At 41.5% G+C, this 72,089-nt stretch overlaps 4 protein-coding genes, 1 non-coding gene and 3 pseudogenes across 5 annotated transcripts in view; 3 read left to right on the top strand and 5 right to left on the bottom strand.

Moving 5' to 3' along the window:
- LOC136175704 (olfactory receptor 4C12-like) overlaps positions 1–503 on the bottom strand; it is a 930-nt gene extending 427 nt beyond the window's left edge. The window contains exon 1 of the mRNA XM_065945946.1: positions 1–503. This exon is cut by the window's left edge and continues 427 nt beyond it. Coding sequence (XP_065802018.1) covers positions 1–503 — 503 coding nt within the window.
- A 9,146-nt stretch (positions 504–9,649) lies between these two features.
- On the top strand, positions 9,650–10,631 carry LOC136175703 (olfactory receptor 4C5-like; annotated as a pseudogene).
- Positions 10,632–19,381: 8,750 nt separating this feature from the next.
- Positions 19,382–20,301, top strand: LOC136173972 (olfactory receptor 4C45-like; annotated as a pseudogene).
- Positions 20,302–26,570: 6,269 nt separating this feature from the next.
- On the top strand, positions 26,571–27,458 carry LOC136176041 (olfactory receptor 4C3-like; annotated as a pseudogene).
- A 6,358-nt stretch (positions 27,459–33,816) lies between these two features.
- LOC136175988 (olfactory receptor 4C45-like) lies at positions 33,817–34,746 on the bottom strand. Its single transcript, XM_065946159.1, has one exon. It carries the CDS (start codon positions 34,744–34,746, stop codon positions 33,817–33,819), a length of 930 nt encoding a protein of 309 aa, XP_065802231.1.
- Positions 34,747–38,194: 3,448 nt separating this feature from the next.
- Positions 38,195–38,266, bottom strand: TRNAR-GCG (transfer RNA arginine (anticodon GCG)). The gene has a single exon. It is a non-coding gene; the product is annotated as a tRNA-Arg (tRNA).
- Positions 38,267–41,400: 3,134 nt separating this feature from the next.
- LOC136175175 (olfactory receptor 4C3D) lies at positions 41,401–42,309 on the bottom strand. Its single transcript, XM_065945500.1, has one exon. It carries the CDS (start codon positions 42,307–42,309, stop codon positions 41,401–41,403), a length of 909 nt encoding a protein of 302 aa, XP_065801572.1.
- A 20,311-nt stretch (positions 42,310–62,620) lies between these two features.
- On the bottom strand, positions 62,621–63,625 carry LOC136175702 (olfactory receptor 4X2-like). Its single transcript, XM_065945945.1, has one exon. The coding sequence runs from the start codon at positions 63,623–63,625 to the stop codon at positions 62,621–62,623; it is 1,005 nt and encodes a 334-aa protein (XP_065802017.1).
- Between the last annotated feature and the right edge of the window lie 8,464 nt (positions 63,626–72,089).

Genomic DNA, 72,089 nt, shown 5'->3' with positions numbered 1-72,089 from the left:
CCACAGAAGGGCAGCCGGGCTGTAAAGAGGATCTGAACGCTTGCGTGGAGAAACCCTCCGGTCCAGGCCACCCCCAGCAGGAGGAGGCAGAGCCTGCGGCTCACGATGGCCGTGTAGCGCAGAGGCCTGCAGATGGCCACGTGGCGCTCATAGGCCATCTCCGTCAGCAGGATGATCTCAGCAGCACCAAAAACGTGTTCTGCATAGACCTGAGCCATACACCCATGAGAGGAGAGTGTCTTGAGCTCATGAAGGGAGTCCACAATCAACTTAGGAGCCGAAGAAGAAGAGTAAATTGTGTCTATCAAGGAAAGGTGGGTCAGGAAGAAGTACATGGGGGAGTTCAGAGCCTGGCTGGTGGTGATGGTGACCACAACGAGCAGGTTGCCTGAGAGGGTTACCATGTACAAGACCAAAAACACCACAAACACTACCTTTTGCATTTGGGGGTCCTGTGTAAGACCTACTAGAATGAACACAGTCACATTCCTTTCATGCTCCATCTATGTGGTGCGGGTAATAAAAATTTTGGGAAAGAATGCTTTGCCTTAAAAAGAAAAGAAAAAAGAACCATGAAAAAAGTGAAATACACCGAAATTCTGCCTTTTAACAGTACTCTGATGATGTCACAGATGAGTCTTGCTTTTCCCAAAATGCTATAGGAATAGTATCTTAAAAGTTATTTTAGTTGACCTAGCCTTTTTTTATTCTAATCTCAAATTATTTCTATAAGACATAGAGTAACCAAAAGAAAGAAATTCAATTTCCTTGGCCATAGTGTCTGAAATACTTTAATGGAACATCAATTTATTGGAATAATTTGGACATTAGTAGTAACAATTTTGGAGGATAATCTAAAAGTTTATGCACAAAATAACATGAATTGAAAAATCACAAAATAGTCTATTTTTACAAATTATGTAAAAATAGGGGGAAATTTGGTGAATATATTTATTGAAATAGCATTTAAAGATTACAGATTTTATATGCACCTTTTAAAAATAAAGTTCAAATTCAACAATTTCACTTAGAAAATGTTATAAACTTTTCTAATCTATGTTAAAACATATGCATAGAAGATTGGTAAGAAAAATAATTTAATACATTGAGGACATCTGCTCCTGAATGTGAGATTATGGTTTATATTTTATTTCCCATGTTTTTCAATATTTTCCAAATTTCTACAGCTTACATAACTAATTCTATGATTAGAAATTAAATATAACCTTCATGTTTTGTCTTGGAGTTCTAAAGCTGAAACTATGTGGTTTTAAATTGACTGGAATATGCATGAGAAAACAGACATAGGGAATTGTATTTTGACACATCATGGGACCCCAAGAAATATCTGAATATAATTAAAGTAACTGCTCTAATATACTCAAAATTGTTATCAATTCACCAGCTAGACATAGAGTAGGGGCAGGATTGGGTGCTCACTGCCTTGAGAAAATTACTGTGAGGCGTGAGGCTGCCCTGACTGCCCCATGGGTCTCATAACTACCCTAAATCCCATCTTTACTCTACCATGCAAAGATTATTGTCCTCTGCATTTAACTTATACCATTTATACTTGTAGCCAATAAGTCCTCTGAATAACCAAACTGATCAGTTTACTACAAAGTCTATTTCAACTTACTTGATGAGGAATACACATATTATTCAATTAAACTTTAAGGTAGTATATAAAACTAAGTTTTATAGGACATCAATAATGACATTATTAATGTTCACTTTTTCCTGTATCTCAGACTCCATTATTCTCTTTATATATTCTTAAAGCAAAAAAAGCAGTGAAGAGTAAAATGAGTTCTCCCAGTTACACATGGTCAAGTTGAATATTGAGGTATGTGGAAAGGAAACCTCTTACAAATGATCCCATCAACTCTTCATTGAGAAGCTAGCTTTAGAGTTCCAAGCCCCAGGATAGTGGTCTCCCTTCTGGATAGGTCAGGGCATCAGAGAATCCTTCCATGAAAAAGAACACCTGAGGAACAAGTTGCTTCTAATTGCCATTTCTTCCCTGGAGAAGACGGCCCTTGGGAGAACCAAGAACCTAATAATACATTTTTATAATTTCCTGAAGGCCTGTAGCAAAGATTGGATTTCATGATCAAAATCACATAGAAAATCTCAAATGTGATTCATTCATTTTTATTATTTCACTTATTGTTTCAGCTTCTTGCAAACCTTCAAGTAATCAGGACATAAGTTAAAAATAGTTCTATGTTATCAATGTCTTCAATATCCTCTGTTAACAGACAGACTCAAACACATGATCATTTTCTTCCTTCGTACCTTTGCTGTGTACTTGTAGCTCTGTACCTTAGCTATGCCTATTAACATTCAAATCCTCTATAATACATATTTTTGGAGAAATGAGAAATAAAGTGTTCATCTCACAGAATAATTCTTTTCTCTCATAAAGGCATTCATACTGCAGTTGATAGGCAAGAACTTAGACAAACTTCCTTCCAAAAGGAGAAACCTTTATTACTTGTTTAAATTCCATATATTCACACATTATGAAATACAAACTTTTACTATAAATCTGCTGTTTTCTCATTCTTAATAGAATGTAGAAATTAATTTTCACCGTATGATTCTTATAATAATCATTAAATGTTGTTGGGTTTTTGCTGTGTTCACACTATACTAAGTTTTACATTCACTATTCCATTTACAACACCTTCACAACAATCCTATGAGGTTGGTAAACTATTATCTACTTTAAAGATAAGGAAATGTGGTTAGAAGGTAAACAACTTGCCCGAGTCATGATAGAAAAATAAAATAGAGCAGTCTGTATTAAAAAATCAGGATGTCTGCCTCTAGCTCTTTGGAATTTAGGTCTCCAGTATAGGTCTAGTTTACTTCTTAGAATCAGCAATGTCAGAGTTCAGACAAAGCCACCACCTATGACCATGTGTAATCTATGGCAGTTATTTTGGCAAGCTGTGTGATGTATAGTCAGATGTAAATGAGTTCAGGATCTATTTAACAAGTTCAGAAATTTTGTGCCCTAGAATTCTTCCGGTACCAAAGGATAGTTAGAGCGTTTGGGGTGGACGTGTACACACTGCTGGATTTAAAATGGATCAATACATGGGAGTGTATAGCACCTGGAACTCTGCTCAATGTTACGTGGCACCCAGCAGGGGAGGGGAGTTGGGGGAGAATGGACACGTGTATATGTACGGCTGAGTCACCTGAAGCTACCACAGCATTGTTAATTGGCTATACCCCAATACAAATAAAAAGTTTAAAAGAAAATTCTTCCAGGTCCTTGCATTTTATCAACTCGTATGCTCTTTTCTAATAAGGAAGCTGAGGCCCAGAGAGGAAACACGGCTGATTAGTGGTCAATAAGAATCCAAGTCTTTTAATGCCCAACACAGTGATTTTATTACCCCGCCACACCTTACCTCCCATAAGATGACTTAAGTCTAGTGTATACAAAGGGGAAAGAAAAATCACCTTAAGCTGACCAAGAAAATTAACTTTCATCTCTTATCTTCAGCAATATGTGCCTTGACTTTCTAAGAGAAAGGTCTAAGTCTTAGGTCAGGGATGCAAAATCTCAGTTATATTGCAGGGACCACATCCACTTCAGCAGAAATAAGATCTTGCCTAGTTAGAAGATCCAAGAAAGTTTGAAAATAATCAGAATAAAAAGTGCCTCAGAACTTGGGATTTAATGTGTATTCCCAACCACAGCAAAGGGTACTTTTTCCCTTGTAAATGCTATAAATTTATACATTCTCAATTTGGAATTCAATATGAGCTGACAAATTCCTTCAAAAAACATGATGTAAACGCTGACCTTCCCCTCAGTCCCATGCAGACTTAAAAACTGTCTTCAGAATCCACAGATTGTAACCCTATTCTGGATAAATCATAGATAAATCCATATACAGGAAGAACAAATATTTCTGCTAAAGATCCCAGGGTATCTAAAAGTAACCCCCCATAAAATATCAGAGAATAAATCTTTAATGATTTTCACTGTAAAAATCCCTTGGAAAAAAAACAGAAGTATTAAAAACTCTATAAAAAAAAACAGCAATTCTAGTTCACTTACTGTGGCTTCCCTGTGGTTAAGAAGAATGCCCAAGGTATTTAGAAATACGAAATAACCATTACTTGTAATATCAAATCATGTGTGTTTCTCAAGTCCCCACTGCCTGGACAATTCTACAGGAAGCATTTCTGTCAAGATGACACAAATTTATTTAAATGGATTCAGCATGCTCCAATGCCTTGGAAAATCAAGTCAAAAGAAAAGAAAACGCTATGTTGAATTTGAAACCCAAAGTCTTAGGTGCTAAGAGGAACCTTCTGACCTTCAGAACCTAGTCTATGGACATAGAAGAAGAGATGCAAATACTTCTGTTACCAATGCGCCCTTCTTAGTCTTCTCTTAAGATGAGGAAACATCTTCTCCATGAATCTCAGTGTTTAGAGAGGACACTGAGAACATCAAAGAACCAACCTTTCTATCTAAGGCCTTATCCTCCCAGGAATTAATTATCTCTGTTTTTTTTTTTTTTTTAAGGTTTTGCCCAGAAGCAGGTATCTGGGGGAATTCATCCATGAACAACACATTTTCCCCTGATTGGTTCTTCCCCTGAACTTTGACAGCCTGTATTCTTGGTCTGGAAAACTATGTGATAAAGTACTCTTCATGCAAGCCCTTGGGTATCAAGAGCTGAGGCACGAAGGACTCTAAATGATGGAACCATGGGGTTTCATCCAGGTGGAATATCCCTAAGAAAATCTACTCACTGACTGAGGTCACCAGAGGAGGTTGAGATACATATAGGTTCATGATTATTATATCTTGAGTAACTGACTATTTAACTGTTATAAAATGTCTTTCTTGGTCTATAGCAACAATTTATGGCCTAAAGTTTATTTTGTCCTATATTTGCATTGTCTGTTCTTTCACCTCTCTTTTTGCTACTATTTCCATAATATATATTTCTTGCCATTTTCACTTTCTACTTATTTGTGTCTTGGAATTATGAACCTTGTAGATAGAATATATATGAGTCATGATTTTGTCCATTCTGCCAATCTCTGCCTATTAACTGGAGTGCTAAACCATTTCTATTTTATAAAATTACTGGTAATTCAGGACTCCCTCAACAATGAGATGACTCCCATATCTGTGCTAGTCCACCTAACTCTTGACTACTGAGACGGTAACAGGCAGGAAGGCCAGGGGTCTCCAAACGGAGGAAAGAGGCTGCAAGTGTCAGACATTTTTATCTCTCTTAAGCGGCAGGAGGAAACAAACTACCGATATTTTTTTCCTTCTCTATACAAATTTAGAAGGAGGTTTCTCTTAAAATGCTGTGTTGCCATGACACCTGGTTTCACCTGAAGCTAACTATTCTCAAACCTTGAGTTAACCAATACATTTTTTCTTATGGAAATGTTTGTCTTAAGCTCTGCTAATGTATCCCAGACTGTCTTCATGTTGGTTCCGCCAAATGACTCAACCCACTTGACAAAGCGATATGTTATACTCAGATATTGTTCCCCTAACCTATGTAAGCAAAACTATTTGTGTGGTAATCTGCCCTTCTACAAGATTCAAGTCAATCGTTTTATGGCCTGGGATGAATTACCTGGTGCCATTCTGAGTTTTAAGACATCCTTTCTTTTCATTAACAGACTGCTAGTGACCAAGTAACATCCAGCCGAAGACTAGCAGGGGGGTACTCTTTCTGCCCCCTTCTGATGCCTGTATCAGAAGCTTCCTCTATCTCCTTTATACTTTAATAAAACTTTATTACACAAAAGCTCTGAGCGATCCAGCCTCGTCTCTGGCCCCGGATTGAATTCATCTCCTCCGGAGACCAAGAATCCCGGAGTCTTATCATTCAGCAGCAACCATGCACTGCACAGTGTTTCTTGAGGGATAAAGGAACAGGGGGAAGTTGATACTAACTAACTTAAGTTTCAACCTGTCACTTATACTATGTCAGCAAATGATAAGGCTGCTGCTTCATTTGTGGATTATTAATTTATTCACTCCTCTATCATCTGACAACTCAATTCTCTCTTCTGCTCAGCTGAGCCCTTGAGTCTATATGTAAAATTATGATATCTGTGAATAATGATGGTCTTATATTTTATTTTCCCATCTTTATGCCTTTCATTTTATTTTCCTGTTGTATTATATTGGATGGGCTTCCCAGATGGTGCTAGTGGTAAAGAACCCATCTTCCAATGCAGGAGATCTATCTAAGAGACGCAGGTTTGATCCCTGGGTCAAGAAGATCTCCTGGAGGAGGGCATGGCAAGTCACTCCAGTATTCCTGCCTGGAGAATCCCATGGAAAGAGGAGCCTGGTGACCTACAGTCCATAGGGTTGCAAGGAGTAGGACATGACTGAAGCAACTTAGCACATTATATTGGATAAGACCTCCAATACTATATTAAATATAGTATTTAATATATCCAATGCTATATTAAATTTCTGAGACTTTTCAAAAAACCATGCCCCAGAAATCCACAGATTCTATCCTCTGACTCCTGGTCAAGCCATTAAATTAAAATCACTCATAATTATTCATCTCCTGCATATATCATTTATAGAACAGAAAAAAACAGATGGATACCTGCCAAACTGCTAATACATGGTATCATCAAATGAGGTGCAGGTATTTTTAAAAGAAGCATTTCAGTTAACCAAATATTTCACCACACCCTTGTTCATAAGGATGCACGAGTTTCATAACTGTTTTATATCCTGCCACCACTATAATTTAAACTTTATTAAAGGTATCAATATATTGATTATATAACAATTCATTGATTGTTAACTAACTCTAGTTCCTCCTCTAACAAATGAGTTTTCATTGGATGAATCTCATGGGGAGATTTTAAATTCAATTTCCTAACATGTTTGACCATCAATATCAGTATTGTCACAGATTTCATTGAAATCAAATTAATCCTACCAGTTATACCTGTATTAACCTAAAAAACAGGTACATTATGATTTATTTATTGGCTCCCTTTTTAGCAACAATTATCTTTCTATTATTTGAATTAATTTTCACTCAGATCCCCCCATTTGATATAATGCAGGGTTCCCCCTATCTTCCAGTTACCTAAGGCCCATTTTGCAGACTCTATTACGAATCCACTGGATGCTTAGTAAGAATCAGTACAGTCCATCTTATGTCACTACCATTAATCCACTTCTCATTCCACAAGTGTTAGGGGAAGCTCACTGACTGAAACCACCCACCCTGGCCAGGCACCGTAGTGACCATCTGCATGAGTTGTTTTATGACAGGAGATCCTGACAAGGGATACAGAACAAATAAGCCACCACCAACCGGAAGAGTTCGGGAAAGCTCGAAAGGAGACACCACGTGTCGGTCCACTTCCCAGAATCCCTCTCGCTAGCATCCATCTTGGCTGAGTGATGCCTGCACCACCAGGAAAGACTCTGAGTTAGAATGATTGGCCAAAGACCGCCCGGAAACTAATCCCATCACCATAAAACCCAAGACTGCGAGCCACACAGCAGAGCAGTTCTCCTGGGTTCCCTCACCCTCCTGCTGTCCACCCGAGTGCCCTTTCCCAATAAAATCTCTTGCTTTATCAGCACATGTGTCTCCTTGGACAATTCATTTCCGAGTGTTAGACAAGAGTCCAATTTCGGGCCCTGGAAGGGGTCCCCCTTCCTGCAACACAAGGAGCACCACTCTTAATTTTATTCATTGAGTAGATTTACATTTTCCTCTTCAGTGAATTGGTTTCTATGCTGCTGCTTTCCAGATTGAGAGATGGCTTTTCACTCTTGAGCCACCATTTGTAAATAATACTGATTTTAGGCATCCTCCAATAACTGATCATAGCGAGGGACCCCTTCAGCCATGAGGTTTACATATTCTTCAGGAGGATCTAATATAGGGCTTGAAGGCAAAGCAGCCATTGTTCATACATGCAATGATTGCCTCATTCACACATTCTTAAATTTGATTTCCTACTTGATAAAATAACTCTTCTGTTCATTTCCCGACATACTAGAATGATCATCTGACATAATTCAGGGTATTTTAGATTTCAATAATGTACGTCCTTCAGTAATAAAAAGCAGTTTCAGGTAAAGTTCAATTCAGTTCAGTTCAGTTCAGTCGCTCAGTCGTGTCCGACTCTTTGCGACCCCATGAATCGCACCATGCCAGGCCTCCCTGTCCATCACCAATTCCCGGAGTTTACCCAAACCCATGCCGATCGAGTCGGTGATGCCATCCAGCCATCTCATCCTCTGTCATCCCCTTCTCCTCCTGCTCCCAATCCCTTCCAGCATCAGGGTCTTTTCAAATGAATCAACTCTTCGCATCAGGTGGCCAAAGTACTGGAGTTTCAGCTTCAGCATCAGTCCTTCCAATGAACACCCAGGACTGATCTCCTTTAGGATGGACTGGTTGGACCTCCTTGCAGTCCAAGGGACTCTCAAAAGTCTTCTCCAACACCAGAGTTCAAAAGCATCAATTCTTTGGCACTCAGTTTTCTTCACAGTCCAACTCTCACATCCACACATGACCACTGGAAATACCATAGCCTTAACTAAATGGATCTTTGTTGGAAAAGTAATGTCTCTGCTTTTTAATATGCTATGTAGGTTGGTCATAACTTTCCTTCTAAGGAGTAAGCGTCTTTTAATTTCATGGCTGCAATCACCATCTGCAGTGATTTTGAAGATATTGCATTACATCATGCTATTTTATCCTCTTCAAAATATTTTTTTTCTTCTTGTGTGGTGGTATTCTTAGAAAGTTTTATTTGAATGTAATATAAATTCACAAATATAACTGCCAGTTATACCTCAAAAGTGAAAGTGCAAAAAGTGAAGTTGCTCAGTCATGTCCGACTCTTTGTGACCCCCATGGACTGTAGCCCACCCAGGTTCCTCTATCCATGGGATTCTCCAGGCAGGAATACTGGAGTGTGTTGCCATTTCTTTCTCCAGGGGATCTTCCCTAGCAAGGGATTGAGCCAGGGTCTCCTGCATTGCAGGTGAATTCTTTACCACCTGAGCCACCAGGGACGCCCTCAGTGATACTTTGTTAAGAAGTATACCTTAAGTAAAGAAGCTATACCTTACTGGGGCCTTAAGCGTTCATTCCGTTCAGTTTTTTCTGAGGTGTAATTACATCATCCCTAATTTTGAGTTAAGTTTACCTGATGTTGTATATTCACCCTGAAACAAGTTAAAAGTAAGAATAATAAATTCTGCAGCACCCCAACAGCACAAGTGACTAGAGAAGGGACACAGGGGGAAAATTCTCAGGAACTCAAGCCTCTGCTCCTTCGTAAGGGTCCTCTTCTTATTCCTCTTTTCCTACAGGAGAAAATACATGAGCATTCTTGGGGGAATACCCATCAATGTACACTTGTAGGAAGATGACTGGAATGTCAACAGTGATAAAACTGCATTTGTGTGCACGAATGTGTATGTGCATGTGTGGGTGAGTGGGGGTGTGTGTGAGAGAGAGAGAAGACAGTTACGTGTTCATTTTGTGGCCAATAATAATATGGCCCAACTTTAGTCTTGGGTTTATCTGCCTAATGTTTTTCTTACAGAAAATAATTCTGAGAAAACTTACTGCGATTGGTCTAAATTGATCCTCACAATTGCGATCCCTGTGCTATTCTCAGGGAAATCAGTTATCTGAACTCCAGACTGGATTCTGGGAGCAAATGAACAATGTGACAGAATTCCTCCTGCTTGGCCTGACACAGAGCCCGGAGGTACAGAAGCCCCTGTTTGCTCTGTTTACCCTCCTCTGCTTTCTCACTGTGACAGTCGCCACTAGCAGAGCCTCAGGTTCCCCCATGTATTTTTTCCTGTCTTTCTTGTCCTTCAGAGACTGCTGCTGCTCTTCTACCATGGCCCCCAAAATGATACTTGCCTTACTTGCTCAAAAGAAAGCCATCTCCTTCAGCGGGTGTATGACTCAGCTCTTTGCAGAGCACTTCTTTGGAGGAGTTGAGATCCTCTTGCTCATGGTGAGGGCCTGTGACCGCCACGTGGCCATCTGCAAGCCCGTGCAGCACACCATCTCAGTGAACAGGCAAGTGCGTGGCGTCCTGGTGACCACGGCCTGGGCCGGAGGATTTCTTCACGCTCTGCTTCAGATTATTTTCAGAGTCTGGTTGTCCTTCTGTGGCCCCAGCGTCACTGACCATTTCATCTGCGACCTTTTCCCTCTGCTGAACTCTCCTGCACCGCCACTCACGCCTTTGGTCTTTTTGCTGCTGCCAACAGGGTGCTGATGTGCATGCTCATCTTTTCCATTCTTATCCCCTCCTGTGTTCTCATCCTTTGCTCCTAAGAACATGCAGCACTGCAGAACAGCAGAAAGCTCCCTCCACTTGCGCTTCCCATGTTGCCGTAGGGGTCCTGTTCTTTGTAGCCTGTATGTTTATGTACCTTCGGCCCATGATCACCTTCCCTATTGATAAAGCGCCGGCTGTGCTTTATACCATGGTAACACCCTTGTTAAACCTTTAATCTACACCCTCAGAAACTCAGAGGTGAAAATGCCATGAAGACGCTCTGGAGCCAAAGAGTAACCTTGGGTAATAATTTTTGTGAGTAGAGAAGATAAAATTTATTCATATCTTAAGAAAAGAGTGACTAATAGAAAGGATAATGATTCTGAAGTTAAAATATGTGACTTTAAGTATATTATTCACCCCCTTGCTTTCTGGAATCTTTAATGGTTCATCTTTCATAAAACATCAAGATTTGATTAAATGATGACTAAACTCTTCAATTAGAAACTTCTTTGCTTCTATAAATTACTACTAATCAAGGGATGTTGTTTTTTTTTTTTAAGTTACTTTTTAATTTTATTTTTTCAGGGTTTTTGTTTTTTTTCTTTTTTGCTACACTGAGTCTTCGTTGCAGCACGCGGGCTTTCTCTGGTAGCAGTGAGCGAGGGCATCTCTCTAGTTGAGGTGCTCGGGCTTCTCACCGCAGCTGCTTCTCTAATTTCAGAGCATGGGCTCTAGGTGTCAGGGCTTCAGCAGTCATGGTGGTGGGCTTCTGCAGTTGTGGCTCACAAGTTTAGTTGCTTCTCAGCATGTGGGATCTTCCCAGATCAGAGACTGAACCGTATCCCCTTCAATGACAGGTGGATTCTTCACTGGACCACCAGGGAAGCCCTCAAAGGGGCATTGTTAATCACCTTAAAGAATCACAGAGGCTGGAAAAACTTTGAGTTACTGTTTTCAGTAGAACGGTTCTCTGTAAAGCTTCAGATATACATTACATAACCAATAGGCCAAATAATTAAAATAAGTCCTAACAACCACAATATTTAAATAAACAATAAGTCCTAACAACCACATATGTTTTTTTCAAATGAATAGTTTTAGTACTGTAGTCAAGGTAGAGTTATTATTGTGAGAGATGATGACCAGTGAGAAATGAATGAGTTTTGAGAAATGAGAGGGACATAAAGGCAGGACTCATTCCAAAATTAGTACCAAGTGTTGCACAATTCCAGGGGCACCCTTTATAGTGTAATCTGGGCTCTTATCAAAATGAATTATTATCTATGTCTAAAGCCAAGAAGGGATTTAAAATTCTTCCAGGCACAGCTGTACAGCTATCTTGCACACAATTTCCCAGGCAGAGTTTTGTGGAGCACTGTTTTTGTAAAAGATATCCAAATAGCTTTGGGGGGACTGATTTGTGCTTTAGCTAATGGATAGAAAAGTATCCTATACAAACAAAAATTAAGTTGGTGATAGGTAAGTAGTCAAGTCAGAAAGCATGCACATTCAAATTTGAATGGAAAATTTTAGACCAATTATAAACCAATGAGATGGAAAATAATTTGAGATATAGACACAGTGCAAGTTTAAAGGAAATAACCCCAATAAAAGAAAGAGATCCAAATTGGGGCCAGGACTCAAGTTTTGCAAATCCATCAAAGTTACGTCTACCTTCAGAAGGACTTGAATTAACCCAAATGACTCCACAGGCATACCTAAGGTGTTCATTGCATATACATTAATCTTCAATGGTTTAGTAAGTAATTTATTCTAAATGGGAGACACTCAGTCATGTCTGACTCTGACTCCATGGACTGCAGTCCGCCAGACTCCTCTGTCCATGGGATTTTCCAGTCTAGAATACTGGAGTAGGTTGCCATTCCCTTCCCCAGGGGATATTCCTGACCTAGTGATTGAACCCATGTCTCTCTGTCTCCTGCGTTGGCAGGTGGACTCTTTACCACGGCACCATCTGGGAAACCCCTGAAATGGGAGATTGTTTTCTTTTCAAGTGTTACCAATCCATTTGCTGATCACTAAGAATCCATATGTTACTACCATATTTTCCAGCCCCTTTGTTTTTAAACAGGAAGTAATACGTGTCACAGTTAGGCTTAAACATTGAGAAGTCAGTATGTTCCTCGCCAGGACTATTTCCGTTTCTTTTTCCCTTGCTACAGCAAGCCTGGAAGACACACACTGAGATGGCAGAGCCAACCAGTGAAGCAAGCTGTGTCGACCCGTAGCTATCTGGAAGAGGGCTGCCCTAGAGGAGCAACTATCTCTCAGTGAATTAGGCCTGAACACAACATGAGAGTTGAAGTGATAAGCCACTGAGAATTCAGGATTCATTTGTTGCCACAGCAAAACGATCCTTCCTGACTAGTTACCTTGACTCATTTCATCTTTTAAAAGACTTATAAATATCAAGGAGAGAAACGGTTTCCATCACATTTGCAGTTATCTTCATTCTCAAAACACAGAATGAATAAATGGCAATCTTTACAAAAGCAAGTCAAAATAGAGCATTTTTGCTTCAGTGGTCATGTATGGATGTAAGAGTTGGACTAGAAAGAAAGCTGAGCACAGAAGAATTGATGCTTTTGAACTGTGGTGTTGGAGAAGACTCTTGAGAGTCCCTTGGACTGCAAGGAGATCCAACCAGTCCATCCTAAAGGAGGTCAGTCCTGGGTGTTTATTGGAAGGACTGATGTTGAAGCTGAAACTCCAATATTTTGGTCACCTCATGTGAAGAGCTGACTCATTTGAAAAGACCCTGATGCTGGGAAAGATTGGGGGCAGGAGAAGAAGGGGACGACTGAGAGGGGATAAGATAGTTGGATAGCATCACCGACTCGATGGGCATGAGTTTGGTTGGACTCCGGGAGCTGGTGATGGACAGGGAGGCCTGGCGTGCTGCAATTCATGGGATCGCAAAGAGTTGGACACGACTGAGCGACTGAACTGAACTGAACTAAATGCACTACAGTAACTGAAGTATCTAAACCACAAGTTCATACACAATCATGTCTTTCCCTCCACCTGAGATATAAGGCAATCTTGAAGAAAATTATTAACTAGGTATTGCTGCTCAGTCGGTCAGTCATGTCTGACTATATGTGACCCCATGGGCTGACTGTAGCCCTCCAGGCTCCTCTGTCAGTGGGATTTTCTGGGCAAAAATACTCAAGTGGATGGCCATTTCTTCCTCCAGGGGATCTTCCCAACCCAGGGATCTAACCTGAGTCTCCTGCAGCTCCTGCGTTGGCAGGCAGATTCTCTACCACCGAGCCACCTGGGGAGCCCATTATTAACTAGGAGTGACAACAAAAATTTCAACTTCCTGAAATTATGTCTTCAAAACTTCTTGAGCAAATGTTCTGGCTGTTCCAAACAGTTCCTTCTTCCCACACATTCTTTTTAGCATATGTTCTAAATTTTCACTGATCTCCTGTAAACTTTATCCCCACAAAATTTCCATGTATCTCATGAGGATACTATGCTCCCTACTTCTCAGGAAAAACCGGGACCAAAACAGAATCTTTCTGTTAATCTCAAGCCTCCTCATCAATAATTGTATCCATATCACCTTTTTGCCCTCTATTGCAAGCTATTAATAGATATGCAAGGATTCCTATTTAGTTTTCATGTAGCTATGTGTGTTCTGCATGCAACTGCCTTCTCTCCTCTTAGAAATCTTAGTTTGCTAACTATCAAAATTTTAACCTTTGGTCATTAATCTTTATGCTCTAACTGAACCCCCATTCACACACAATCTGGGGTCAAAACAAGGAAACAGTACCTTTGGCTCCAATCTATGCGATCACTTAAGTCCCTCCTCAGTTATTCCTAACCTCATCCCCAGTCTTCCCTCTCCCACCAAATTCTCATTGTTAACTTATTTCCCTTTCCAATACATCCTTCCTTCTATAAATTAGGAGACCAGCTCTTCCTACTGAATTTGCAATCTCTTTGCATGATTTCACCGTTCTATCAACTATCAGATCACACTCAAGTGTCCTTGCTGTTGTTCAGTCACAAAGTCACGCCCCCCTCTTTGAGACCCCATGGACTGACTTGAAGTATACCTGGCCTCCCTGTCCCTCACTATCTTTCAGAGTGTCTCTGGGTCTTGATAAATCTAAGGGGTTGTGTCCCAGAAGAAAAAAAAAATAGGAATGATTACAAAAGCAGTTTCCTTCTTGTCTTCTCGAAATCAATGATCAATCAGAATTGTAATTATTCTGGGTCATTGCTAGGAAGTTCCCACTATGGGTCAGTCATCCTGTGTCTGCTGGCATCCTCCTCCCAGGACAAAGCCCCAACCAACCAGTCAAGCTGATGGAATCCATGTTCTACTTATGTGAAAAAGCGTTTCTCTAAATTCCCAAGGACTCTGATATTTTCCTCAAAGACAGCCTCTCAATAGGGCATTGTTCTGTGGGTAGGGAGCATAACCATTCCTACTCCTGATCCACTCCTTAGGTAGAGAAACATCCTGAACTCAAAATGCCCAGTGAATTACATCACTCCAGATGGTTGTTGGTAAGGTTGCGATCAACTCCACATCAGAATCTGTAAAAGAGGAAACAGAAGCAAAGCTCTCCTACTTACAGGGTTTTTCTTCATTTTCGTACAGGGGTATTCTACAAAGAAGTTTGGCTGAGTGTGATTTTCTCAGTCACTTCTGCACATAAGCATAATCCTTATGTCCTCGAGATTCCCCATCATAGAAGCAAACCTCTATTCTCCCAGATTATGATATATTGACACCTAGAGCCTCATGGGAGAAGGCAATGGCACCCCACTCCAGTACTCTTGCCTGGAAAATCCCATGGATGGAGGAGCCTGGTAGGCTGCAGTCCATGGTGTCGCTAAGAGTAGTTTGAGACTGAGCGACTTCACTTTCACTTTTCACTTTCATGCATTGGAGAAGGTAATGGCAACCCACTCCAGTGTTCTTGCCTGGAGAATCCCAGGGATGGGGGAGCCTGGTGGGCTGCCATCTATGGGCTCCCACAGAGTCGGACACGACTGAAGTGACTTAGCAGCAGTAGCAGACCCTCATGAAAAAAAGTTATATAGTGATGCCTAGGACGTGAGGGGAGGGAGGAATGATAAATAACCATTTAATGAACATGGAGTTTCAGTCTGAGAAGGTGAAACATTATGAAGATGGCTGGTGAGGTGTTTGCACAACAACGTGGAGGTATTTAATCCCACTCAAGTGTGTATTTAAAATGGTAAATTTCATCTTACTTGTGTTTTATGACAATTAAAAAAAATCAGGGGAGTGGGACAGACTGAGTGAGGGTGGCCGCTGACAGAAGCAGCATCCTTAACTGTTGAGAAGAGAACTGAAAGCATTGCTTTTCTCTCTGTTCTGAACTCCAGGAATGCATCAGTTTGGTTTAAATTTAAAGGTAGTGAGACATGCAAATCCATGGCTGATTCATGTCAATGTATGGCAAAATCCACTACATTATTGTAAAGTAATTAGCCTCCAACTAATAAAGATAAATGTGAAAAAAATAGAAATTAAAAAATTAAAAATAAAACAGCATCCTTTCTGTAGTGTTTGTATTCTTTCCCGCTGGATGTCTTTATACACACATGCTTGGCTGAGTGTGACTTTTTTAAAGGCTTCTCCAAGAAAGCATAGAGTGCAGTAAAATCACTATACATTCCTGTGGTTCTTCTCTCTGTGTGTGGCAGAGCCACAAGCTCTATAACACACCATGAGACTCTGTCACCTAGGTACTCATCCCAGAGATAGTTTAAATGTTCATGACTTTTAAATTACTCGAAAGGATGCTCCATACAGTCTTCTCTCCCTCAGCTTCGAGGTGATGAAGAGCTGGCTGGAACTCTGTACAGAATCATGTTTCTTTCTCACCTGCCTTTAACTTTAAACCAAACTGATGCATTCCTGGAGTTCAGAACAGAGAGAGAAGCAATGCTTTCAGTTCTGTTCTCAGCGGTTAACGATGCTGCTCCTGTTAGCGGCCACCCTCACTCTCAGTCTGCCCCACTGCCCTGATTTCTTTTAACTGGGAGCTGGGAACCTGCTATTTAAGTCTCCTCGGTCGGTCACTAATAAACATGTCACGATGTCCAAGGGTAATCTGGCCCAGACTGGCATTTCTACTCTGAGGCTAACCATATTGTACCAAACACTCATGTTTTCAGAGAGAAATCCATCCTCTGAACTCTGACCTATGCCTAAAATCACCCCATATATCCTTTGGCAAGGTCACCAACGTCAAAATGAGCAACAAAATCCTAATACCAAGCTTTGCACTTACCTTATCTAAGTTTCATCCTAAACTACAGCCAGAAGTGTGTGTGAGTCAGTCATGTCTGACTCTGTAACCTCCTAGACCGTCGCCCACACATCTCCTTTGTCCATGGGATTCTCCAGGCAAGAACACTGGAGTGGATAGCCATTCCCTTCTCCGGGGGACCTTCCCAACCCAGGGATCAGCAACGTCTCCTGCACTGCAGGCAGATTCTTCACCACCTGAGCCACCAGGGAAGCCCAGAGCCAGAAGTATATTTTTAACCAAAGCTCAACAGCATTTCTAAAGCTGGTCTCTAATGTTGTTTGTGGGAGTCAAACAGGAGCAAAAAAAAAAGTCCTTGGCTGATGCTTTAGCAAAGATTCCAACAGAGCCAATTACTAATCCTCTGAGGACTTGGGAGGTCAATGTATTACCAAACCCTGAGCTGTTTTGAAAGTCTATTTAAACACTTCTCTAGAGTCAGTGAAGAAAGAATTACAAACAAGAACCTTGAGGTAAATAACAGCCACAGAGCCATGCATCAACACGGTGGAGGTCTGTTTGGGAGACCCTGCTCCCAAGGTCAGTATGAGCTAGAAGAAGGGCTTAAATCAGGAATAAAGGAGCTCGATCCGCGGGTCAGGAAGACCCCCTGGAGGAGGAAATGGCAACCCACTCCAGTATCCTTGTCTGGAGAACTCCACGGATAGAGGAGCCTGGCGGGCTACAGTCCATGGGGTCACAGCTAAGCGACTAATACTTTCCCTTTCACACACATTCTACAATTTCATATACAAGCTTTTTCTTTCTTTGAAGAATCAAATTTGAATAATTTGATGTATACATTTGAATAATATATTTTGAAGATGCATTTATCTCATAATAAGCCCAGAAAGTGAGTTAAAATTAAATCCGAAAGCTATCAATGTTTCCTAACTAAAGCAGCTTGTTTTCTGAGTAAATCCAGAAAACGGGAGAGTTGTCTAGAGACAGAAGAATTCCACTGTCCTCCTCCTTAGTTTACAGTCTATCTGCAGCTGTGGGGCAAATGCCTGGTGGGAAGAAAGCAATGTCTGGGTTTAATGTAGAAACTGAGGAATCCACAACCAACTGATCCAAGTTAGTGATAACTAATTCTTTTCCCCAAAATTTAAGAAGGTTAACTTAGCCAATTTCATTTCACTGAAATAATATTTGTAGTTAGATTCTGTAAATTGACACTTAGCCTTTCTCTCTAAAAATGAATTTGACCACAGTGATGTGAAAATGTCAATAGGAAATACTGTCTGGAATGTTCCCAGGCAAGATGATGCTGAGAACCACTAAAGCCACTTTTACAAGCTTGGGATTAACATTTAAGTCTCACTAAGTAGATTGATCCTGAAGATCTCTGTAATTATTAAAAATTCTCCCCTCTTTTCATGACTTCTGTGCCACCACTTTGAAGTCGGGATTTGTGAGCTAAATCTTGGAGAATGATTGGCCATAGTCACCATCGTTGGAGTCATGGAGAGAGAAAAAAAGCTCAGGCATAAGCTTTCCTGAAAACTCTAAACTGTCTTACCTCATCTTTATTGAAACCTGAGAGATCATGATGCTGACTTCTGTGCCCAGAAATTTTTAAGGAAAAAATATGTGGTTATGTTTTTGGCAAAGATTAGGGAAGGAAGAGAAAAAGAAAGATAATTAATAAAATAACTTATGATCTTGGTTTCAACAATGTGTAGTCTATCTTGAAAACCTATATACAGGCTCACTCCCCAAGAGAAAAAATGCATTCTTATATATATTCAATATTTTTACATTAGTAATGAAAATCTCAAGTTCATCTTAATTGATAAAACTTATTCCAAAAGGGGAAATTGTATTATTTCAGGTGGTCCTAACATATTTGTCTGGTCAATAGGAAGCTCAAGAAAACTTCTTGACTTATATCACTTCATAGCAAAATGTAAGTAGGGTAATATAGCTAACCCAGAGCATCATTCTAGTGCGACGAAAGAACAATTACACAGAAAGTTCATTTCAGAAATATTGAGAACTTTTCTGGGAACTTTGCACCACTTACATGTTCACATCCAAAGATGTGGAAAGAGTGAGCGTAACTATCTTATTGAGCCAGACACAACATCCAGGGCTGTTGAGTGAATGCTGCTCAAAGAGCTGTTATAAAGATAGTTTCTTTGCATTTTAAGGGACAAAAACTCCATCTCCAGCTCTGCCTCTGCGTGTGCATGTGCATTACTTTGAAAAAAGGAATAACGGGTCACAGAACACAGCTGGTATAGAGTAAGGTTTGATTGGTACTTTTCATGTCTGATACAAAGTTAATTTTTAAAATATTGTGTCCATATACCTATGAATATTCATTCTAATAGACAAGCATTAATATAACTTTACAAAGAATTGTCAATGAAATTTGTCCCCCAGAGTAAAAGAAAGCTATCTATGAGATATTCAGAGCTAAAAAGAAAATTTAGAAGTTAACTGCATGTCAATACTCATTTAAAAAATCTTGCTTTTATTGTGGTATTTGTAAGGTATATTCACGATATATTTAAATTATATGAATCAGGAGACACTCAAACTCCTCCCATTCTTCTCTCCAGCTAGCTGTAAAACATCAGAGGTAAGTGAAAGGAGTAGCTCCACCAGTCCCAGGGACCTGGGCTACAGAGACGATGAAATATTTTCTATCGAATTTAAAATATCACCACTCAGAAATACTGTGATCTTTCCAGATCAACCATGTGCTAATAACAACTCAAGATGAATTGATGGAGAGGATGAGCAATGTAACAGAATTTATCCTTCTGGGCCTGACCCTGAACCCAGGGCTGCAGACACTCTTATTCGCTGTGCTTTTAACCATCTACTTGATCACACTGGCAGGTAACCTGCTCATCTCAGTCACCGTCTTCACCAGCCCAGCCCTCGGCTCTCCCATGTACTATTTTCTGTCCTATTTGTCCATGATAGACGGCTTCTACTCTTCCTCCATAGCACCCAAGTTGGTCTTTGACTTGGCCTTGGAAAGAACACCATATCCTTCAGTGACTGCATGACTCAGGTCTTTGCTGAGCACTTCTTTGCTGGAGCCGAGATTGTCTTGTTGATTGTCACAGCCTACGACCGCTGTGTAGCCATCTGTAAGCCCCTGCGCTACATGACCGTCATGAGTCGACCTGTGTGTGCTTCCCTGGTTGGAATGGCTGGGGCTTTAGGCTTTCTCCATGGAGGGATCCAGATTTGGTTCCTGGCTCAGTTGCCATTCTGTGGCCCCAATGTCATTGACCATTTCATGTGTGATTTAATACCTCTCCTGGAGCTAGCCTGCACGGACATGCACACTCTGGGGCCCCTGATTTCTGCCAACAGTGGGTCCCTGTGTTTACTGACTTTCTCAATGCTGGTGGCTTCCTACGCTGCCATCCTGCGCTCCCTGAGGACCCACAGCTCTGAAAGGCGCCGCAAGGCCCTGTCCACCTGTGCCTCTCATGTCACAGTTGTCGTCTTATTCTTTGTACCCTGTTCATTCCTCTACCTCAGACCCACGACCTCCTTCCCCACTGACAAAGCTGTGACTGTGTTTTGCACCATAGTGACTCCTATGCTGAACCCTTTAATCTACACCCTGAGAAATGCAGAAGTGAAAAATGTCATGAAGAAGCTCTGGGGACAAATAATGAAAACTGGTGATGAATAAACTTTGTGTGAAGTATTTAGGCAAAAAAATAAAATCTATTGATATTTTACAGAGATTTTCTCCCCTTCTTAATTGATTGAACTGGGAAGATTCTCATGTCTGGATCAGTCTTCTCTGGGGACTCACGCATTGAAAGCCAGGGTTGATATTCAGAAGCCATAGTATAGACAGTGCCAAGAGCCCACGATAGTTTTAGGAGGCCATGAAGTGTTTTCATTTCTTTTACAACAGAAAGAAACAAATTAATATAATCCAAATGCAGCTTATAGTCATCTATATAGCAATGCAGGCAGAAAAGATAATTTTTAACATTTTGATGGAGGAGAAGACCCAAGAAGATAAAAGTACAAAGGGTCCACAAAAGTCATAATGTTGCCCTGACTGTATGAGACAGATCAACAGCAATATTCTTGCACACTCGCTACACCCAGCACCATGGCTAGAGTGAAGCTTTATTTTAAAAGAGGGAAAACAACTACGCATGAAAAAGGGACAGAACAGTAGGAAATAAATTTTCATAAAGAACATTTATACACTTTTTCTGATCTTTCCAGGTTTGAGAGGTTTATAAATAAAATAAACACAGCAATAAAAAGAAATTTTTACTTATCACAATCCCACAAAAATAGCATTTGCACACAAAAGTACTTTTTGAAAATTACATTTCTTCATTCCCTGTAGTATACAAGAGTTTACAAAAAGAATTAGAAACAGAATTGGATGGCATAAAGTAAACATAATTGATAAAGTCCGTAGAGCTAAGGCAGAAAATACCTATACATTAAAGTCTGGTTTTAGACACCGACAAAGGAAAAGAAGATTCTGAAGACAAAACAGTGGTTATAGGAAATTTTCAGTGATTTAAGAACAAGTCATGGAGCTGTCATGGAACAGCACAAAATCACAAATCTGAGCTAGAATAAAGAATCCATACCACGTACATGATGAAATTCTAAGAGATTCAAAAATAGTCAGTGCTTTGGACCAAACAGGCTTAACTTCTCTTATTGTCTCTAGCATTAATTATTCCAGTAAATGTTAGCAAATTGTTTCACCTCTCTAATTTTTTCATCTTTAATAAGAAGAAAACAGAATTTCCCAGGCAGCTCAGTAGTAAAGGATCTGCCTGCCAAGCAGGAGACACAGGTACGATCCCTGGGTTGGGAAGATCCCCTGGAGAAGGAGGACTTGGCAACTCACTCCGGTGTTCTTGCCTGAGAAATCCCATGGACAGTTGGTGGGCTACAGTCCGTGGGGCTGCAAAGAGTCAAGCACAACATCTCAGCTAAGCAACAACAACAAATAGGAAAATAACATTACATGCTTCCTTAAACTGTGCAGATTAAATGACTTCAAGTGGAAAACCGAGTCAGCTAAAAATTAAGAAAAATTGCTCGGATCACCAACACAGGTTGGATGCATGAGACAAGCGCTCAGGGTTGGTGCACTGGGATGACCCAGAGGGATGATGGGGAGGCAGGTGGGAGGGGGGATCAGGATGGGGAACGTATGTAAATCCATGGCTGATTCATGTCAATGTATGGCAAAAACCACTACAATATTGTAAAGTAATTAGCCTCCAACTAATAAAAATAAATGAGAAAAAAAAATTGCTCAGACTTCTTTTCAACTTTCAGAGATTCCACAAGAGCATAAACTATGCTGGGAACAGTGGCTCCTAACAGAGGAGCCCAAGAGCACCGCTACTGTTATTCACTAACCAGGATGGTAGGGAGACCAAATGTCCATCCCAGCCTCACTTCACTCCAAAATGTGTCATCTCAGCCAATAAAAAGTTCTCTGAATATTGAGAGCGGGTGCCTCACCAACTCCCTATTCTGGGATTAAACTGCACTGGGAGGACCCAGAGGAGTCGGGTGGAGAGGGAGGTGGGAGGGGGGATCGGGATGGGGAATACGTGTAACTCTATGGCTGATTCATGTCAATGTATGACAAAACCCACTGAAATGTTGTGAAATAATTAGCCTCCAACTAATAAAAAAAAATTTTTTTTAAAAAGATAAAATGCACTTAAATATCTCTGTAGTGACAAATGGGAGAGCCGGTGGGATCAGCTATGAAATGTTTGAAAGTGAAAGTCACTCAGTCGTGTCTGCCTCTTTGCAAGCCCATGGACTATACAGTTCATGGAATTCTCCAGGCCAGAATACTGGAATGGGTAGCCAGCGCCCTCCTCCAGGGGATCTTCCCAACCCAGCGATCAAACCCATGTGTCCCACATTTCAGGTGGCTTCTTTATCAGCTGAACCACCAGGGAAGCCCAAGAATACTGGAGTGGGGAGCCTATCCCTTCTCCGGTGGGTCTTTCCAACCCAGGAATCAAACCAGGGTCTCCTGCATTGCAGGCAGATTCTTTATCAGCTGAGCTACAAGGGAAGCATGAGCAGCACTTATTTCAGAAGCTCTCACTGGTAATGAATCCTTTTATCTTGTTTCCATCCTCTGGAAGAAAGAGAAAAAGGGAGAGCTCAGTTGGAGAGACCAAGAGATCAATCTCTGCACAGAGTTTGTGATTTATGGAGGACTTCAGAAACTTGTTTTCAGGAGAGTTCCCAACCAGGAATTTGAACATAAGGTGATGCCAGCATTGCATTTCTAATGTTCTTAAGATTTTATTATCAGGTTGGTTCTCACTGTATTTATAAAGGCTTTAAACAATAGATATTTTGTCATAATCTCCTATGAGTGATTATTTGAAAAAATATATATTTAAGCAACTGTGTGTTTAAAAACTCAAAGCTATCTTTTAAACATCTAGTTGTAGTTCCCAAGAAACATGGAATGTCACAGGATGATGCAGAAAAAAAGGTGATGAGGGTGACGATGATACTGGTAACGCTGATGACAACAGCTATTTACTGAGCCCTTTCTGTGAATAAAGTCTTGACCTGAGCACCCATTCTATGTGTTTGGGAGGCAACAGATTTCTGACCTTAGTTTATGACATTCTCTAAGCCTCAAGCTGAGAAAACCTCTGTCTAAAATATTTCTTTATTTGAACATAATGGTGAACCTACCCTTGGGATGGGGTAAACATCAAAAAATCAATGCTAGTGTAAAAAAAATAATTAAGGCAGTTTTTCTTATTTGAGTGTTAACTCTGTGAAAAGAGCTTTTCTTTTGCTATTTAATTCTTGCTAAAGCCCAGTAAGTGCAGTAATATTGACATTTACTCAACATTGTTGTGTGTAATATGTGGCCTCCCTGGCGGCTCAGCGGTAAGGAGTCACATGCAATGCAGGAGACCTGGGTTCGATCCCTGGATTGGGAAAATCCCCTGAAGAAGGAAATGGCAAACCACTCCAGTATTCCTGCCTGGAGAATTCCATGGACAGAGGAGCCTGTGGATTACAGTCCATGGGGTCGCAAAGAGTCAGACACAACTTAGGGAGTAAACGACAAAGGATACTGGACGTGAAAGCCCCCAAGACCTGCACTTAGAACTCCAAAATGATTAGTAAATGCTATTAATTTTTGTCCTTGCTGTCCAGTCAGCAATTTTCCTAAAGACACTAACCCTCCAATATCTGTTCCTAAAATATCCTAACTCCCTTTTCCTCCTGACAGCTTGTAGACTCTCTCTAGACACTAGAAGGTCACTGGGCACTTTTAGGAAGTAAGGTGAAAGTCTCTTCCTTGTGAGACCAAAACTGCATTCAAAGGGTCTAATTAACAACGGCACCACATTGCGTTCTAACCTGTGAACGAGGCAAAACCAAGCCCCAGAACTGTTTCAGCAAGTGATGCTGCGGGGAGAGCATCAGTCTTCAGAGAAACTAGCAGTGATAATCACCGTGTCATCACGCCCACAGTATAAGTCACCCTTCTCAGCGGCAAGAGAAAGAGTTTCTGAGACCATGTTGATGAGCGTTGTTAGTAGAAAGCAGGGACGACAAGCCAGCTATTTCATCTCGAGGCTTTTCTCCCTAACGTGAGTCACAGCATGGCTTGTCAATGATAGAGAAAGTAGACATTGGAAGCGGGTGATGATGTTGGAAAGCACAGAGCCTGGAGTGTCGAGTGACCTGGGTTCCAGCTGCACCTCCACCAGGAACCATCAGTTCAACTTTGGGCAGTCTGCACCGCATCCTTCTGAGTCTTAAATCCACTACCTTTAAAACAGAGCCAACTGGAAAGGGTGGTTTTAAATGCCATAGGGTTTTTCAGGAAATAAGAGGGAAATGGATAATGTAACAAATTCTCAGCTGCTTATGAATGAATGATGCCCTTTGGGGTTTTCTCCTAATACTAGTCTAAGAAACTTTCAGCTCAGATGCATTCCTGCAATCAACAGTACTTCCCCAGTCTGAGATCTGCCTAAATGAGAAAAGCAGTTTTAATCTCATACAGGAGTTTAAGCACATGAAACAGAGATGTTTGCGTTGATATGCTTGGAGTTGATCTAGGTGACCCTTTAATAACTCGCCCAGGTCCACCATTTCACGATGTTAGGATGTAAAAGAACAAAAACGAAGACAAAACACCTGATGACATACTTGTGCCCTCAGATCCAGTAAATGTAAGTTGTTGTCCATGGCATTGATGACAGTGACCTCAGCGATACCATTGCTTGAGTGGTTATCATATCCAGGCTCTGTACAAACACTTACATGCACTGTTGTCATTGGCCGATCTTTGCAGACTCAGGGCATAGCAGTACTCTTATTTTCATTTTATAGATAAGAACATTGAGGCTTTGAGAAATTGTCCATGATTACACAGAAAATAAATGGTACTGGAAATATTCAAACTTAAGTGAGTTTACGTGTCAGGATACTATGGTGAAGCCCACAGTTATAGCAGAACTGCCTGGGTGCAAGTCTTAACTCTGCAACTTATTAGCTGAGTGTGCTTCTGTAAGTTTCTAAATGTGCCTCTCACTTTCTTCCTCTGAAGAAATGAGGAGAAAAATCATAATCTGTCTTATGGGGATGTTATGAGGATTAAATGAGCTTATATATTTAAGGCACTTAGGACAGTGCCTGCAAAGACTGTTACACAGGTGGCCATACACTCTTGGCCACAATGTCCTCCTCTGAAAAGGTCGCAGTCAGATGTGTTTCCCGCAGAAACTGTATTTGCCTTTGTAACCAGGCTTAGAAAGAGAGTGTGCAGCTTCCTGGTCAACACAAGAACCTTCTCTCCAGCATTTCTTATATTTCCGCGTCTCTTCCTCTGACACTCAATGATTCTCCTTTCATTCATATCATGCTGAGCATCAAATCCTCAGCAAGTTGTAAGATTTAGTTACTTTAAGGAGATTTATGTTTCCAGGAAAATAATAGATGGTTGGTGGGTGGGATGAGTGACAGTTTTTGTTTAATCAAAACTTAGACTAGCACAGACATTTCCTTAATATAATTAGGAGAATAAAGCACGAGTAGGAATATTTTGTCAGATGAGATTATAATTTACAAGGACATTGGTTAAGACAGAGTATCTCTTCTTCCTCCTCCTGTAGCTTCCTTTATGTAGTGAATAGGTGGATAATCATAGAATCTTTCACTGCTGGTCACTTTTTTCTTTAACTTTGACTCATCCCTGTAGACTGTAGAAGGACTGGAAGCCTTTAACTAGAAGGATTTCGCCAGGTCCAGAGAAAGTAAAGCCCAGACATACATATAATGTGTGAAGCAAGGGCAAGAGTAATTTAACTTATACATGATACTGCCCGCAGCAGAGGCAGAAGTGGGAGTAAATGAACAAGCAAAGAAACAGAGAACTTGGGCTTCTCCCTACCCTACTTCAGTTAGCTTTGCATAATTTCTGTTACTATTGGAAGCACAACAGAAGATGTAGAAAACCTCACTGCAGAGAAGAAAGAGTTACTTCAAAGAGTATGAACTATGCATGCAGAGATTTCAGAAGTATTCATGGGTTTCTTGAGAACCCTTGTATCTATGTGGAACCCCACTGAAAACTGTCGGAGATCTCTGGTCAAGTTAGAAAATCAATGTCCACCAAATGTTCCACTTAACAAAATAAATTCTAGATAATTAAATAATTATTTTCATACAATAACTTAGGTATCTATTACCCAGTGATGCTAAAGTTAACAGACATGCTTACATTTTGTCGTTAACAGGATGAACTGGTACACAAATTTTGGAATAGAAAGGGTTAAGAGGGGTAAAGAGAAGTGGGTTTGGTCAAAGGAAATCTTGTAACATTTTGTTTCTCTCTTGACTTTATAGGCAATACTGGACTTGCATCCTCAGTGTCCTTGGACTCTATGGAAATACCATACAATGTCAAAACTTTTCATGCTGGGACTCTCACAGAACCCAGAAGCACAAAGAGTTCTCTTTGTGGCCTTTTTGACCATATATGGGATCACAGCTTGTGGCAATATTCTCATCATGATCACCATCACCTTTAGGCCCACCCTGGTTTCCCCTGTGGTTTTTTTCCTGGCCAACCTGTCCTTTACTGATACCTGTTATTCTTCTTCTTCAGCCCCTAGACCCATAGCTGACTCCTTGAGGAGGGGAGAGCCATCTCCTATGAGGGCTGCATGGCTCAGCTCTTTGGAGCTCATGTTTTTGAAGGTGCTGAGATCATCCTGCTCACGGTGATGGCCTACGACCGCTACGTGGCCATCTGCAAGCCCCTGCACTACACGGCCGTCATGACCCGGCATCTCTGTGCCCTGCTGGTGGGGCTGGCTTGGCTGGGGGGCTTCCTGCATTCCCTGGCGCAGCTCCTGCTGGTTTTGCAGTTGCCCTTCTGTGGGCCTCACGTCATCAATCACTTTGTCTGTGACTTGTATCCCCTGCTGGAACTTGCCTGCACCGACACCTCTGTCATCGGCCTGCTGGTGGTGGCCAACAGCGGCGTGATCTGCCTGCTGAACGTCCTCCTGCTGGCCGCCTCCTACCTCGTCATCCTGCGCTCCTTGAGGTCCCACAGTGCAGAGGGGAGGCGCAGAGCCCTCTCCACCTGCGGGGCCCACTTCACGGTTGTTGCCTTGTTCTTCGTGCCCTGTATGTTTACCTACATGCGTCCATCATCTACTTTGTCTATAGACAAAACCATGGCAGTGTTTTATGGTATCCTGACTCCTATGTTGAGTCCACTCATTTACACTCAGAAATGAAGAGGTAAAGAATGCCTTGACAAAGTTCTTCACACAGTAAGATCTTAGATGTAGCTAATAAGTTGGAATGTAGGAAATAAAATGACTTTATTTTGGAAAGAGGAACAAACCAAAACCTTTTCCTCATTGCCATATATACATCTTAATCCATCTTATCCATTCTTTCATCTTCACAGACTTTATGATTTACTTAGACTTTCATATGAATTGCCTAATTTGATAATAAAACAACTATATGAAATGCATATGGCATGAATGATTATTATTCCTGTTTTAGAAATTAAGAAACCATATCTATTGATGTGGTTAACTGATTCATTAAATCTAGCTTTGAACTGCCTGAAACAAAACTCAGAATCAGTTATTTTTGATCCGTCTTACCGATCTTTAAATGGCAATCTACACTGACATCATTGGAGGGAGTTTGTGTGATAATCAATTGAATTACAGAAATGAGAGGCAAAACCCTTAAAGCAAATAACTTCAATCACAGCCATATGTAGTAGTCTGTGTGCATACAAGTCTGGCTTCTCTTCCTTCTCATCACTGTTTATAGCATCAGCAGTACAGTTACTACAATACAGCAGAGGGTGAGATCTCAGTTCTGGAGACAGATCCACCTGAGTTTGAGTCTCATTTCCCATACTTCTTCACGGCACAAACTAGAGCAAGTGACAAAACCTTTATAAGCCTCTGGTGCTTGTCTTGAAAATAGACATAAAATAAACATGTCCAAAGCATTATCATAAGAATTAAATTAGACAATCTATGTAAAGCTTTTAATCCAATTTATGGCACATATGGCCCCCTAAATTTAGCTGCTATTTCTATTTCGACCTTCTGTAACCTTCCATAAAGAGGCTGCTTTCTTTCACTTTTCTGTATCTATTTAAAGTTTGAAATACATACTTCATTTAGAACAGAATGGTTTATTTTTCGACCAGTGATGGAAAGTGACATTTCCTTATATATTTACTGACTCTTTCTGTTTCAAACTCTGAGGGATCCTAGTGTTCTGAAGTTTAAAACATGCACCCATGTTCATTTCGTTCCTTTCCTGGAATGAGAGGAATGAAACTCTGACCATACCCATCCCAAGCTGCACCCTTTAGAAGTGTGGACTCCTATAATTTACAATAAGCTTATACCTTGTTTGACAAATAACTTGTAATTCACTGTGCCACAAGTATCAATTTTTTACATTAAAAAAAAAACCAAAAAACTAGAAATTAGTATGGAAAAATAATTTTCCTCCTACAAGTATTCAAAATCAGTCTCCAAGAACCATTAAGTTCAAGAGATAATTAGGAAATATTTATTGCTTTACCCTGAACTTCTATGCATAACAAAAACAACAGTTGCAGAATTCTTAGGCAAAATAATTGTCTTTCTTAACTTTACCACATTAGTTAATAGTTAATAATAGCTAAGTATAGCATATCTTGAGCCTTTACCAATTCATTTTTGCTGTTAGATTATAAAAATATAATTGAGTTAATTTCCCAATTAACTCCAAAAAATGAAATCATTGGGAGGGTTACTAAAAAGTAGCCAAGCCAGCTTCCCACAGTTAAATCTCAGGAAGCTTTATAGAAAAGAATACTTTTGAAATTCAAAAAGCACTTTTATTCTTATTACAGTTAAAATAGCAAATAGCCAAAAGGCTATTATTTTGTTGTTCAAGTCGTGATTAAGAGTGGCTCAATTATCTTATGAATACTGCTCATTTTTGAAAAATTTCAACCTGTTGGAATAAACACATCAGTAAACACCACCAGAACTTTTCTAGATGATTTATAAATTATTGCTGATCTTGTTTACAAAGGAAGTGTTATCTCCAAGACCATGTAAGATATTTTTTCCTCCTAAACACATATCTCTTTTAGAATTTAGAAAATAAGACACGTGTGTGTGTGTGTGTGTGTGCATGTGTGAGTGAGTGTAAATCCACTTATAAGCCCACTACCTAGACGTAATCACCATCAACAATTTGATAAATATCCTTTGAATCATCATCATCTTTTTCTTCTCTTCCACTTATTCCTTCAGCTATTTCTACAAACTTGGTTAAGCTTCTACCATTCTAAAAGTCACTCTCTGGGGCTAAATTATTTCTTTGTTTAGTTTACAAGGCATCTTAGGCAAACAAACATTTCTGATCCTCAGTTTGCACACCCAACAATGGGCAGTTTAGGGACTTCCCTTAGGGTCCAGCGGCTAAGACTCCACGTTCCTACTGCAGGGGGCCCAGATTCAGTCCCTGCTCAGGGAACTGATACCACAACGAAGCCTGAGAGCACAGCTACTGAGCCCTAGGGCTCTGGTGCCCACAGGCCAGGACTAGAGAAGCCCACGAGCCTGAAGCAAGATCCAGTTCAGTTCAGTTTAGTCGCTCAGTCGTGTACAACTCTTTGCGACCCCATGGATCGCAGCACTTCAGGCTTCCCTGTCCATCACCAACTCCCGGAGCTTACCCAAACTCATGCTCATAAAGTTGGTGATGCCATCCAACCATCTTATCCTCTGTTGTCCCCTTCTCCTCCTACCTTCAACCTTTCCCAGCATCACGGTCTTTTCAATGAATCAGTTCTTTGCATCAAGTGGCCAAAGTATTGGAGCTTCAGCTTCAGCATCAGTCCTTCCAATGAATATTCAGGACTGATTTTCTTTAGGATTGACTGGTTGGATCTCCTTGCAGTCCAAGAAACTCTCACAAGTCTTCTCCAAAACCACAATTTAAAAGCATCAATACTTCTGCACTCAGCTTTCGTTATAGTCCAACTCTCACACCCATACACGACTACTGGAAGAAGCATAGCTTTGACCAGATGGACCTTTGTTGGCAAAGTAATATCTTTGCTTTTAAATATGCTGTCTTGGTTGGTCATAGTTTTTCTTCCAAGGAGTAAGAGTCTTTTAATTTCATGGCTGCAATCACCATCTGCAGTGAATTTAGAGCCCAAAAAAAATAAAGTCTGTCACTGTTTCCATTGTTTCCCCATCTATTTGCCATGAAGGGATGGGACCATATGCCATGATCTTAGCTTTCTGAATGTTGAGTTTTAAGCCAAATTTTTCACTCTCCTCTTTTGCCAAAACAAATATTTCTTAAATTTTATTTTTTTAATTAAATTTAATTTTTAATTTAAAAAGATTAAAATTTTTAATTTAAAAATTTAAAAAGCAGGGCAATCTCATCCTTATGACCTTATGAAAGGAGATTGACTATGAAGAGCATTGTATCTAATAGGTGATAGGAGTCTAACGAATTGTTGAAAATATACTTGTGGAATAAAACAAACTGTATCTGGCGTTATTATCCCACTGGTCATGGCTACACGGCTATTGCCCAGCTACTTAATAAAAAGCTCACCATCTCTCTGGAACTCCCCTACCTCAGGCAGAGCATTATTTTATTTATTTTTATATATTTTAATGGACAACAGCAGGATGAATACATATTCATATCAAATACATTTGCTAATTTTAAAAAATTAACAACAGAAAGTACTACAGTATAAGCCAATCGTTATGTACAAACTAGTGCAGATGGAGAAGAAAATAATTTCAAAGGAATTTCCTGTTACATGGGAATCAAAGATTTTTTGAATCACCACCCAGTCACTAGCTGGGTCTTCTCAGACTCATACATTTCAGGTCTGTGAAAGAAAGTCCACTTTCCAATTGGTTAACACATGAAGGCCAAAAGGTTTCAAGAAGAGAATTCTAAAGATTCAAGGGAAACATGAGAGATTTAGTTTATTGGCTGTTTATATTAGAGGGGTGCAAAATGGTTTTGGTAAAGCACTAAGGCTGTGGGTCACATAGGCTTAGATTTAAATTCTTATTCAGTCCAACTTTAGATTACTGATCTCTAGTCATATAATTAACCTCTCTGACACTTCATTTCCTAATTTATGAAATGGGAACATTAATATGACTCAATTATTGGGCTGTAGTGAAAATTAAGTAAAACGAATATAAATCACTTTGCACAGGGTAAAAACACAAGTAGAAAAGCTGTCATAATTCTTTACAGTAGCATTGATTTATTTACATTCACACCATCCTTAGCATAGGTTCACCATTATGTTCAGGTGAAGAAATATTTAAGACAGAGATAAGTTCTACAGTTTGAGACAAATTAAAGAAAGACATAAATTAAGGTCACAAATCTGTTTCCTCCAAAACATATAAAATGAATGAGTACTCAGATGAAGACTTTATTCACAGAAAGGGCTCAGTAAACAGCTATCATTATCATCACTATTATCTTTGCTTTTACATCATCCTGTTTTACTCCAACTTTCTTGGGGACTACGACTAGATGTTTAAAAGATACATGTGATTTTTTTTAAACACACAGTTGCTTACATATATTTACAAAATGATCACTCATAGGAGGTTATGGCAAAATAAAATATCTATTTTTTAAAGCCTTTATATATACAGTGAGATCTAACCTGATAATAAAGTCCAAAGAACATGAGAAATGCAAAGCCAGCATTGCCTGATATTCAAATCCTTGGTTGAGAAATCTCATGAAAACAAGTTTCTGAGCTCTCCCTCAGAAATCCCAAGCTCTGTACAGAGATCGGCCTTTTGGTCTCTGGAACTGAGCTGTCCCTTCTCTTTCTTCCAGAGGATGGAACCAGGACAGGATCCACCATCAGTGAGAGCTTCTGAAATAAGTGCTGCTCAAGTATCTCACAGCTGATTCCACCGGCTCTCCCACTTGTCACTGTACAGATATTTAAGGACATTTTAATCCCAGAATAGGGAGTCGGTGAGGACTAGCTCTCATATTCAGAGACCTGCTCACGGGCTGACATGCCATATTTTGCAGTGAAGTGAGGCTGGGATGGACGTTTGGTCTCCCTGCGGTTGTGGGGAGTGAATAACAGTGGTGGTTTCTGGGCTCCTCCGTCAGGAACCACTGTTCCCAGCATCCCTTGTGCTCTGGTGGCATCTCTGAAGGCTACAACGTCTGAGCTATTTTAGATTTTCAGCAGACTCACTTTCCCAATTCAGTCATTTAATCCTCACAACTTAAGCAAGTGCATAATGTTAATTCCCTTTTACAGATGAAAAAACAACAACAAAAAAGTAGAGAGGTGAAGCAACTTGCTAACACTGACAAAGCTCATTCACGCTGTAGACAAGATGTGAAATCAAGACTTCTTAAGCCAAAACTCTTAATCTCTGATTTCAAAACAACTGCCTGTTTCTAAATCTCTTGGAATTTCACTCCATTTATGGTACGGAGTCTTTGCTGTAACGCAGATTTGTGATTGCTGCCAAGTTCTGGGCACACATTCTTGCCCTTGGTCACTTAGTCATGTCCCACTCTTTGTGATGCCAGGGACCGTAGCCCGCCAGGCTCCTCTGTCCGTAGGCTTTCCCAGACACGAGTACTGCAGTGGGTTGCCTTTCCTTCTCCAAGGGATCTGTCTAAACCAAGAACTGAATCCACGTTCCCGGCTTGGTAGATGGATTCTTTACCACTCCGCCACCAGCAAAATCTCTATGACACACACTTGTTCTTAAATCACTGGTAATTTCCCAAAAGAGCTGCTTCATTTTCCGAATCTCCTTCTCTTTTGTTGGAGTCTAAAACTACTTTAACGTACAGGTACTTTCTGCCTTAACTGTACAGACTTTATAAATGATGTTTCCTTTATGCTCGCCAATATTCTATTTCCAGTTCTTTTTGTGAACTACGGTATACTGCAGGGAATGATGGAAATTTAATTTTTGAAAACTACTTCTGTGTGCAAATCCTCTCTTCTTGGGAAAGTGATAAGTAAAAAGTTGGTTTTTTTAATTACTGCAGTGGGATAATATTTACAAACCTTGCAAACCTAGGGTGATTAGAAAAAGTGTACTTTGATAAATGTACTTTTAGAAAATTTCCTTTACTGGTCTACATTTTTTTCACATGCAGTTGCTTTCCCTCCTTTAAAATAAAGCTTCACTCTAGCTGTCGTGCTGGGTATCGTGAGCGTTCAACAATATTGCTGTTGGTCTGTTTCATACCCACAGTCAGGGCAACGTTATGACCTTTGTGAGCCCTTGGCACTTTCATCCTCATGGACTATTTCCTCCATAAAATATTAAAAATCATATTTTCTGACTGCATTGTTATATAGAGGACTATAATCCGAGTTGAATTTAAATTATATTAATTTTTTCTTGCTGCTTTAAAATTAAAACATTTCAGGGGCTCTTAAAACTATTGTGGTCTGTAGGCACTGTGTCAACTATGCCTTAATGGATATTAACCCTGGCTTAGAATATATGAGCCCCTGAAAAAAACTGATCCAGACTAAAGCAGGAGATCAATTTCTATAAAATATCACTCGTGATTTTTTTTTTAACCTGAATATTCCACACAAGGTTTATTCATCACCAGTTTTCATTATTTGTCCCCAGAGCTTCTTCATGACATTTTTCACTTCTGCATTTCTCAGGGTGTAGATTAAAGGGTTCAGCATAGGAGTCACTATGGTGCAAAACACAGTCACAGCTTTGTCAGTGGGGAAGGAGGTCGTGGGTCTGAGGTAGAGGAATGAACAGGGTACAAAGAATAAGACGACAACTGTGACATGAGAGGCACAGGTGGACAGGGCCTTGCGGCGCCCTTCAGAGCTGTGGGTCCTCAGAGAGTGCAGGATGGCAGCGTAGGAAGCCACCAGCATTGAGAAAGTCAGTAAACACAGGGACCCACTGTTGGCAGAAATCAGGGGCCCCAGAGTGTGCGTGTCCGTGCAGGCTAGCTCCAGGAGAGGTATCAAATCACACATGAAATGGTCAATGACATTGGGGCCACAGAACGGCAACTGAGCCAGGAACCAAATCTGGACCCCTCCATGGAGAAAGCCTAAAGCCCCAGCCATTCCAACCAGGGAATCACACACAGGTCGACTCATGACGGCCATGTAGCGCAGGGGCTTACAGATGGCTACATAGCGGTCGTAGGCCATGACAATCAACAAGACAATCTCGGCTCCAGCAAAGAAGTGCTCAGCAAAGACCTGAGTCATGCAGCCACTGAAGGATATGGTGTTCTTTCCAGAGACCAAGTCAAAGACCAACTTGGGTGCTATGGAGGAAGAGTAGAAGCCGTCTATCATGGACAAATAGGACAGAAAATAGTACATGGGAGAGCCGAGGGCTGGACTGGTGAAGATGGTGACTGAGATGAGCAGGTTCCCTGCCAGTGTGATCAAGTAGATGATTAAAAACACAGCAGATAAGAGTGTCTGCAGTCCTGGATTCTGGGTCAGGCCCAGGAGAATGAATTCTGTTATGTTGCTCATCCTCTCCATCAATTCTTGGTCCATCTGGAAAGATTACAATTGTCCTCAATGATGGTCTCAAATTCAATATAAAATAATTCACATGTACAGAATCAATCTATTTGGTGATACATAAATACTAACCACAGTTTTGTAAAGTGATTTTTGTAGTTTTGAGCAGCATCTTTTTGAGAACATTGCTGTTGTTTGGTCACTAATTCATGTCTGTCTGTTTTGTGACCCCATTAACTGTAGCCCTCCAGGCTCCTTTGTCCGTGGGATTTCCCAGGCCAGAATACTGGAGTGTGTTGTCACTTCCTTCTACAAGGGATCTTTCCAACCCTGGGACTGAACCCATGTCTCCTGCACTGGCAGGCAGATTCATCTACCACTGAGCACCAGGGAAGTCTTTTGGAAACATTATAGTGTTTCTTACTGATATTTTCTCATCATTACATCCAAATTCCAAAGTTTAACCTTCAATTCGCATAATCTAACTACAAAAATTACTTCAGTGAAACAAAACTGACTAAATTAAGTTAACCTTCTTAAACTGCAGAAAAAAGAATTAATTATCACTCACCTGGATTAGTTAACTGTAGATTCCTCAGTTTTTAAATTAACCACAGTCATTGTTTTCTTCCCACCAGGCATTAGCCCGCAGCTGCAAATAGACTTTGTATACTATTAAGAGGAACACTGAAGTTCTTTGTCTCTAGACAACTCTCTCATTTTCTGGATTTACTCAGAAAATGAACTGTTAGTTAAGAAAGTGGTAGCTCTACGATTTAATTTTGACTCGACTCACTTTCTTGGCTTCTTGTGAGGTTATAAACGCATCTTCAAACATGGATTATGAAAAGTTCTTCAAATCAGAAAAAACTGGCATATGGAATTATAGAATGTATGAGGAAATCAAATCCATTTGATTGGATATGGTTTTCTCAAATCAATTCTGCCAAAGAGTGTTAGGGAGCAATGAGTCCCAAACAGATTTTCAGCTTGTTGATTTACGGCTCTGTTGTTATTTATTTCAAGGTCCTTCTTTGCGATTCTTTCTTTGTGGACTCTAGAGAAGTGCTTAAATAGATTTTCACAAAGTGCAGCGTTTGGTAGTGCGTTGACCTGTCAAGTCCTCAGAGGATTAGTAATTGGCCCTGTTGGAATCTTTACTGATATGTCAGCCAAGGACTTTTCTTTGCTCCTATCTGGCTCCCACAAACAACACTTGGAGGCCAGAAATGCAGTTGAGCTTCGGCTAAACATATGACTCTGGCTATAGTGAAGCTGAGGCTTGGTAAGATAAGTGCAAAGTTTGGTGATAGGGCTCTGTCCCTCATTTTGGCATTGGTGACCCTGGCAGAGGATATATGGGGTGATTTTAGGCATATGTCAGAGTTCAGAGAATAAATTTTCTCTCTGAAAATATGAATGCTCAAAAGGGTATGGTTGCTCTGAGAATGGAAACGGCAGTCTTCAAGGTTATGTGCCAGCTTATCGTGGGACGCTGGGACATTTTTTGAGTGACTCCCTGAGGAGACTTGGAGGACAGGATTCCGAGTTCCCAAACACTGAGTAATTTAAGTCATAAACATATAAACTTCCTCTGGGATGAGTACCTAGGTGACAGATTCTCATGGTTTCTGTGGTATTCTCATGGCCTTCTCTCTACTCAGAGAGAGAATCATGGGAACTTACAGTAAGTCCTAGGCTTTCATGGAGTAGCCATTGAGAAAATCACACCCAGCTAGTCACTCACGAATCAAGACATCCAGAGGCAGAGAATAGAAACACTGCAGAAAGGAGGGTCCACTGCTGTCGTCTGATCCTCCGCTTCTGAGGTGATGAAGAGCCAGCTGGGACCCTGCACAGAGTCGCCTTTCTTTGTTATCAGCCTTTACATCTAAACCAAACGAATGCATTCCTGAAGTTCAGAACAGAGAGGAAGCCATGCACACAGCTCTGTCCACAACAGTGAACAAATTGGCTCCTGTGTGCTGCCCACCTCACTCAAAGTCTGTCCCTCCCCCTTGATTCTTTTATTGTTATACAATACATATAACAGGAAATTTTACCATTTTAAGTGCACAGTTCAGTGACATTTAATACATTTATTAATACATTGTCATGTAAACATCTTCATAAGTTTTTCATCTTCTCAGATTGAAACTCCACATCTGTTAAATAATTGCTTCTCATTCCTGCCTTCTTCTAGCCCCTAGAAACCATAATTTTGCTCTCTTTGTCTCTATGAGTTTTATTATTTTATACAATTAAATAAATTGAATTAGGCAGTATTTGTCCTTATATAACTGACTAATTTTACTTATAATAATGACCTGAGTGTTCATCCATGTTGCTACAAATGGCAGGATTTCCTTCTTTTTAAAGTCTGAATAATTTTCCACATAAGTATACAGCACATTAGAAAATCCATTCATCTACTGATGGAAATTTAGGTTGTTTCCACATCCTAGCTGTTGTGAATAATGCTGATAGTGAAAAGTGAAAGTTGTTCAGTCATGTCTGACTCTTTGCCACCCCATGGACTATACAGTAAATGGAATTCTCCAGGTCAGAATACTGGAGTGGGTTGCTATGCCCTTCTCCAGAGGATCTTCCCAACCCAGGGATCGAACCCAGGTCTCCCACATTGCAGGGGGATTCTTTACCAGCTGAGCCACCAGGGAAGCCCAAGAATACTGGAGTGAGTAGCCTACCCCTTGTCCAGGGGACCTTCCCAACCCAGGAATTGAACTGGGGTCTCCTGCATTGCAGGTGGATTCTTTACCAACAGCTACAAGGGAGCCCAAAAGTGAAAGTGAAAGTCTCTCTGTTGTGTTCAACTCTTTTCGACTCCATGGACTATACAGTCCCTGGAATTTTCCAGGCCAGATTATTGGAGTGGGCAGCCTTTCCCAGCCCAGAAATTGAACAATGCTGAAATGAACTTAATAGTGCAAATACTTCCTTGAGATCCTAATTTAAATTGTTCTGAATAAATACAGAAGTGGGATTACAGGACATACAGTACTTATAACTTTGATTTTTTGAGGAAACCCCCTCTTGTTTTCCAAAGGGTCTGTACCAATTTATATTCCCATTGACAGTAAAACAAAAGTCCCCATTTCTCCAAATCCTTGCCAACCTTTTTGTTTTGTATAATGAATGTTCAAACAGTGAGGGGATATCTCATTGTGGTTTGGATTTGATGATTAACGTTGTTGAACATTTTTTCATATACTTGTTATTCATATGTATGTCTCCTTTGTAGAAATACATATTCAAGTCCTTTGCCCATTTAAAAAATTAAGCTGTTGTTGAGCATGTGAACACTAGGTTAAAGTGAAAGTGAAATCACTCAGTTGTGTCCGACTCTTTGCAACCCCATGGACTGCAGCCTACCATGCTTTTCCGTCCATGGGATTTTCCAGGTAAGAATACTGGAGTAGGTTGCCATTTCCTTCTCCAGGGGATCTTCCCAACCCAGGGATTGAACCTGGGTCTCCTGCATCGCAGGCAGATGCTGTACCCTCTGAGCCACCAGGGAAGCCCTTTAGGTACTAGATACCTAAGTTATTACATGAAAACAATAATTTAATTACCTAAAATTTAATTTAGTTTGTTTCTACTGAGTTGGAACATTTGGCAGACATTGATTTTTCTAGTTCAACCTGAGTACATCTCTGACAATTATCAGCAGGGTTCCACATAGATACAATGGTCCTTGAGTAACCCATGAATAGGATTTCCTGAAATCTCTGTATGTATGGTCCATACTTTTTTAGTTAAATCTTTCTTCTGCTATGCAATGAGGTTTTCTACATTTTCTGTCATGTTTCCAATAGTAACACAAATTAACGTAAAGTGAACCATGAACTTCCAGATGTTCAAGCTGATTTTAGAAAAGACAGAGGAACCAGAGATCAAACTGCCAACATCCACTGGATCATTGAAAAAGCAAGAGAGTTCCAGAAAAACATCTATTTCTGCTTTATTGACTATGCCAAAGCCTTTGACTGTGTGGGTCACAATACACTGTGGAAAATTCTGAAAGAGATGGGGATACCAGACCACCTGACCTGCCTCTTGAGAAATCTGTATGCAGGTCAGGAAGCAACAGTTAGAACTGGACATGGTACAACAGACTGGTTCCAAATAGGAAAAGGAGTACATCAAGGTTGTATATTGTCACCATGCTTATTTAACTTACATGCAGAGTACATCATAAGAAATGCTGGGCTGGAGGAAGCACAAGCTAGAATCAAGATTGCTGGGAGAAATATCAATAATTTCAGATATGCAGATGACACCATCCTTATGGCAGAAAGTGAAGAGGAACTAAAAAGCCTCTTGATAAAAGTGAAAGAGGAGAGTGAAAAACTTGGCTTAAAGCTCAACATTCAGAAAACTAAGATCATGGCATCTGGTCCCATCACTTCATGGCAAATAGATGGGGAAACAGTGGAAGCAGTGTCAGACTTTATTTCGGGGGGCTCCAAAATCACTGCAGATGGTGATTGCAACCATGAAATTAAAAGACGCTACTCCTTGGAAGGAAAGTGATGACCAAACTAGAGAGCATATTAAAAAGCAGAGACATTACTTTGCCAACAAAGGTCCGTCTAGTCAAGGCTATGGTTTTTCCAGTGGTCATGTATGGATGTGAGAGTTGGACTGTGGAGAAAGCTGAGTGCCGAAGAATTGATGCTTGTGAACTGTGGTGTTGGAGAAGACTCTTGAGAGTCCGTCGGACTGCAAGGAGATCCAACCAGTCCATCCTGAAGGAGATCAGTCCTGAGTGTTCATTGGAAGGACTGATGTTGAAGCTGAAACTCCAGTACTTTGGCCACCTGATGAGAAGAGCTGACTCATTGGAAAAGACCCTGATGCTGGGAGGGCAGGAGGAGAAGGGGACGACAGAGGATGAGATGGCTGGATGGCATCACTGACTCAGCGGACATGAGCTTGAGTAAACTCTGGGAGTTGGTGATGGACAGGGAGGCCTGGCGTGCTGCGATTCATGGGGTCGCAAAGAGTCGGACACGACTGAGCGACTGAACTGAGCTGAACTGAAGCTGAGTGGGATGGGGAGACACTGACTGGGCTGGAGTTGGAGACTTGCCCAACTTCTCTTTTACCCCACTTGCTCGTTCACCCCCACTTCTGCCGGTGCTGTAGACAGTATCATGCCTAAGAAGTTAAATTACTCTTTCCCCTTGCTTTACACATTATATATACTTCTGGGTTTTGCTCTCCTTCAACTTGGAGAAATCCTAGTTAAAGGCTACCCATCCTTCTACAGTCTAAAGGGATGAATCAATGTTTAAAAAAAAAAAAGTTTTGTGACCGTCAGTGAAAGATTCTATTAAATGACTATCTGCCTATTTACTTAAGGGAAGGAGGAAGAACCAATGCCCTGTCTTAAGCAATGTCCCTGTAAATTAGAATCTCATCTGGTAAAACATTCTTACCTACCCTTTATTCTCCTTATATTCAGGAAATGCCTGTGTTTATCTAAGTTTTGATAAAATAAAAACTGTCCCACCCACCAGCAGTCTACTATTTTCCCGGAAACATAAATCTCCTTAAAGTAGCTAAATATCTCAACCTGCTGAGAATCTGATAATCAGTATGATGAGATGGTTGGATGGCATCGCCAACTCGGACATGAATTTAAGCAAAGTCCGGGAGCTGGTACGGGAACTCCCAGGGAAGCCTGGCATGCTGCAGTCTGTGGGGTCGCAAAGAGTTGGACACGATTGAGCCATTGAACTAAGCTGAATGATAAGACGTGGGGCCTCTCTGGCGGCTTAGTGGTAACGAACCTGCCTGCCAATGCTGGAGATTTAAGAGACGCAGGTTCAATCCCTGGGAGGGGAAGATCCCCTGAAGGAGGAAACGGCACCCCACTCCAATATTGTCACCTGGATAATCCCATGAAAGAGGTGCTTGGCTGGCTACAGGCCATAGGGTTGCAAGAGTCAGACACGACTGAGTGTCTGAGCGGTGGAGCAGGGTGTGCTAAGACCAGACCAATGCTCGATAAACCATACATCATGCAGGGGTGTTTGTGTGTGCGGGTGCAGGTGTGTGTGGTCACAGGTGCACACTGGACATTTGTTTCAGAATGTCACTCCACATTACAGTTAGCATACAATCATGCTTACGTTTTAGTGTATAAACCCATTCTATACACTTCCATGACTTTAGTTCAATCTTAACTGTAGTCCCTGTATTCTCAAAGTCTCATCAAACTATAGATTCTTTCTGATATCACTGTCAGTATAAATCAGGTGCAGGTGAATCATCAATAACTGTTGTGATCAGTACTCTGATGTGGAGAGTTGGAGGACCAGGTTAGTAACATTTCAAATAGGAGATTTGGCTCATGACTGAGGAAGGCTCCATCTCAAACACAAGTTGGGAAGAGAAATGTGGCACTTCCGTGCTCTGTGGTTTAGGACAAACTTAAGAATTAAAAACATGAAGGGGCATATACTCGCTTGCATGGTCAACAACGTAGGATATGGATATATCAGGCATAATTTCAAACATTCAAATCAGCTTTATTCTGAAATTTTTTGATGATTTCTCAGTTTTCATGATGACAATAAGAATTCTTCTCTGAGAGTGACTGGTCATTTCTTCCCCTAGGTTCCTGTATCCTCCATCCACAACTGCTCATTTTTTCCAGAGATTTTTCAGGGCATTTTTCACCTCTGCATTTCTCAGGGTATAAATCAGGGGGTTGAACATGGGGGTCAAAATACAGTAAAACACGGCCACTATTTTGTCAATGGACAAAGTAGATGACGGCCGCATGTAAATAAATATACAGGGCACGAAGAACAAGGCAACAACCGTGAAGTGGGCCCCGCAGGTGGAGAGGGCTCTGCGCCTCCCCTCTGCACTGTGGGACCTCAAGGAGCGCAGGATGACGAGGTAGGAGGCGGCCAGCAGGAGGAAGTTCAGCAGGCAGATCACGCCGCTGTTGGCCACCACCAGCAGGCCGATGACAGAGGTGTCAGTGCAGGCAAGTTCCAACAAGGGGTACAAGTCACAGACAAAGTGATTGATGACGTGAGGCCCGCAGAAGGGCAACTGCAAAACCAGCAGGAGCTGCGCCAGGGAATGCAGGAAGCCCCCCAGCCAAGCCAGCCCCACCAGCAGGACACAGAGATGCCGGGTCATGACGGCCGTGTAGTGCAGGGGCTTGCAGATGGCCACGTAGCGGTCATAGGCCATCACCGTGAGCAGGATGATCTCAGTCCCTCCCAGTAAATGGGCTACAAAGAATTGAGCCAGGCAGCCCTCAAAAGTGAAGGCTCTCCCCTCATACAAGGAGTCAGCTATGAGTTTGGGAGTCATACACGAGGAATAGCAAGTATCAATAAAGGACAAACACGAGAGGAAAAAGTACATAGGCGAGCCCAAGGTGGGGCTGAAGACAATGGTGATCATGATAAGCAGGTTGCCCCCAACTGAGACCAGGTAGACAATCAAAAAGAACACAAACAAGACCCTCTGCACCTTGGGGTTTTGTGAGAGTCCCAGCATGAAAAACTCCGTGACATTTCTTGAACTATCCATGAATCATGAGCTGCCACAAGAACTTGGGTGAAAAGAGGTTTACCAAGAAAAAATTGTTACTACTTCTTATAACACATTTCAAAAATTAAAAAATGGGGGAATTCAATGTGCAATATAATTAAACCAAATCCTGAATCCCAAAGCAAAAACATACATATTATTTTCTGCACTTCAAATCAGTAATTTTCCCAACATACAAAGCTAAATCACAGACAAAACAACTCCACAAAATATTACATCTCTTGCTTTGTAACCATTAAGAATAAATTCTCATTTTTTTAGATTGATATCTTCAAGGAACCTTTTACAATAAAAATTTTATATATATACAAGTTCATTAAAAATACCCAGTTATGGGAAAATAATTTTCCTAAATATTTTTCATAGCCACACTTCCAACTCCTAATTGTACTGTTCAATGCACCTGATTATCTTCTATATTTCCTCTACTATCCGCTATCACCATGGAAATCATCGTTGACTTTTCCCTTTACTGGTCCATCTTATAATACCAAAATGAATCACTGCAGCTTTTCAGATCTTATTCCTTAACCTTCATCCATTCATCCATTCATTTATTCATTCATTCATTTATTCCATAAACACTCTTGAGGACCTACCACACTGTGGGTTTCGCTGGTGGCTCAGTAAAGAATCTGCCTGCAATGAGGGAGACCCAGGTTAGATCCCTGGGTTGGGATGATTCCCTGGAGAAGGGAATGGCTGCCCACTCCAGTATTCTTGCCTGGAGAATCCATGGACATAACATCCTGGCGGGTTCTCAAAGGGTCAAACACAGCTGAGTAACAAACGCTTTCACTTCACTTTCACCAGACCCAACCACAGTTCTCAGCACTGGATTTAGACTAATTAGCAAAGTAAGTTGATGGCTGCGATAACATCATAGCTGGTGTCTCCGTCATCTTCCTCACCCAGACACCTGCTCAGTGGTCCACACTTCAGTCACAATAATATTTATAAAGCTTAATCATTCAATCATGTCACTATCCAGGTTAAAATTCTTCAAAGACTCCTCTTTATATCCAAGATAAAATCTAAGTATCTTAGTCTCATTACAAGTCCCTGGACCCTGCAAACCCATCCATGATGTCCTTCAACTCCCCTCCCTGTTCACTACTGTGGACTACCCTAAATTTCTGACCAAGTCATGCTCATTCACACCTCATTGCCTTCCACGTGTTATTCCATCACCCCACCTACTGCCCCATCCTACATACCCATTCCCAGTTCTACTTACTGACTCTTAAACATCCTTCAAATTTTCCACAAGGAAAATGATCTCCCCCTCACCTTAGTCTAGATTATCGGAACTTCCACTGTGCACCTATGTCACCTCCATCCTGGACTTTGGCACACTAAGTTGTATTGGTCTTCCTCCACCCTCCCTCCCTACATTAGGAGTAGCTCGAAAGCGGGAAGTTTTTGTGCTCGGTATCCTCATTGCCAGATATGACACATGAATATCTGTTGAATGAATAAAAATCTAAAGCCAAAAAATATAGGAAACTTACAATACCTGGACCTAAGAATGTTAATAGCTTCTTATTAGAATTTTTATTAACTTCTAACATGGCAGGGTGATAGAACCAATAGAATTCTTGATAGGTCATCTGGTCTGTATTTCTGCATCATCTGGTCTTTCTTCCACCTGCTTTGATGATATGTATGTTAAATGCCTAAATAGGATTTTTTAAAGTTCTTGCTGGGAGGGGGGAAAAATGCAGTGAGAAAGTATCTATGATTTCATAATCTCTTCTTTGACTTGGAAATCTCCCACAATCCTGAGTGACCCAGGTTCAAAAACTGGATAAGAGATTTCATCTATTTATGGGCTACAGTGGACTTCTTAAATCTTCACTTGCTCCTTTTTTCTGCTTAAAAACCCAGTAAGAGAGTTTGTGACAATTTGACAGACGCATCTTTGGTTTTGACCTTGACATACTAAGTAAGCAGCCCAAGTCACAGAAGCTAGGTTGTAGGATACCCTCACCCTATACCCGCTCCTACACCATAAAGGGTCCTCCAGGGCCCATAATACAAAACCCACGGAGCGGACAGAGGAACAGAAGAAAGACAAAGCTGCTCGCTCTGGTTTTTGCCAAGGCTGTGTCTCAGCAAATCTTCTAAGGAAAAGGTGGGGGGAGTAATTACAAAAATAAATCAGGATGATTAGACAAAGTCTAGAAAACATTTAAAGGAGATTAAAATATAACTCTCAGTACTGCCATCCAAAAGGAAAATTCTCAATTTTCTAGTGCATTCTCCTTCCACTTTCTTCTATATATGGATTTTTGTTCACTTCTCACTTAAACTTTTTAAATCATACCATATATTTAACATATAATCTTGGTTTATATTATAATTTAAACATTTCCCATATCATTGTAAACTCTTTCAACATTATTTTTAACAATTGCATACTATTCTTTCAAGTGAGTGTATCCGATAACAAGTCTTTGTCTCTAATAGTACGAAAACTTCATTTATTTCTGGGTCCCGAGGATAATTTCTCAAATGAATATACAATGTGAAAGTGTGAACGTGTTAGTCACCCAGTCGTGTCTGTCTCTTTGCAACCCCATGGACTGTATCCAGCCAGGCTCCTCTGTCCCTGGAATTCTCCAGGTAAGAATATTGGAGTGGGTTGCCATTCCCTTCTCCAGAGAATCTTCCTGGCCCGAGGATGGAACCTGCATTTCCTACATTGCAGGTGGATTCTTTACCATCTGAGCTATCAGGGAAGCCCCAAATATACAATAGAACATTACAGATATTATAAAGACTTTTGATATCTCTAACCAAAAGAGTACTACTACTCCCAATTTACACAGCTATCAACAAAATGTCTTAGATTATTTCTTTCTTTCACCCAGGCCAGTAATGGATATCACAATTTTTTTTTTTTTTTTTTTTTTGCTAAATTTTATCTTTCTTTTTTTTCTTTTTGTTTAACCACTGCTGATGGTAAACAACTTCCTGTGTTTTTCTATCCAATGTATTCTCTCTTTGGAAATTGTTGAAACTGCAAAGAGCAATTTGGAGTGAACTGAGAAGTAACTTGGAAGAAGGCAATGGCACCCACTCCAGTATTCTTGCCTGGAAAATCCCATGGATGGAGGAGCCTGGTGGGCTGCAGTCCATGGGGTCTCAAAGAGTTGGACACGACTGAGCAACTTCACTTTCACTTTTCACTTTCACATATTGGAGAAGGACATGGCAACCCACTCCAGTGTTCTTGCCTGGAGAATCCCAGGGATGGGGGAGCCTGGTGGGCTGCCATCTATGGGGTCGCACAGAGTTGGACACGACCGAAGCAACTTAGCAGCAGCAGCAGAGAAGTAACTTAGTAGATGATTGATGTTTCCCAATCTTAGCCTCTTAGGTAAAAACTCTTAAAATTTCTTCCCAAGCCAGTTTTGGAATTGGTTGAGAAAATTTTATGTTCATATAATTGGCCTATTTGAATATATAACTCAGCATTTTGTTATGCACCATATCGTTTCATCATTACAATGAGACTGAAAAGCAAATATTATTTTCTCCTTCATAGATGATGAAAGCAAATATCAGTGAAATCTCTTCTCATACTTAACTATCCCAAGGCTAGCAAGTGGTAAAACAGAATTTGACCACAGCTGTATCTAAGGTCAAATTCACGCACTTTTCATTGCATCATTCTATTAGGTTAGAAAACAGCCTGAGTTTCATAATTCTTTCTTCCCTAAGCAGCACTGTTTGCTGTGAATAGTGCCTGACTGAGTGACTGAGTCGGGAGTCTGGGTTCTGTCCTAACTCATTTAAGAGGTAACTGTCAGACTTCTGGAAGTTCACTGCACCTTCCTGAGCCATAATATTCTCACTTGTAAAGTGACGGAAACTGAAGGTAAAGAAAGTGTTATCAAGACATAGAGAACAAACACACGGACATAAAGGGGATAAAGGGGGGATGGGATAAATTGGGAGATTGGAACTGACATGTATGTACTGCTGTGTATAAAATATATAACTAATGACAACCTACTTTATAGCATAGGGCGGGGGGGAAAGGTACAATTAGTTTGTAGGCCATATATTAAGTTAACCTTAAAAATGCACTCCAATGTACATTGAGTGCAGACAAATATTGCTTGATTCCACATATATGAGATGCCTAGGCTTCCCTGGTGGCTCGGATGGTAAAGAATTTGCCTGCAACGTGGGAGACCCAGGTTTGACCCTGGGTTGGGAAGATCCCCTGGGGAAGGGAATGGCAACCCACTCCAGTATTCTTGCCTGGGAAATCCTATGGACAGAGGAAGGAGTCTGGCAGGCTACAGTCCATGGGGTGCAAAGAACTGAACACAACTGAGTGACTCACAGACACACATGTGAGATGCCTAAGACAGTCAGGTGTAGAGAGTCAGAAAGTACATTGGCAGATGCCAGGGGTCGGGGGCAGGAGGAGGAGGAGGAGGAAAGGGGAGCTGGTGTTTAACCAAGACAGAGTTTCAACCTAGGAAGGTGAAAAATTCATGAAATGGATGATAGTGAGAGTTGCAAAACAATGTGGATGTTCTTAGCACCACTGAACCGTACAGCTAAATATGGTTAAAATAATATGTTTTACATTATGTAATTTTTACCACAAATAAAAAAAAAAAAATGTTTTAAGTGTCATCAGCTGTAACCAGCTGGTGGTGTTTACTGTTTACTCACTCAGCCCTGTCCGACTCTTTGCCACTCCGTGGACTGTGGCCTCCAGGCTCCTCTGCTCATGGGGTTTCTCAGGCAATAACTAGCTGAGCCTGTTAGTAACTGAAGCTTTTCCTTGTGTCTGTGAGCCATTGTTTTCATTTTTATAATCTCAGCACAATTCGAGACTTGGGTTTGGATCCCAGGGTTGGTACTCATTAACGGTATGAATTTGAGCAGATTTTTAACCTCTTTATGCCTTCATTTCTTCTTCCTTGTATCTAAAGGAATAAAAATCTGCTTTCATTTTTTTCCCCCTAGTTATTATCACAGAAATGAATCTCAAGAATCTCTCAGGTGCAGTTCACTCCTTCAAGACCCTGGATGCTAATCCTCTGATTTTGGACTCTGCAACTCCAAAGTTAGTTACTTCAGCAGTTACAAGTCTGAAGGAAGGACTTCACACATTTTACATGCACCTTGAAAGATGAGCTATATGAAATCATAAGGGAAATGTCATATTCAAATTATCTGTAAGCCATGTAAAGCTGGAGTTCATTCACAGCTCCTGAGATTCACAGTAGGGTCAAAAGGCCCACCCGCAATTACTAAACCCAAAATACATTCTCTTGGTAGCCAGGAAGAAATGGACACTTTAGCAATGAGAGAATTTATCTTCCATGTTCCACTTTGCTTGCAGACATATCAACCCAAGGCACAGGGAGCAACTAACAGATTGGAACCAGAGCTCCAAACACGTGTTGTAGTCTTCTGTTTATATGGCAGGTCACGAAGAGACACATCATAGTGAACCCATCAACTCAGGAAAACTATAACCTGTGTCTGAGGTTTCAGGAAAATTTTGCCTAAAGAGAAAGCCTCACTCACGCAGGCTAAGTTTAGTATCAAAGAACAGTCTGTTGTTAAAAAAAAAAAAACAGTTCAAATTTACACACAGGGAGAAGTCTTCGTAAAAGGATAGAGGGAAGAGAGGCATTTTCTGCAAACAGGAGCTTCTGGGAAGGAGGCCTCAGAGAAAGAGCAATCAAGGAAGAGAGATCGCTTTTGGCTTTTTGTTTGTTTGTTTACAAAGAGTAAGAACAACCAAGTATTGATGTCTCATTGTCACAGGTTAGAAAGAAACAGCAACCCACTCCAGTAATCTTGCCTGGAGAGTTCCATGAACAGAGGAACCTGGCAGGCTACAGTCCATGGGGTTACAAAGAGTCAGGCATGACTGAGCAACTGTCACTCACTCTGCAGTAAACTCTTTACATGCATCATCTCGATCTCCACAATAATCCTTAAGATACATGTGCCATCTTTATAATGAAGAGTCTGTGTCAAAGATAATTGGCATGCTCAAGCTTACTTCTCATGACCAGTAAGCAACCCAGTCTGGATTTTAATTGAAGTTATCTATTTGAATACACATCAGGGGTTTGAAACAGCATGACCCTGAAGTATTAAATGGTCAGTTGTGATCAACTGGAAATAGCAATAGATTCTGCCAAAATGAGCAGACGCTCACTCTGGGTAAAAAGGAAATTTACAGGTAAAGCATCATTAAACCAGAACATTCATAGCTGGGGCCCAGAACTTAAAAAGGTGTTATACTGAGGAATTCAACCAGGTCCAAAGACCAGTCCGTCCTCTTCTGAAAACCGGGAGAGAGAAGTATCAGCCTTTTTATGCTTTGCTATAAAAAAGACTGAGACATAGAGCCAAAAACTGCGAAATGAAAAAAGCTCTGACATTCAGGGATTCCCTGGTGGTTGGCTTCGATCCCCAACCCAGGGCGATCCCACGTGCCATGGAGTGGCTATGCTCGGTGCCCCAACTGTTGGGACTGTGCTCTGGCGCCCAGGAACAGCATCTCCTGAGCCCGTACCCCGGAGCCTGTGCTCTGCAACGGGAGGGACCCCCGCAAGGGAAGACCTGCTCACAGCAACAAGGGCCCAGCACAGCCAAAAATAAATAAATGCATAAAACTATTTCAAAAAAATAACTTAATTCCTTTAAAAAAAAAAAAACTCTGGCATTCTAATGGACATGAATGGTCCAGAGAATATTTTTATTCAAAAAGAAAAAAGATTACCATATTAAACCGGCAAAGCAGCAGTTCAGTGTATTCTAAAATCTCTGACGGTGGTCGTAGCATCTCCAGTCCCTTTTGGATCAGCTTTTGTACTGACGGGCTTCCACATCTGAGTGGATGAGCACTAACACTTCCTAGAATCAATCAAATCAAAATAGAGCTGAGATATGGGAAGAGCCTTAGATTCTCTATTTGCTTACTCATTCATTCATTCATTCAACAGGTATTATTTTAGGTATTGGGCTGATTGATCGGGAAGCAGCAGAGGAAATCAGCTTGATTCCTCTTCTCACAGAGAGCGTGGTGTTCAGTGCTGTGACAGACATTTGCCCAAGGGTTGTAATGAGCACCAGGTTGCGTCCCACCCCAACCTGGAGGCAAAGAGTGGGAAAACTAAATGACTCACAAGTGCTAAACGTAGTTGCCTCGGCACTGAGCACTGGCTTCTCGCTGCACAGATACACTCAACTCTCACCCGGGAACCTTGCCGCTGCCACACTACGGCCCCTGGAGGACGGCCCCGCAAGTCTCCCACCCATTTCTCTGTGCTCCTCAGTTCCTCCACCCATCCAGCTCTCCTAGTCAGGGGACCCCTTTATTTCAAGTTCTGCAATGCCCTCCTCTATAACTAAGCTCCAATCTCTGACATCCAAGCCATTGATTAGGGCCCATAAATTTCAACACACTGATCGTAATTGACCCTTCCAGCCTCATCCATAACTGTGAGAGTCACAAACAAAGAAAGTCAAAAGAACTTTTTTTACAGAATGCTGCAGAATTCCAGAAGAAGGTGCTATGGAATTGCCAGGTAAACTCACTAATCCTTGCAGATAAGGGTAGCTGAAAATATATTTTAAAGAGAAACTGAATCTCTTTCAGAAAAAGCTTGAGAAATTTTGTATTATCTGTCATCTTGCATCCTTATAATGAGGGTCTGGCAGAGGAGAGGTAGAGAAACATGCAAAAGAAATTTATAACAATTCTGAATGGGTGTAGGACTCACTACACTGGACTGGGCTGTTCTACATCTGATGACAAATTCTTAATATTATTAGATCCTCAGATTCTGAAATAGTCATAAAACCCTGGAGGTCCCAGTTCTTCCACTCAGGCAGTTTGAGCCTGTTTCTTCATTTGTAAAATCGGGATGCCAATAATTATTCTCTACCTGCCCTGGATAAGACCAGATGAAAAAAAATAAATGAACATATTGTAGACATTACAAAGCTTTAGGAAAATATGCTGTTGACTATTATTACTTATATGTTATTAATTTTTCTCAATTCAAACCCTAAAATAGGGTAAAAAATGGGATTTTGAAAACTTTAATCAAAATTTATAAAAATGAACTTAGGTTCTTTGCAAACTATCAAATGAGTTGTTTCATTGTCTGTTTCCATTGGAAATGATAGAACTTTGAATTTAGTAGAAAAGGTATCAACAATGAAGGAAAACTCACCTGTACAGCAAGGTTGAAGGACTTGAATAATGTGTAGTTTATTTTCTTGCTTGGATATTTCTCTAGAAAAAGTCTTGAAGATTAGAAATTTCGAAATATGAGTTGAAGTTTTGGATTCTGCTGTAGGAGTGGGTCCCAGCATCTCTCTGTGGCAATCACAGCACTGAACTTGCTTAAAGCTGGTCGAACCCTGCTGGCCCTCTGGAGTCAGAGTGGGGAAGCCAGAGATGGCCACTCCATGCCTTAGACGGCCCCAGTCCTAAGGCCCTGATGTCTGACCTCTCGGATGCAACCACTAAATGTATAACACCCACCAGAACGGGAACATCTTAATCGCCTTTTCCTGGAAACAGGAACTGAAAGGAACTGACCCCTCCTCGCAGTCAGCTGGAAGAAGCTGGCAATGGCCCAGGGATTTAAACAGTGTGCCCTGTGAGACCCTGTCTCAGAGGCCACCAGGTCTACTCACTGTGGACCAGGGCCAGCATGTGGAAACACAGAAGCGGACAAAGGTGGTCACGAGAGCTGGACCTGTGGCCCCGGGTTGCTCAGCCGCCCGTGGTCACTCGGTTATTAACGCTATTCCAGGAAAACAGCTTAACCCTCCGTCTCGGATTCCTGCCGAAGAGGATTCTGAGGCATCTGAGTTTCTGCTCCAGATTTCTCCCTTCAGGCAAATTATTTAACATTTAAACTTCTGTGCTTCAGTTTCCTCACCTGAAAAATGGGGCTAAAATAGTGTTTACTTGGGTACTAACAGCACAGTGACTATCATTAATACATTTATATACTGGAAACTTGTGAAGAGAGCAGATTTTAAATGTTATCACCACACATCAAAAAAAGTGGTAAGGAAATAGAGGTGTTAACTGACATATTGTGGTCATCATTTCACTATATATATATCAAGTCACCACATTGTACACCTTAAACTTACATATGCTAGATGTCAATAATGTCTTGATGAAGCTGGAAAAAACATATGCCTACCTCATAAGGCCTTTATGAGGATAAAATGGGAGTTTATATAAAATGCTTAGAACAATGCCTGGCACGCAGTAATTGCTATGTAAGTATCTGCTATCACTGCTACCATTACTAGCACCATCACCATTATTAACACCATCACCATTACTAGCACCATCACTGTTACTAAGTTACTAACACCATCACCGTTACTAGCACCATCACTGTTACTAAGTTACTAACACCATCACCGTTACTAAGTTACTAGCACCATCACCGTTACTAACACCATCACCATTACTAGCACCATCACCGTCACTATCTTCAATGTTGCTATTCCCTAACCATGTGCACAAGCTTCCCTGGTGGCTCCGTGGTAAAGAATCTGCCTGCCAGTGCAGGAGACGCGGGTTTGATCCCTGAGTCAGGAAGATCCCCTGGAGAAGGAAAGAGCAACCCACCCCACTCTTCTTGCTTGGGAAATCCCAGGGACGAAGGAGCCTAGTGGGCTACAGTCCATGGAGTCACAAAGAGTCGGACACGACTGAGCAACTAAACAATAGTAACAACGAGCATGTGCATCTAACCACTTCTGTGCCACTACAGCAACTGCATTGCAGCATATGGACACTTGCCTCAATCATATGACCCGAAGATGGCATACAGAAAGTTTAGTAACATAAAGGAAATCCCGATGACACAGCCCGGGTGAAATGGGGGCAGGGGAGGGAGGCTCAAGAGGGAGGGATCTATACTTACGGCTGATTCACGCTGTGGTATGGCAGAAACCAACAGAACATTGTAACGCAATTATCCTCCAATTAAAAATAAATAAAATAAAAAAGGAAATCCTGAGTGCTAATATCAGGCACCAGTGCTCTCAGCGACCACCAACCACACCACGTCCTAGGGAGTCTCTAGATCAGGTCGCCTTCATCTCTTGAGGCTGCTTCTTCCAGCCCCATCACATCTGCTGGATCTTCTCTTCCCTCTATCCAGAGCCCCACATGTCTACCTCCAGATCTTTGGAAAGAGAAAAAATTTCTTACAACTTCTTCACTCAAAGCAGTCCCCCTTTTATTTTACTGTTTTATACTTTATTCTGTTACTGGTATGTTTTCTTAGGTACGAATAAACTAAATAGGGCAGCTTAGATCTTCTCTGCTTCAACTTCTCTTTAGAGATTCAGGGACCTCGACTTTATAAAAGTAAATGATAATGAAATCTTTTTCTTAATAAAGCAGTAGTACTCACTCCAAAGATGAATTTTGCCATCATCTTTAGTATGTTGAAAGACTTAAGGCTCATTTTTTATAGCGTGAGACTGAAAATCTTATAAAATGTTCCCTCTGCCTCCCCCAGTGGCTGTAGAAGACCCGGAGGCCCTCTTCCTTCTGTGACTTTTTCAGCATCTCCACCCTCAAACAGTGGCCTCTAAGGCTTGGCTGTAAACCGTAACATGCTATCACATGACACCACCTGCTTCATGCATTTGTCTCTTCCCTCCTCCTGTTGGTCATTTTTTACCCAGATGGCACATCAGAGAACTGTAAAACTGAAACTATAAGCAATCCATTAATTTTTTTCTTGAAATAGTGGGATATAAAATCCGGTAGGGTCATTTGAAAGTTTATACATCTAACTTATCATTTTAAAGAAAAGGGAACCGCAGCTCAGGAAAGGTAATGAAAGTGTGGGGAAATGGTGGGAGTTAAGAGCTAGGATCCATCTCAGAAAATCTACGCCCTTGTCAAACTCACCGCAACACTCTGACCTTCATCCCATCTGCTCATCCTTCCATCCAAGAGGAAGTGACACATTTGAGCTGGACATTGTGTACAATGGGGTTTCAGGTTAAGGAGGATCATATAGGAAAAAAAATAACACATGGCTTCCTCCCCCATAGCATGGTCCATCTAGTAGGCATAATGACTCATTTGGGGGGATGTAATTTGGGATCAGGAAGACTTTTCAGGATTGCAGTATAACCCAGGGGCACCCTGGAGTTAAACACTGTTAAAAGCAGAGACATTACTTTGCCAACAAAGGTCTGTCTAGTTAAGGTTATCGTTTTTCCAGTGGTCGTGTATGAATGTGAGAGTTGGACTCTAAAGAAAGCTGAGCACCAAAAAAGTGATGCTTTTGAACTGTGGTGTTGGAGAAAACTCTTGAGAGTCCCTTGGAGTGCAAGGAGATCCAACCAGTCCATCCTAAAGGACATCAGTCCTGGGTATTCACTGGAAGGACTGATGTTGAAGCTGAAACTCCAATATTTTGGCCACCTGATGCAAAGAGCTGGCTCATTTGAAAAGACCCTGATGCTGGGAGGGATTGGGGGCAGGAGGAGAAGGGGACAACAGAGGATGAGATGGTTGGATGGCATAACCAACTCAATGGACATGAGTCTGAGTAGACTCTGGGAGTTGGTGATGGACAGGGAGGCCTGGCGTGCTGTGGTTCATGGGGTCACGAAGAGTCAGGCTTAACTGAGCAACTGAACTTAACTGAACTGAACTGAATAGTAAGAATTGTGCTTTCTCTTATTTGTGCATTAAATTTTGCAAAGGATTTGCTCATCCATTAACACGCTTTTTGATCAGAATGTTGTGTATTAATAGAAGGTTGTATATTAATAGAATGTTGTGTATTAATAGCAGATGTGATTATCAGTGCTCATTTACTCTCTAACACACTGCTGCCTTAGCAATTGTTAATTCAGCTCAGAGGTCTAAGTTGCCTCATTTCAGAAACTCTCCCAGGTAAAGGTGATCCTCCACCACTGAGGCAGCGGTTGTGCAGCTTCACCCTCTGTGCACCAGGTGGCGGGGGCTCCGGGGGAGGGGTCCAGAGGTTAGAGAGACGATGGTCAGTGCTGTGCTGGGGGCAGCACAGCAAGAGTTTATCCAGGACAGCTCCTGGTCCCGTGAAGAGCGCTCCTCGGAATGGTCTATTCATCCACCCTTCCTAGGTGCCCCTATCCCTACCTCTTCCATTCTTCACTTTATCAAATAAATTCATTAGCAACTCTATTATCTGCATTAATTGCCATGTGTTACAAATGCTGTTGTAGTGCAAAATAGCCCAAAATTCAGTGGCCTAATCCCAGTGAAAGTTCATTTCTCATTCACACTAAGTCCAATGCAGATTTGCAGATTTTAGGGACAGCTCTCCACCAAGCTATGCCTATCAGAAACAAGCCCATGGCAATCTGTGATGCCTCTGATTTCCTGGGGCTTCAGGACCATCTGCTGGATCATCTGCACCCAGCTAGCCAGTCATCAAAGATGAATTGAGGATCCCTGGGGACATTTTATGGACCAAGTCTAAACATCATTGGTACATCATTTCCACCTATTAGTAACAAGACCCCATGTGCATGTAAGAGGGCCAGGTAAGGCAGCTTGTGTGACCAGAAGAAAAAGATGAAGTAATTTGGTAAACATATTCCATTGTTCGGACCACAATTCCTCATTTGCTGGCCTCTATCCCTCCTTTCAGAAAAATAAGGTCATGGCATCACTTCATGGCAAATAGATGGGGAAACAATGGAAACAATGACAGACTTTATTTTCTTGGGCTCCAGAATCACTGTAGACAGTGACTGCAGCCACAAAATTAAAAGACACTTGCTCCTTGGAAGAAACGATATGACCAACCTAGACAGCATATTAAAAAGCTGTCAAAGCTATGGTTTTTGCAGTAGTCATGTAAGGATGTGAGAGTTGGACTGTAAAGAAAGCTTAGCACCAAAGAATTAATGCTTTTGAACTGTGGTGTTGGAGAAGAGTCTTGAGAGTCCCTTGGACTGCAGGGAGATAAAACCAGTCAATCCTGAAGAGATTAAGTCCTGAATAATCATTGGAAGGACTGATGCTGAAGCTGAAGTTCCAATACTTTGGCCAACTGATGCAAAGAACTGACTCATTGGAAAAGATCCTGATGCTAGGAAAGATTGAAGACACAAAAAGGGGATGACAGAGGATGAGATGGTTGGATGGCATCACTGACTCAATGGACATGAATTTGAGCAAGCACCAGGAGCTGATGATGGACATGTAAGCCTGGTGTGCTGCAGTACATGGGGTAGCAAAGAGTCGGACATGACCGAGTGACTGATCTTAATTGAACTGATCCCTCCCCTTTTCCCATCAAAGTTTATTTGTTACTATATTCAAGGAACTTTTGATACTCAATAGACCTTGATAATCTAATTAAAACCAGAGTCCAAATCATTGTCACACACACAAAAAAAGTTTAACTTTTATATTAGCTGCATTCTATGCCATGAATGTTTGTCAAGTACAAATGGTTGTCAATATAGTAGATTCCATGCTCTGGACCCAGGATCCACTGTTTATGGTTCCATGATCTTGGGCCAATAACCTAACATCTCTGTGCCTCAGTCATTCATCTTTGAAATGAAGTTGTTTTTTTTTTTTTTTAATTCTTATTGTAGTATAGGTGATTTACAAAGTTGCACTAGTTTCAGGTACAACAAAAGTGAATCAGCTATGCATATACATATATCCATTATTTTTTAGATTCTTTTCCCATATAGGTCATTACAAAGTATTGAGTAGCATGCCCTTTACTATAGAGTAGGTCTGTATTAGTTTAAAATAAGATTTAAAAAAGACAGAGAGAGAGATTGACATTAGGAAGCTGACTTCAAGGCTTCTCTTTGGGTAGAACAATCCATAAACCTGGAAATCTTCAGCAGTTCTCCCGTGAGCCCATCAGCAACAACAGGAAGATGCTTGTGGTTATCACTGGTTCACTGTCAAGGGCAGCATGGTAGACAATGAGAACAAAGAAAGTAAAATTCCACAGTACTTTGTTTGAGCATTTCTTTTATCAATGATCTTTTTTTTTTTATTGCAATGACAAAAAAAAAAAAAGCCAAATGATATTTGTTAATAGCAGAACAGGACTTCCTTGATAATCCAGTGGTTAAGAATCCAGCTGCCATGCAGGGGACACGGGTTCAATCTCTGGTCCTGGAAGAACCCACATGCCACAGAGCAATTAAACCCCTTCGCCATAGCTACTGCAGCCCATGCCACCTAGAGCCTGTGCTCTGCGGTGAGAAGTCACAGCAATGAGAAACCTGCTCATCCCAACTGGAGAAAGACTGCATGCAGCAACAAAGACCCAGCACAGCCCAAAAAAGAAAAATGTTTCCTAAATAGCAGAACAGTGAAAGGATCCTCCCTTATGTGCTATAAGGACTTAGATAAGCTCCAGTTTCTGCATCTCCCAGAGACTTGAGATCCTGACAAAGGGTTGACTGAAGACTGGTAGAAGAATTGAAATGTCTTTGGCATGCACTCTCTAAGGTTGGCACAAAGAGGTTCCACTTAGCAGAGCCCAATTCAGGTGGAGCTGAAAGAACAGTAAGAAATAATAATGCCAGAGCCAGGAATGAGGAAATAACTGTCCTCTCCTGGGACATTCTGCCCAGGCTTATTAAGTACCTTCATCTTCCAGAAATTCCCAGCAGAAAGTATATGTATTTATTTTGCAGAAAAATTATTCTTCTACCCCTTGCTAAAATTCTGAAAATGGTTTAACCAGACGGTTACATTTAACCACAGAACAGAAAGGAAAAATAACCTTGGAAATAGTGAGCCAGGCCCTTTCATTGAAAGAGAATGCTAGAACCAAAACTAATATAATCATTGGGTATAACCTCCAAAAAGGCTGTAATAGCAGATAAATAACCTAAGCATTATTTCACACACACACAAAAAAAAACCTACCATATTTTGCTTTTACCTAGTTTTATTATGGGTGTATAGCATGCTTTTGTTTCTATCTGGTCTTTCATAACACTCAAAAAAAAAATTAAAAAATAACCTCAACAAGGACATTCTGATGTAAGATGCTTGAAATTGCAGAGTTGGTATTTTGGCCATCAGATTAAAACTGCTCTGGGAGGCAGCATTATCAAGATAACCTTGGCACTGGAAACATACTCTGTGCAACTGATTTTCAGTTCTTCCATTCTCTAGCTAAATGACATTGGGCGAGTTACTTGATCCTTCAGAAACTCAGTTTTTTCATATTTCAGGTGGAGAAAATAACACATGTCATGTAGGATGGCCAGGTAAAACACTGTACAAGTATTTAGCCCAGTTTTTGTCCTTCAGTAGGTGCTTAATAAATATCAAGTATTATTAGATCTCAAAGGTTGCACGTTAGAGTCAAGTAGGAGATTAGTTTACAAGGCCACTGCCATAGGATTTATTTCCAAGGTTCTCTTTTACTTCTATTTATTTCAAAACATTTTTTATCAAATTTCAAAGAATCATAAAACTTAGGATACCTAATGGGCAAGTTGGTCTAGTTCTATACAGTTCACAAAATGAAAATAAATAAATAAATAAAGGATTATGAAGACGGCTGAATGCTACAAATCCCGTGGCACAGTCTGCAGTCATAACAGAAAGATGCAATAGTGGCATCATCCTAAGAGGTGAGGCAGTTTCAGAGCAGGCTGAGTCAACACTGCATGTTCAGTAGAGTTCGCCCTGATCGGGCACACTATCTTTTCTGAGGCATGCCTTCACTCTCACTAAGGAAGTTCTTGCCCTGATTCTCTGAACTGGGACTTTAGAAGGAACAAGGACTTACTGTAGAGCACAGAGACGCCCAGTGTCATGGGGCAGCCTGGATGGGAGGGGAGTCTGGGGGAGAATAGACACTTGTATATGTATGGCTGCCTCCCTTCGGCATCCACCTGAAACTATCACACCAGTGTTAAGTCAGCTATACTCCAGTATAAAATAAAGTGTTTCAAAAATCCTTAAAACAAATGATCTAGGTTTTTTTTCCTCTCTTTTTTTTTATTTATATTAGTTGGAGGCTAATTACTTTACAATATTGTAGGAGTTTTTGCCATACATTGATACGAATCAGCCATGGATTTACACGTGTTCCCCATCCTGAACTCCTCTCCCACTTCCCTCCCCATCCCATCCCTCTGGGTCATCGTTGTGCACCAGCCCTCAGCACTTGTCTCATGCATCAAACCTGGACTGGCGATCTGTTTCACAATTGATAATACACATGTTTCAATGCTGTTCTCTCAGATCAAAAAAGAAGGCTTGGCTCTGCTCCCCCTGCTCAGAATGGAGGTCGTTTCCTAAAGCCTGTCACTCCATAACCAAGCTGCAGAGCCTGACTATGAACAAATCAAGAAAGACATGTAGACAGAATATTTTACAATGTGTTTTAAAGTTCCTTAAAGGATCTGACTGTGTTTTATGAACATAAATCTTACATGTAAAGCTTATTTTTCAAAAAGAAATAAGATAATCTGCTGCCTTAATTGAAGTCCTGCAAGTACCTGTTTGCCTGCATCTTGTCTTCTCCTGCTCTGCTTCTTCACCAATCCCTGAGGTGCTTGAAGAACTCCGGGTTCTAACTCATGGTTCACAAACAGCTGGTTCAGAAAAAACAACCGGGGCTTTGGAAGAGTCCTTGACCTGCAGTTTCCTCAACTGCAAAGTGAGCATTGTCCACCTGGGGTGGCGCCCTTCAGATCTAATTTTAGGAAACTGATTAGGGGATAGTCAACTCATACTAGTCTTTGACTTCTGTTTCCCATTTTCTGAAATGTACGTCAGTCTCAAGAAGGCGGCCTTTTTCAGCATTTGAAGAATTCTTCTTGGCCAACACAAGGCGTTCGATCCTGTATATTAGCTAACTCTTGCAACTCAGTGATCAGCTTTTGCTTTCACGAGAACTAGAGGCTGAGCTGAGAGGAGCCCCATGCTTCCCTGGCTTTTTAACTCACTGTTTCCAGATCTGGCGTCTCAAGCCCTGGTTTCTGTGGACCCAGGAACACATGTGAACATCATAAGGCAGTTCAGGCTGTATTTTGAAGAAACACTTTTCATTTACGTTGAAGTGATTCCATAGAAAAAAACACCTGACAATAACAGAGATTATGAAACCTCAGTTTTGGAATTCAGAGACTTAGATGTTTGTGTTCTGTGATCTTTAAAAAGCAGCAGAGGAAAACACAGAGAGAGCAAGAACTCAGAAATCAGACAGTCCTGGGTTTGAATTCAGCCTTTTGGGGACCTAACTCCATGACCTGGATCAAGGCACTGATCTCCCAAAGCCTCAGCCTCTTTATCCATAAAGCAGGAGACTCACACCTACATCACCAGAGCATTTTAGGATGAAATGGAGATAAAATATATGAAATACCTTGGATGATAGTAAAAGATATACTTAACACATGCTCTTTTCATATACATACATAACGTGTGTGTGTGCTGAGTGACTTCAGTCATGTCTGACTCTGCGACGCCAGGATCCTCTGTCCTTTGGATTCTCCAGCCAATGTATGTTATTCTCAGAAAAAAATTAAGCAGTGATTATTGATTTGTCTCAAGCAGTATGATATCGGTTTATTGATTAGATGGCTGAGGTGAAAATACAGATGCAACAACGACTGTTCACTTACAATCTGAAGCACTAGTGACTTCTGGAAATTTAATAGACCATGTATTTATTAAGTGTTACTGTATATAATTAAGAGCAAGGTATAAAAATGAGTAAGATTCATGCCATATACCCAAGAGTTAAAGTCTAGGGGCAGAGTCGGGGCTGGAGGGGTAAGAAAAATACATGCTGAAATTTACGTAGCAAAGGCTTGAAAAGATTCTAGCTAAGTGCTCTGGGAACTCAAAGTATTGAATACATTTTTCTCTCTTTTATCCTTCTGGGACTCCTAAAATGCGAATGTTGGTATGCTTGATGTTGTCACAGAGTTCCGAAAATTATTCTCGTTTTTCTAAATTTGTCTTTCTTTTTGCTGTTCTGGTTGAGTGTTTTCTATTATTCTATCTACCAGATTGCTTATACATTCTTCTGAATCATCTAATCTGCTGTTAATTCCCTTTAGTGTAGTTTTCATTTCATTTACTGTATTCTTCAGCTCTGACTGGTTCTTTTTTATATTTCCTTAATCTTTGTTAAAATTCTCACTGTGTTCAACTGTTCTTTTCCCAAGTTCAGTTACGGTTGATTCAAACTCTTTATCAGGTAATTTACTTCTCTGTCTCACTCAGGTTTTTTCATGGATTATTTTCTTGTTCTTTCATTTGAAACCTATCCCTTTGTCTCCTCATTTTGTCTAACCTTCTCTATGAAACTGTGAAGCTGTCACCCGTGCCGGCCTTGGGGGCACGTCCTCCTGAGGAGGCAGCCCGTGTGTCTGCGTGTGCCCCGTGGCTTGGGGGGAGCTCCCCCTGCGCAGCGGCCGTCCCGCCCTGTTGGAGGTGGACTCTGCCCAAGGAGGTGAACCAGGAGGCCTGAGAGCAGCGGGCTTCTCCCAGGGTGGATGGCGGTCTCCACCCTGCTTTGGGAGCTGGCTGGGGTGTGAGGTCCTGCAGCTGCACTTCCCAGGTGGTGCTGGTGGTAAAGAAGCCACCTGCCATTGCAACAGAAGAGAGACACAGTTTCGATCCCTGGGTCAGAAGATCCCCTGGAGAAGGGCATGGCAACCCACTCTAGTATTCTTGCTTGGAGATGCCACGGACAGAGAAGCCAGTGGGCTACATAGAGTCCATGGGATCACACAGAGGGGGACGCAGCTGGAGTGGCTTAGCACGCACGTGTGGACCTCGGTTACAGGATGGGCGGGGGTCTGGGCAGTGGGTGCCACACCACTGGGCTCGTTCCACGCCCTCCCAAGTGTGCCCAGGGGATGCACGCCCCAGGGGTGGAGGTCTCTGTCCTGTAGCTTCCCTCTCTCCCTTCAGAGAGCGAGCACAATGACAGACGCTCTGGCGGGGGCTATCTCCACTCGGGAGCTGGTCTCGCTGCCTCTCGAGCACGTGCACCAAAGCGAGTGCTGGCAACGGCTGCCTCCACCCCAGTCGAAGTGGGACCAGGGTCCAAGCTGACTTCGTTCCCTCGAAGTGTGCAGCCCCTGCCTTAGTGGGGAGAAGCAGCAGAGCAAGAGGGGTGGAACAGGAGCCCAGTGAGGACCTGGGGACACGGGGTGATCCTGGTAAGCGGCAGGAGCAACAGGCAGCTTTTAATCCACTGCCTTTGTGCTGTGACTGGAAGTAAGCAAGTGTGTGTGTGCGGTGTTTTCAAGAGCAGAGTCCCCCAGGAATCCTCACCGGTTTTCCATAAGAGGCTTGTCTAAACCAGTATCAGAACCAAGGCTGGGGTACCGAGGTGTGGGTCTAAATTCTCACTCCCCAGGGAGGATTCCTGACCTTGTAACACTCGCTCCTCTCCTGTGCCCCTTGGAAACATGGGTCTGCTTCTCCTCCCTTACTAGCAGACTCCATGTGGATCTTTGTTCACAGCTTTGGTTGTAGGAGAATTCTGCTAGTACCCAGACTAACTGCAGTGAGAGTCACTATATATGCGGTTGTAGTTTTCATATATTCATAAAGGGAGGTGAGTCAGCATCCTCCTATCCTACCATCTTGATCTCTTTCCTTGCAAACTATTCTTCAGGGCAGGCTTAACTGATATTTATGATTAAAGTGACATTATATACTTTTGACAAGACTATTGCAGCAATTATGCTGTGTGCCTCTCAGTCTAAATATCATAAATGTGTCTAATTACTAAAAAGAGTGCCTTCCAGGATTCTTGATTGTAAAGTCATATTTATCCTTTTTCAATTAATAAATCTCTTGTGGGGAAATGAGTTGAGACTATATAAAATCCTATTCCTCATCAAGAAAAAATTTAATGAGTGTCGAGTTACAAGCATTAAGAACTTATTTAGCACCACGCATCAAAAGTTATTACACTTTTTAACAAAGCAAGGTTTCTATAGCAAAAAACTGTTTAAATCAGTATCATTAAAGATTTCTGTTCAGGAAACTTAGAACATTGTTATTTATATTATAAAATTTCAGAAACAATTTACACATCTAACAGAAAAGTGGCCAATTAAGTAACAGTAAGAGAAAATATATGGTAAGTGATTACAGTGAAGCTGATGAAGAGTAACTCTAAAATTAGCAAGTCCTGGGAACTGTCCTTCATCTCATTCTACCCCTTCAGTTTGGACAGGGCATCACTTAAACCCAAGGATCAAGACCAAGGCTCAGCCTCTACCTCTCTTCTGGCTTCACTGCTCTGACCCACAGCCTCTCCATGGCCTTCTTCACTTCAGCATTTCTCAGGGAGCAGATGACAGGGTTGAGCAGTGGGGTGATCACCGTGTAGAACACGGCCACCGTCTTGTCCGCAGACAGGGTGGCGGAAGGTCTCAGATAGATGAAGACGCAGAGAGCAAAAAATAAGGTGACCACGGTGATGTGGGACCCACAGGTGGACAGGGCCTTGCGCCGCCCCTCGGAGCTCCGAGTCCTCAGATGCAGCAAGATGACCACATAGGAGGCTAAGAGGATCACGAAGCTGATCACAGACAGGGTTCCCCCATTGGCAACAATCAGAAGACCAACGAGGAAGGTGTCAGAGCAGGCAAGTTTGAGCAGGGGAAGCACGTCACAGAAATAGTGGTCGATCACATTGGGGCCACAGAAGGGCAAGTGGAAGACGAGAAGGCTATCGACCAAGGAAAGCACGAAGCCTCCCACCCACGCTGCTCCCACCAGGAAGGCACACGCCTGCCGGTTCATGATGGTGGTGTAGCTGAGGGGCTTGCAGATGGCCACGTAGCAGTCATAGGCCATCACAGTGAACAGGAAAGCCTCAGTGCCACCAAACAAGTGGATAAAGAAAACTTGTGACATGCAGCCCCACAGAGATATGGCTTTCCTTTCAGCCAGCAGACCTGAGATGAGTCTGGGGGCTGTCGTCGAGGCATAGCAGATCTCCACAAAGGACAGGTAGCTTAGGAAGAAGTACATGGGGGAGCCAAGGCTTCTGCTGCTCATGACAGTGAGGACAATGAGGAAATTCCCCGGCACGATGGCTACATACAGGAGCAGAAATATCACAAAGCAGACTTTCTGCACCTCTGGATTGGAAGAAAGTCCCAGGAAAATAAATTCTGTCACACTATGTTTTAACCATGATGTAGCCACCAGGAAACAGTGGTTGACTTTATTTTCCTGGACTCCAAAATCACTGCGGATGGTGACTGCAACCATGAAATTAAAGGACACTTACTCCTTGGAAGGAAAGTTATGACCAACCTAGAGAGCATATTAAAAAGCAGAGACATTACTTTGCCAATAAAGGTCCGTTAGTCAAGGCTATGGTTTTTCCAGTGGTCATGTATGGATGTGAGAGTTGGACTATAAAGAAAGCTGAGCACTGAAGAATTGATACTTTTGAACTGTGGTGTTGGAGAAGACTCTTGAGGGTCCCTTGGACTGCAAGGAGATCAAACCAGTTCATTGTAAAGGAGATCAGTCCTGGGTGTTCATTGGAAGGACTGATGTTGAAGCTGAAACTCCAATACTTTGGTCACCTGATGCGAAGAGCTGACTCATTGGAAAAGACCCTGATGCTGGGAAAGATTGAGGGCAGGAGGAGAAGGGGATGACAGAGGATGAGATGGTTGGATGGCATCATCAACTCGATGGACATGGGTTTGGTTGGACTCCGGGAGTTGGTGATGGACAGGGAGGCCTGGCGTGCTGCGATTCACGGGGTCGCAAAGAGTCGTACACGACTGATCAACTGAAGTGAGCCACCAGGAGGCAGTAATTTGGGTGTGTGATCTGAAATAACACAAAAGACTTCCTCCTTTAGCAGCTAAATTATATAATAGTCCCTTGCATATATGAAATGCTACCATTCAGACTCTACAACCTTAGAGTCTTCTCAGAAATAGGAAATCCATCTCTGCAATCCATATACACATTGAATTATAATTGTGCTATGTGACCATCTTTCCCACCAAACTGTGGACTTTCTAGAGCAGAGACTATGTCTTGCTACCGCTCCATCTCCAGTGCTAACTGAAGCACCTGCACAAAATTACAGTCAGTGAACGTACATAGGATGGAGGAACAGTGCATACAGATCATCCTAGCCTTCTTAGCACAGTATTTGGTACACCACAGAAGTTCAGAAAACACTGAAAGAACAAAGGTCACCAAGGACCAAGACCACATCTTTCCATCCCTGAATCCCAGGTCTAGCAGAGTGCTTGTTTCAGGCAAAGGTCAGGCCAGCGTGAGAGCACTTTGTGAAATACCATGGCCTTCCTGGTCGCACTCCGTTTGCTTTCAAAGGGGAATTATAGTTATCACATCCTCACAAACAAAACCAACCCCACTGTTTCTGGGCCTCTGCGGTCTCACTACTGTTCCTTTTATCTGTTCTGACCCCAGGAATGTGAATAGTGCTCTGAGCACATCCAGTTTTCAATCTCCAAGCATTAAGGCCAAGTTATGTGCCAGAGCTCATACATCTCAGGAGTTGCCAGATGGAGGATCTGCTCTCCCTGCAGCCTTAGGAATGCTGAGACTAAGCCAGTGAGTCTATTCCACCTGATTAGAAACAAGAGCACAGTAGACTGCCTCTCAGACGTTCCACAGAGAAATAAGAATTCGGCAGCTCAGCCTTGAGTTCACGTTGCTGAGAGATACTGGGGGTGGAGGGGGTGTATGATGATCACATGAGAGAAGACTGGTCCCCAGAGAGGCCATGCCTTTCCCCTTCCTCATCAGGCACCTACTTCATGGGAAGAAGGACCTGGATACCAACATCTCAAACTTCCTTGTAGGTAACATAACTTCAGAAATCAATAGGGAATATATTAAAGTAATTTCACCCAGTGTTCTCAGGGCACTTAGGCTATGGGGCTCTATTCTGTTCTGAGGGCAATTAGACCCAGCTCTTGCTTATCATGAACTCAGTCATGTGGTTTTACATATGACACTATCCCAAGGACGGGTTCAAGGAATTATGGACCACAAAGTCAGAAACTGAGACAGCACTTCTCCTGGCCTTTGGTGCGGATGAGCGTGAGGCTATAGAACAGTGGTTTTCAACCATGGGTGATTTTGCCCCCAAGAGGATATGTGGCAGCATCTGGAGACATTTTTTTCATTTCCTACCTGTGTGGGAAAGAGGTGTTCCTGGCATTTAGCAGGCAGAGGCTAGAGAGGCTAAGAAATGCCCTACAATGCAGAATATAGACCTGTACTACCACAGCAAAGATAATCTGAGCCAAAATCACCACACTACTATTGAGATACCCTGCTCAGAAGGAAATAAAATTTTTCCAAATTGATATTTACCAATATTAAACTGGATGTTGGTTTGAAAACACTACATGTGAGTTTACTACTCTGATTTGACTTCATCTGTATTAAATTTCCTGTCGTGAATAGTTTTACAAATGGCGTAATAACACTTTGTAAGATCAGTATGCTCTTTCCCAGTCTTAAACATAACTGTCATTAATTTAGCCTGATTAAAATTAAAGTTGAAAACAAATGCCAAGCTTCAACTAGTGATTAAGAGACTATTTTGAGCATATATTTTTAATTATTTTACAGGTTTTAACATAAGATATCATGTAAAAAACCCAAACAAACTTTCTGGCCAATCCAATAATATCTTTTGAAAGTGCAAAGTCTGAATTAACCATTATCATTTTTTTTCATTATCCATTATATTTTTAAAAAACACTAGGAAGAAGATTAGCCAATAATTGCATAAAATCTCCAAATATTTTAGAAAATCTACATTCATTATGTATATATCATCGCTGAGTTTCTGTGGGAAGCTATAAGTCAAAATCTTTTCTCTGTTGAAGGATTCAGTTTAATACATCTAAGGAAGATGAGTTTTTAAAATGAGTACAGGAAGATACATTTGTTAAAATATTTGTGGTATGAGACTATTTGCTCACCTAAAGTGATAAATTTTCAGAAAAGGTTGATGTTATTTTCTAACCTGGTGAAGATTAACCCATTGACTATGGCCACACTTGCCTAGTGCTAGTTAAACTCTGCCATTATAAGAAAAATATAGATTCTTTACCAATTAGGGAGAGTACTACACAACTTTCACCTTAAGAAAAGTTGTTTTGCAAGTTAAAACGAAGATGTGCATCGGTCAGCTTACCCTGTTTATGTTTATACCACTACTTACTATTCCAGGTTCCTTTGCATCTAGGTATAGGCATATGACCTAGTTCTGCTCAATAAGAGCAAAATAAGAATTGTTCTGAAGTCCTTGGAACTGTTCTCCGAAATAAAATGAAAACCCTCTCTTCTTACATGTGAGCGCGTAGTACCAAGAGCTGCTGTAGACATCCTGCAGCCGTGAGGGGACAACCAAGAGAATTGAAGGGGCACCCGCCAGATTCTCAGGCATCATAGGAATAACGAAACAACCCTGGGTCCACTGACCCCCCAACTTCTTGTTGAGTAAGCAACAAATGTTACTGGCTGAAGCCAGGGGCTGGCACATTTTTTCAGTAAAGTGCTACATAGAAAATATACAGGCTTTGCAAGCAGAGTCATGAATGTAGAGAACAAATTTATAGTTACCAAGAGACAATGAGGGGTCAGACAGATTGGGAGATTGGGATTGACATGCCTGCACTGCTCTCTATGAAATAGATAACCTGTGAGAACCTCCTGTTCAGCATGGGGAGACCTACTCGGCGATCTTTGGTGACCTAAATGAGAAGGAAATCTAAAGAGGGCACATATGTGCTCACGTGACTGATTCACTTTGCTCCACAGCAGAAACTGGCCACATTGCAAGGCAATTTACTCCAATAAAAATTAATTAATAAACAAATATAAGATGATTTTCATACATAAAAAAAGAAAACATACAGGCTTTGCAGAGCACACAGTCTCTGTCATAACTACTCAGCCAAACCTCTCCAACACAAAAGCTGCCATGGACAGAAAAAGTAAAATAATGAGGCATGACTGTAACCCAATAAAGCTTATTTATGGGCAACAAAGCTTAAATTTCATTTCACTTTTATGTATCACAAAATATTATTTCACTTTAATCTTGTCAACCATTTGAAAATGTAAAAGCCTTTCTTGGCTCACAGGTCATACAAAAACAGGCAACATCTTGGCTTAAGCCATGCATGACTGAGTGACTAACACATACACACAGGCACATAACTCGGTGCACAGATAACAACTGTCTAGAGAGGAATTCAATTCAGTTCAGTCGCTCAGTCGTGTCCGACTCTTTGTGACCCCATGAACCACAGCACGCCAGGCCTCCCTGTCCATCACCAACTCCCGGAGTCCACCCGAAACCATGTCCATTGAGTCGGTGAAAGGGTCTTGTAAAGCTATTCAGATGGAGATGTGAATGGTTGAATATTTATATATATATGGCTGAGTCTCTTTGCTGTTCCCCTGAAACTATCACACATTGTTAATCTGCTATAATCTGCTATACGCCTACACAAAGTTAAAGGCTTGGGGGAAAAGGACATGAATGGCCGCATGCCTGCTCAGTTGTTGTCACGTCCATCTCTGCAACCCTGTCAACTGTAGCCAGCCAGGCTCCTCTGTCCATGGGATTATCCAGGCAGGAACACTGGAGCAGGTCGCCATTTCCTCCTCCGGGGACCTTCCTGACCCAGGGATCAAACCCTCCTCTTCTGCTTCTCCTGCGTTGGGAGGCAGATTCTTTACCATTGAGCCTCCTGGGAAGCCCATGTGAATGATTAATCATAGCTTTATTATATTTCACCTTCCACAGACCTTTCCATTCTAACAATGTCCTACTTTCATGAAACAAAGCTCCTACCGTGAAATTTGAGGCATTGGATTGAGGTTAATGAAGGGGGGGAAACTAAAATTAAGTATTTTTTTTAAAATATACAACTTTAATAGGGTTGATACTTGAGAACATAAATTCCTAAAAATCGCCTTTGTGTTTTTTCCACTTAAAAAAATCAGAGAGAAAAACTTCCTGCTATGATAGAATTATGTATACAGTTGTCAAGAACTGATAAGATGATTACTGCTAAGTGAACTTTGACAAACTTAATTGGTCAAGACTATTCTTACTGGTTTGAAAAGTCATCCATAACAGTATATGAAAGAATGAGAGAGGTGTGCTGAGTGCAGATGTCACAGAGATGGGAGATCAAATAATAGTTTCACTTACTAGAAAAGTTGAAATAGTTATATTGTTAGTAATGTTTTTTCAGTTTTTAACATTTTTGAAAGTTTTATTTTGTATTGGGCTTTAGGTGATTAGCTAACAATGTTGTAATAGTTTTAGGTGAACAGTGAAGGCAGTCAGTCATAGGTATACATGTATCCATTCTTCCCCAAATGCCCCTTCCATCCAGGCTGCCACATAACATTAAGCAGAGTTCCATGTGCTATACAGTAACCTTTGATGATTACCCATTTTAAATATACCAGTGGGTACATGCCCATACCAGACTCCCTGTGCACGCTAAGTCATGTCAGTCGAGTCCGACCCTTGGGACCCTATGGCCCACAGCCCACCAGGCTCGTCTACCCATCGGATTCTCCAGGCAAGAATACTGGAGTGGGTTGCATTTCCTTCTCCCCCACACTCCTTAACTAGACATAAGATGAAGTATTGATAGAAAAGCCTTCCAGGGATTCCCACAAGAGCACATTGACAGAGAGAAAGAATAAAACGTAAACTTCTTTCTCCCAGGACCACAATCTTTCCACACACCACAGCATGCTAACACTGAGAGGTAAAGTAAACAAACCCAGGCTTCGTAGGTAGAAGGTGACGGAGTGGGAATCCAATCCAGGCGATCCCTCCCTAAAGCCCATGCCCTGTGTACTATAGAACATGAAGGAAAATAGCAACGCAGCTCAATTTTCAACTTTCTCCAAAATACAGAGGGCTGTGAAAGGCATCTCATTTATTTTATGGAATTTAAAGCCCTCACCTAAAATACAAAATAGTCATGACTAGGTGAGCTTTCGCTCTGTTCCCCGTAGTTCACTAAAAGCAAACTTGTTTAGTCAGCATATGCGTGCTCAGTTTTTTAAGGTTTTCATTGTTACTCCACCCCTGAGTTAACGTTCCTGCCCCACAGCCTCCTCAAGGCGATTTTCACCTCTGCATTTCTGAGTGTGTAGATGACGGGGTTCAGCATGGGGGTGACCGCCGTGTGGAACACGGCCACCAGCTTGTCCTCAGTGAAGGTGGAGGCGGGCCGCATGTAGAGGAAGATGGCGGGGCCAAAGAACAGGGCGCCCACCGTGAGGGGAGAGGCGCAGGTGGAGAGGGCTTTGCGTCTGCCCTCTGCTGAACGGTTCCTCAGGCTGAGCAGGATGACAACATAGGAGGACACCAAGAGGAGGAAGGAGAAGACGGAGATTAATCCACTGTTGGCCAGCCCAACGACCCCCTCCATGAATGTGTCAGCGCAGGCAAGCTTGAACAGGGGATGAGGTCACAGAAGCAGTGGTCAATCACGTTGGGGCGCAGAAGGGCAACTGGAGAGTGATAATGATCTGAACCGTGGAGTGAAAAAAGCCCCCAGCCAGGAAGCAGCCAGCAGACGGCGGCACACGGGCCGGCTCATGACGCCGTGTAGTGCAGGGGCTTGCGGATGGCCGCGTAGCGGTCATGGGCCATCACCGTGGGCAGGAAGATCTCAGCAACGCCAAAGAAGTGAAAGAAGAAGATCTGAGCCACACAGCCCTCCAGGGAGAGGGTTTTAATCTCGGAAAGTCAGTCTGTGATGAATTTAGGGGCAACAGTGGAGGAGTAACTGATCTCCACCAGCGACAGGTGACTCAGGAAGAAGTACATGGGGGCACGCGGGCTCTGACTGACTCCAACCGTCAGGACGATGAGGCCGTTGCCCACCACCGTGGCCAAGCACACGGGGAGAAACACCGCAAAGCACGCTCGCTGCACCTCTGGGTCCCGGAAAAGACCGGCGATGATTAACTCAGTCACGTTATTGGTCCTCGCCAGGGAATCCCTTCAGGTGTTCTGGATAAGAGCTACTGAGAGCCCTGTAATAAAAGGAACACTGATCATAATGAATTCACTGGATATACAGGATGTTGGGCAGTGCAAACAAGATTATAATCCACTTACTATGATATCATTCATTTAGCCAATATAAACTTATTCAGCATTAAATGCGACCAATCTAACAATTTATAAATCAAAAATCTAAGGCTCAGAGAATATGTTATTTACCCAAGATCACACAGAAACTAGTGAATTCTGGAACTCAGAACCAGACTTCTGACTTTAGCCACAATTCTTTTTAGTCTATTATAAGATATTCTGAATTTAAAGAATCATTTAAGTTTCGAGCTTATAGTTTTATTATCCTTATTGCATTTTTCAGTGTTCTTTACCTCAAGGTATTTTGAATGCTCTCTCCTACTGGGGAACTTTCATGAAACATTTCTGTTCCTAACTTCCTTCCCTTATCTCTGCCTCAGGTAATCATCCCCCCACTGATATTTCTGCCCTTTTCCAAAAGGTCTTCTGTCCTGATTTCTTCACTCCTTTCTGCCAGTACTCAGTCTATTCAGGCCAGATTCCTTCTCCAGTCTTGCATCTTCAATAACTATGTTACTATGACAAATGCTCAAACACATTGGAGATAATTCAGTCCACTAGCTTGTCACCATCATTACACTATTACTTTCAAAACCTGTGCGCCTCTGCTCAAACTACTGACAGATCATGAACTCACAGAGCTTGTCCTTAGATAGCATTGTTATGGGTGGCCAGCCTGCTTATTCTATTTCCAGGTTAGTAGAGAATTTCTCTATGAGTTACATCCCTGGAACATACTTACTGACACCCCTTACACATCTATACAACCCCAAACCAGAGGGAAGAAATACAGATCATGATACCACCTCAAGCTAACAATGTCATGTAATTCAAAAAAATATCTTTCAGATTAAGCTAACCAACTAGAACTTTTTTCACCATATAAAGTCCATGAGACATAAGAATGAAATAGCATTAATACATTGAATTTCTAAGTTTTATCCCATTATTTTTCCCCTTATCTCCAGGAGTTGGTGATGGACAGGGAGGCCTTGCATGCTGCAGTCCATGGGGTTGCAAAGAGTCGGTCATGACTGAGCAACTGAACTCAACTGAGCTATCTCTGATTTTATACTAAAATTTTCAAAAACTATAGCTTTGGACATGATACAAATGAACTTATTTACAAAACAGAAAAAGAAATAAAAATAGGGGAAAAAAGAAAAGAAAAGAATAAAAGATGGAAAGGCTTCAACCCCAAGGATACAAGCGATCATGGAAACATTTCCATTCACCATGATTCCAAACTTTTCCCATACAGGACTTTGTTTCTTAGGCTGCCATGTTAGCTTTGAACAACTTTTCCATTTCCTGAGGTCTGTTCATTTAGATAGCAATTCAATACTGTTGTATCTACTCTAGTGTTGGGGGTGTGGGGAATATTATTTTTGTAAAGGGTTTAGGAACATATGGCTCCTTTAAAAGAGGTTACAGGTTCACTTTAAAAGAGCAGAAATTCTGTCCTGTCAGTTTATTCACACTAAGGGAAAACATGCTGGTTGCTTACATGCCTTGCTCTTGTTAGGATCCTTCCTTTATATTTGTTGACTTTCACAATTTTGACTCGAGTGGTCATGAAAGAAC

This window comes from Muntiacus reevesi, chromosome 9 (assembly GCF_963930625.1).
Source record: "Muntiacus reevesi chromosome 9, mMunRee1.1, whole genome shotgun sequence".
Lineage (NCBI taxonomy): Eukaryota > Metazoa > Chordata > Mammalia > Artiodactyla > Cervidae > Muntiacus > Muntiacus reevesi.
Note: the sequence above shows the minus strand (reverse complement) of the source record. Positions and strands in the feature narration are given on the sequence as shown.

Excerpts from the sequence above, each read along its gene's own strand:
- LOC136175175 (XM_065945500.1), bottom strand. The coding sequence starts at position 42,309 with ATGGATAGTTCAAGAAATGTCACGGAGTTTTTCATGCTGGGACTCTCA.
- LOC136175988 (XM_065946159.1), bottom strand. The coding sequence starts at position 34,746 with ATGGAGAGGATGAGCAACATAACAGAATTCATTCTCCTGGGCCTGACC.
- LOC136175702 (XM_065945945.1), bottom strand. The coding sequence starts at position 63,625 with ATGGTTGCAGTCACCATCCGCAGTGATTTTGGAGTCCAGGAAAATAAA.